Source organism: Ranitomeya imitator, chromosome 2 (genome assembly GCF_032444005.1).
Source record: "Ranitomeya imitator isolate aRanImi1 chromosome 2, aRanImi1.pri, whole genome shotgun sequence".
Lineage (NCBI taxonomy): Eukaryota > Metazoa > Chordata > Amphibia > Anura > Dendrobatidae > Ranitomeya > Ranitomeya imitator.
In genome coordinates, this window is record NC_091283.1 from 713,922,536 (window position 1) to 713,994,624 (window position 72,089).

Genomic DNA, 72,089 nt, shown 5'->3' on the forward strand with positions numbered 1-72,089 from the left:
CGGCGGTACACCCTTTGCGTCTCAGAGCTTCCAGCAAAAACGAATAGACAAGCTGGACAGAAAAAACAGCAACAAAAGCAAAGAAGCACTTATCTAAGCAGAGCAGCAGGCCACAGGAAAGATCCAGAAGCTCAGATCCAACACTGGAACATTGACAAGGAGCAAGGAAGACAGAATCAGGTGGAGTTAAATAACAAGGCAGCCAACGAGCTCACCAGAACACCTGAGGGAGGAAGCCCAGAAGCTGCAGTACCACTTGTGACCACAGGAGTGAATTCAGCCACAGAATTCACAACAGTACCCCCCCCTTGAGGAGGGGTCACCGAACCCTCACCAGAGCCCCCAGGCCGACCAGGATGAGCCACATGAAAGGCACGAACAAGATCTGGAGCATGGACATCAGAGGCAAAAACCCAGGAATTATCTTCCTGAGCATAACCTTTCCATTTAACCAGATACTGGAGTTTCCGTCTAGAGACACGAGAATCCAAAATTTTCTCCACAATATACTCCAATTCCCCCTCCACCAAAACAGGGGCAGGAGGCTCAACAGATGGAACCATAGGTGCCACGTATCTCCGCAACAACGACCTATGGAATACATTATGTATGGAAAAGGAGTCCGGGAGGGTCAGACGAAAGGACACAGGATTGAGAATCTCAGAAATCCTATACGGACCAATAAAACGAGGTTTAAATTTAGGAGAGGAAACCTTCATAGGAATATGACGAGAAGATAACCAAACCAGATCCCCAACACGAAGTCGGGGACCCACACGGCGTCTGCGATTAGCGAAAAGTTGAGCCTTCTCCTGGGACAAGGTGAAATTGTCCACTACCTGAGTCCAGATCTGCTGCAACCTGTCCACCACAGAATCCACACCAGGACAGTCCGAAGACTCAACCTGTCCTGAAGAGAAACGAGGATGGAACCCAGAATTGCAGAAAAATGGAGAGACCAAGGTAGCCGAGCTGGCCCGATTATTAAGGGCGAACTCAGCCAACGGCAAAAAGGACACCCAATCATCCTGGTCTGCAGAAACAAAACATCTCAGATATGTTTCCAAGGTCTGATTGGTTCGTTCGGTCTGGCCATTAGTCTGAGGATGGAAAGCCGAGGAAAAAGATAGGTCAATGCCCATCCTACCACAAAAGGCTCGCCAGAACCTTGAAACAAACTGGGAACCTCTGTCAGAAACAATATTCTCAGGAATGCCATGCAAACGAACCACATGCTGGAAGAACAAAGGCACCACATCAGAGGAGGAAGGCAATTTAACCAAGGGCACCAGATGGACCATTTTAGAAAAGCGATCACAGACCACCCAAATGACTGACATCTTTTGAGAAACGGGAAGGACAGAAATGAAATCCATCGAAATATGTGTCCAAGGCCTCTTCGGGACCGGCAAGGGCAAAAGCAACCCACTGGCACGTGAATAGCAGGGCTTAGCCCTAGCACAAATCCCACAGGACTGCACAAAAGTACGTACATCCTGTGACAGAGATGGCCACCAGAAGGATCTAGCCACTAACTCTCTGGTACCAAAGATTCCTGGATGACCAGCCAACACCGAACAATGAAGTTCAGAGATAACTTTACTAGTCCACCTATCAGGGACGAACAGTTTCTCGGCCGGACAACGATCAGGTTTATTAGCCTGAAATTTTTGCAACACTCGCCGCAAATCAGGGGAGATGGCAGACACAATGACTCCTTCCTTGAGGATACTCGCCGGCTCAGATAAACCCAGAGAGTCGGGCACAAAACTCCTAGACAGAGCATCCGCCTTCACATTTTTAGAGCCCGGAAGGTATGAAATCACAAAATCGAAGCGAGCAAAAAATAACGACCAACGGGCCTGTCTAGGATTCAAGCGCTTGGCAGACTCGAGATAAGTAAGGTTCTTATGATCAGTCAATACCACCACGCGATGCTTAGCTCCTTCAAGCCAATGACGCCACTCCTCGAATGCCCACTTCATGGCCAGCAACTCTCGGTTGCCCACATCATAATTACGCTCAGCAGCAGAAAACTTCCTGGAAAAGAACGCACATGGTTTCAACACTGAGCAACCAGAACCTCTCTGTGACAAAACCGCCCCTGCTCCAATCTCAGAAGCATCAACCTCGACCTGGAACGGAAGAGAAACATCTGGTTGACACAACACAGGGGCAGAACAAAAACGACGCTTCAACTCCTGAAAAGCTTCCACAGCAGCAGAAGACCAATTAACCAAATCAGCACCCTTCTTGTTCAAATCGGTCAAAGGTTTGGCAATGCTAGAAAAATTACAGATGAAGCGGCGATAAAAATTAGCAAAGCCCAGGAACTTTTGCAGACTTTTCAGAGATGTCGGCTGAGTCCAATCCTGGATGGCTTGGACCTTAACCGGATCCATCTCGATAGTAGAAGGGGAAAAGATGAACCCCAAAAATGAAACTTTCTGCACACCGAAGAGACACTTAGATCCCTTCACGAACAAAGAATTAGCACGCAGGACCTGGAAAACCATTCTGACCTGCTTCACATGAGACTCCCAATCATCTGAGAAGATCAAAATGTCATCCAAGTAAACAATCAGGAATTTATCCAGATACTCACGGAAGATGTCATGCATAAAAGACTGAAAAACAGATGGAGCATTGGCAAGTCCGAACGGCATCACTAGATACTCAAAATGACCCTCGGGCGTATTAAATGCCGTTTTCCATTCATCTCCTTGCCTGATTCTCACCAGATTATACGCACCACGAAGATCTATCTTAGTGAACCAACTAGCCCCCTTAATCCGAGCAAACAAGTCAGATAACAATGGCAAGGGATACTGACACTTAACAGTGATCTTATTAAGAAGGCGGTAATCAATACACGGTCTCAGCGAACCATCCTTCTTGGCTACAAAAAAGAACCCTGCTCCCAGTGGTGATGACGATGGGCGAATATGTCCCTTCTCCAGGGATTCCTTCACATAACTGCGCATAGCGGTGTGTTCAGGCACGGATAAATTAAATAAACGACCTTTAGGGAATTTACTACCAGGAATCAAATTGATAGCACAATCACAATCCCTATGCGGAGGTAGGGCATCGGACTTGGGCTCTTCAAATACATCCTGATATTCAGACAAGAACTCTGGGACCTCAGAAGGAGTGGATGACGAAATAGACAAAAATGGAACATCACCATGTACCCCCTGACAACCCCAGCTGGACACCGACATAGAGTTCCAATCCAATACTGGATTATGGGTTTGTAGCCATGGCAACCCCAACACGACCACATCATGCAGATTATGTAGCACCAGAAAGCGAATAACTTCCTGATGTGCAGGAGCCATGCACATGGTCAGCTGGGCCCAGTACTGAGGTTTATTCTTGGCCAAAGGTGTAGCATCAATTCCTCTCAACGGAATAGGACACCGCAAAGGCTCCAAGAAAAACCCACAACGTTTAGCATAATCCAAATCCATCAGATTCAGGGCAGCGCCTGAATCCACAAACGCCATGACAGAATACGATGACAAAGAGCATATCAAGGTAATGGACAGAAGGAATTTGGATTGTACAGTACCAATGACGGCAGACCTATCGAACCGCTTAGTGCGCTTAGGACAATCAGAAATAGCATGAGTGGAATCACCACAGTAGAAACACAGACCATTCAGACGTCTGTGTTCTTGCCGTTCAACTCTGGTCATAGTCCTATCGCACTGCATAGGCTCAGGTTTAATCTCAGACAATACCGCCAGATGGTGCACAGATTTACGCTCGCGCAAGCGACGACCGATCTGAATGGCCAAAGACATAGACTCATTCAAACCAGCAGTCATAGGAAAACCCACCATGACATCCTTAAGAGCCTCAGAGAGACCCTTTCTGAACAAAGCTGCCAGCGCAGATTCATTCCACAAAGTGAGTACTGACCACTTCCTAAATTTCTGACAATATACTTCTATATCATCCTGACCCTGGCACAAAGCCAGCAAATTTTTCTCAGCCTGATCCACTGAATTAGGCTCATCGTACAGCAATCCGAGCGCCAGGAAAAACGCATCGACACCACTCAATGCAGGGTCTCCTGGCGCAAGAGAAAATGCCCAGTCCTGAGGGTCGCCGCGCAAAAAAGAAATAATAATCAAAACCTGTTGAACTGAATTACCAGAAGAATGAGGTTTCAAGGCCAGAAATAGCTTACAATTATTTTTGAGGCTCAGAAACTTAGTTCTATCACCAAAAAACAAATCAGGAATAGGAATTCTTGGTTCTAGCATAGATTTCTGATCAATTGTATCTTGAATCTTTTGTACATTTATAACGAGATTATCTATTGAAGAGCACAGAGCCTGAATATCCATGTCCACAGCTGTGTCCTGAAGCACCCTAATGTCTAGGGGAAAAAAAAGACTGAACACAGAGCTGAGAAAAAAAAATGATGTCAGAACTTCTTTTTTCCCTCTATTGAGAATCATTAGTTTGTGGCTCCTTGTACTGTTATGAAGGCAATCCAGTAACACAGTGTGCCAGCAATCAGAGCACATACAGTGATCTGACAATAACCCAAAAACAATAGAACGAGCTCTGAGACGTGGAATCTCTGTAGACCGCAATACCTGAACCTATCCTACACACAACTAAAGGCAGCTGTGGATTGCGCCTGACACTACCTATGCAACTCGGCACAGCCTGAGGAACTGACTAACCTGAAGATAGAAATACAAGCCTGACTTGCCTCAGAGAAATACCCCAAAGGAAAAGGCAGCCCCCCACATATAATGACTGTTAGCAAGATGAAAAGACAAAACGTAGGGATGAAATAGATTCAGCAAAGTGAGGCCCGATATTCTAGATAGAGCGAGGATAGCAAAGAGAACTTTGCAGTCTACAAAAAACCATAAAGCAAAAAACCACGCAAAGGGGGCAAAAAGACCCACCGTGCCGAACTAACGGCACGGCGGTACACCCTTTGCGTCTCAGAGCTTCCAGCAAAAACGAATAGACAAGCTGGACAGAAAAAACAGCAACAAAAGCAAAGAAGCACTTATCTAAGCAGAGCAGCAGGCCACAGGAAAGATCCAGAAGCTCAGATCCAACACTGGAACATTGACAAGGAGCAAGGAAGACAGAATCAGGTGGAGTTAAATAACAAGGCAGCCAACGAGCTCACCAGAACACCTGAGGGAGGAAGCCCAGAAGCTGCAGTACCACTTGTGACCACAGGAGTGAATTCAGCCACAGAATTCACAACAGATATATGACTGTTCTGTCTTCTTCCACGTATGATACTGGTACTACATTGTGAATTAACTTGCTGCACATTAATGGGCAGAACAATGACATTAAAGCAAGAGTCCATTATGACCACCTTTTTTCATGATAGTTATATGTAATTGATGTAGGTGCCTCCTTGTATATTTATATTATATGATCATGTTGTAGGAATAATTAGACTTTCTTAAATACTTAAACAGACCTCTGAGGCTATGTTTCCACATGCAGTAAAAGCTGCGGGTTTGACGCTGCATTCACTGGCAGCATCAAAACCACAGCAGGTAGATGTTACAGCATACTGGATGGGATTTGAAGAAATCCCATCTGCACTATGTGTGCAGGGATGCCTCCAGCTTCCCTGTGTTAACGGACATGCAACGTGTCTTTCCAGATGGCAGCATGTCAGTTTATCTTATGGAGATGCTCCGTCTCTGCAATATAAATATCACCAATTTATAGGATGCGGTGATTCCGCATGGTTTATTGAACACATGTGGAATCACCTGCGTTCAAAAGCCGGCAGCGCTTTGGATGCAATGGACATGTGCTGCATCCAAAGTGCTGCCTACTACTGAAAGTGGAAACATACCCTGTGAGATACAGCAGGGAACTATATGTTTTTTGATTCAGGTATACCCACCCTTTTCCTGTATTTTTACTCACCCTCTATCATATGCTTTTCAATTAAACTGTATGTAATGAATTGTTCGAGTAAAGATATGTTTAGCCTTTTAGAAAACCTCATCTTAATAAAGGTCCAAAGCTGTCTTTGCATTAAAGAGATTGATTAGGTTCCATATAGTCCTAAGAGATCTCAGAGTGTTACATGGGTTTTTTGAGGCAAATAAAGACTTAGCAGATTGTGAAATGTGGTTAATCAATTTGCTACAAAGTAATACTTTGGGGAAAAAAATAGTTGAACCTGACAAATTTGATTTTATACAGATTCTAGTACTAAAAGTAATGAAGGAGGCAATGTATGCAATATGCATTATGTGCTGCTGCTCATAACTCAAGAGTTTCCTAATTTGCCAGATTAGTGCTGTATGTGAAGGGATTGGATGACTTCTGATTTTAATAGCAAAACCATTCTCTTCTGTATCTTTACTGATTATATCTGATGCATTTAACATCTTTCATAATGTTATATTTTACCACTCTCTGGCTCGTCTACGGTTGCAATCTGCTTGTAAAATACATGAATTGCTTTTTTTGAGAGAGAAGACAAGGGTAGAAGATATGGGCAAAATGGTGGATGTCTAAACTAAATATACATGTATCTTGTTCTGACAATCAAAGTAAATATACGGTGCAGAATAATTGTAGAGTTAAGTTTTTGACAATTTTTTAAAAATGTTTTAAGAGCATGGAAGTTCATAAGATATTACAATCTTAAAATTTGATTATCCATATTGTGCAATGATGATTCTGATGAAGTGATTTAATTCTCTTAACATGTATTAAACACAATTACTGTACAGTATCACTGCCCTGTTAGTCTACATTGTACTTCATTTGTAATGTTAGACCGTTCGTATTTTGCAATAACACTGTGACTTTAGAGAGTTATTGAACCAGAGCCAAGTGAATTGAGGAATAGCTCAAAGCTTCCCTAGAATGTTGCCACCAGAGATTGCATGTATACTGCCTCTATTCTAGATACACCTTGTTCTGTTCTACAATCTTTTTATGGCCATGATCTATTGATTGTTTTTCTATTCTTTTTTCAAGTGGGAACAATTCCAATCCAAAAAAAACTCTTGTTCTTTTGTGATCTTCCAATTGACTGTGTTTTTTCATTGCTACTGTATCTGTGTTATATCTTTTTTTATTGCAATTCATCTCTCTTGATTAAAGGTTTCTTTTAGAAAGGAAATTCTATTCTTTTTACTTCATGTTTTGTTTTTATCCATAACAGTAAGGTCATTTTCATCTAAAGCTCCATATATTTTGTCAGCAGTTTTGTAGTTTTTCAACTCAAAAAGATGTTCATTAGAGGGTACTTAAACATGTTAATTTGTACAATAGTAACAGGCAGCACATTTGGGTGAATTACACAGACACTTTAATATTGTTTCAATAATTGCTTTTATCCAATTTCGGCAATCTTGCTATTTCGAGTAGAAGGAGATATTTCTTAAATCGAGCACCTTCTCTACTTCCCCATGCTCTTTGTGATTGGGAGAGGCGTCAAGGCTGAAGGCATGCATTTGAAATCTTTCTTTGGAATCTAGAAATATTGGTGTATGATTTATCTAGTCACTGTTTGATGTATATCATGCAGCCCTTTGAATTGACATGAAAGGTCCATTTGATATTAAGAGCTAATGTTGTTTTGATTCTGTTTATCATGGGCAGGAATATCGCTCATATTTATATGTTCCTTCTATAGGTCTCACATATGTCTGGATGGGTTGGTGTAAAGATAAGAATAAGGATAACATAGAGTATACACAACTTCCTGAGGTTGTGTATACTCTATATTATCCTTGCTCTTTTCTTTAATATCAGGTTACACTTCCTTCAAACGACCCGCGGTCATGTGACACTGGTGCCAATGGGAGGAAGTCATTACGCTCATCCAGTTTGCATGAGTTAAATGGCACTGTTAGATTTCACCCGTGGCTGTTAGGGGAATATGACAGCTGATCAGATCAGCTGTCATGTGCTGGAAATGATGAGGGCTCATCGCCAGAGCCCACACCAATGATGTGGAATCAACCTATGCTGGACATAGCTTGTCATAGTTCATTAAGGGGTTAAAGGAATACTTTTTGGACAGCTTGCGAAATAGCTATTGCATTCTCTATTTAGCAAAAGGCAAAGCTCTTGATACCCTCCAAACAGAAATAATTTTTGCATATATGTGTATAAACAACAGCAAAGCAGGCATTGGCCCCCCAAAATGAATAGTTTTTAAATCATTTATAATATACATGTAGCCTACAAAGTCTGAAACTCTAATGTTTGGTTAAAGGGGTTCTTGGTTACCACCGCTTACAAACCATTTCCCGCTAGCCAGCTAAGTTGAGATCACTTGGAAATTAAAAAGGCATTACAAAGCTCAAAAGACATTTCAAGGAGAACTTAGTTTTACGCCTCCTTCACATGTCCTGGTGATGCCAATACAGGAAAAAACAGTACTGGTGAGATTTGTGATTCTTGTCTCATCCAAATGTATGTATGTATGCATGGGCGGACATACCGCATGTGCAGCCTGTGGTTGGCTAATAATGAGGGCAATCTGGTCTGTTTATTCGGCCCCAAGGCTCTGGGGGATCCCTGGCCAGAATTCCCTCATGTACGGCAGGCAGGAATAGATCCTAGCAGCTCTGCAGCCTACAAGGGAAAATAGCGGCAGAGCTGCAGCGATCTTTCCTACTTCATGCCCACGCTTCCTCTCACACAGACAGCAGCGCCACTGGATGACATAAACATTCAGCGGCCGGCTGTGCCAGAGAGAGAAATCTGCCAACGGTGATGCTTCAGCTGGGGGAAAGTATGTGGACAGTTGAGAGGTGCTGTGTGTGTGTCTTTTGTTGTATATATTTGTGTTGTGTGTGTGTAAAGATAAGTGGTGGTGTGTGCGTGTATGCGTAGCGCTGCGGGGAATGTGCGGAGAGGTGAATGGTGGTTTGTCTGTCTGTGTGTGTAGGTGGAGGAGAAGGCAATGATGGGTAATGGGGAGAAGGCAATGATGGGATGATGGAGAGGGCAATGATGGGGTAATGGGAGAAGGCAATGATTGGGTGATGGAGAGGGCAATGATGGGGATGGTGGAGGAGGAGGAAATGATGGAAGTAGTGGAATGGGAAATAATATGGGTGGAGGGGGGAGGAAATGATGGAGGTGATGGAATGGGCAACAAAGGTGGTGGTGGAAAGGGCAATGATGGAGATGTAGGGAGGAGGAAATGATGGAGGTGGTGGAAGGGGCAATGATGGGGTGGGGGAAGGCAACGATGGTGGTAGTGGAAAAGACAATGATGGGAGTGGTGGGGAAGATGGCAATGATGGAATTAGTGGAGGAGAATGATGGGGTGGTGGGGGACAATGCAATGATGGTGGTAGTGGAAAGGAAAATGATGGTGGTGGTGGAAAGGACAATAATTGGGTTGGTGGGGGAGGAAGAAATGATGTAGGTGGTGGAAAGGGCATTGATGGGGGTGGGGGATAAGGCGATGATGGAGGTGGGGGAGAAGGCAATGATGGTTGTAGTTGAAAAGACAGTGATGGGAATGAGGGAGAGGGCAATGATGGGGTGGTAGGGGAGAAAGCAATGATGGAGGTGGTGGAATGGGCAATGATGGGGTGGAAGAGAGGACAATAATGGGATGCAGGAAGAGGAGGACAATGAGGGGTGTGGGGGATTTGGATGGGAGGAAAGGAGACTTATAATGGACTTAGGAACAGGGGGAGGTGGAGCAAGACATTATTATCGCTTATTATGTCTAACAGTCTCTTAGTATATACTGTACTCACTTATTATGTATAAAACAGTCCCTTAGTATATACTGTACTCACTAATTCTGTATAACACCATCCTTAGTTACATAGTTTCCTCTTTTATTATGTTTAACACTGTCCCTTATTACGTGCCATCTTCTCTAGTTATATATGGTGCCGTCACTTATTATATAGCTTCCTCTGCTGTTATGTACTGTACTGTCTCTTACATAGTGTATTCTTGTTAATTTTGTTATTCACAATGCCTTCTTTTATTACATAGTCCCCTCTCTTTTTAGATATAAAATGACTGCTGATATAGGAGCCGGTGACCAGATGACCAGTTCATCAGCTCCTCCATTAGAAAAGAAGCTTTCCCATGCTCCATGAGACATCATTGCATTATACATCTAGCAAGGCAGGATAGTATGTAATAAAAACAGGGCTCTATATAATCCAATATGTAAGGGACAGTGCTGTACATAACAAGAGAGGGCACTGTTAGGTCTCGAGTTCCCGCTTCTGCACAGGGGGAATCTCGAGCCATCTCCGCTGCGGTCTCCCATTCTTATCCAGCCGCAGTGGAGTCTGCTCAGCAGGGACGTCGGTCCCAGCGTCTTGCTCACTCTCACTCTGTACAGAGAGTTACTGCTGCTTCTTCAGCTTCTGCCATTAAAGCCAGTGCTGGTCAGCAGCGAGCGGACTTCTCTGGGACTAAGTCCTTGTCTGCACACACTGAGCATGCCCAGGGCAAGATCTCCCGTTGGAGATCGAGGGTCATGTGCTCAGGCTCTGCAGCACATTCCATTGGTCCTCTTGGCAGGTCTTGGAAGGGCAAAGTTTCTGTGGCCACTTCCTGTGCTGCAACTATATAAACTGCGCATGACCGCACGGCCATGCGCTAGTGTACAACTGTTAATGTGTGTATGTTGTGAGTGCAAGTCGTCCTTGGATACCCCTACCCTATTGAATGTCTGTTCGCGGAAGGTGTATGGTTGCTATCTAGCGCCCGACTTAGCCTACAGCACGAATCACACATTACAGCGTCCAGTTGCTGTGACCGCCAGTACGGCGCCGTGCACTTCCTCTGTGCTTTCCTTACCCAAGCCTGGGTGGTTAGTGGTGTTCGTCAGTGCGACACCGCATGCACTCTTGTGCCTTAAAATTGTTATTTAGTTTCCTTACACACCCAGTTGCGGTGTTCTGCCAGCAAGGGTCTAATCGGACTTCAATCCTAGTTGGGGTTGAGTTCGCTGACTACTTGCTCGCGCTCTATGTGCGGTACCGCGGTCCTGTGACGCAACAGGATCGCTTCCTTCACGCTGGGTGAAGTTTAACCCACGTGTGTATACTTATGAGTACCGCCATATAGTCCGTCATTACTTTGCAGCAGGTTCCATCTCTGCACGGTGGACCCCGGGCTGCGAACGCACCATACTCTATCTGTCTTATTATTTGGTGCGTTCCGCTAGCCCTAACATTACACTAGCGCCAGGGTCTGGCTAGTAATGACGGACAAACAGCAATCCTTGCGGTATATCCAGCAGCTGGAGGGTAGGTTGGCGGCTCTTGAGAGCGCAACCTCAGCTGTGGATGTTACCGCAGTTGCTGTACAGGCTGCTAGCGTGGCTGCAGCAACCCTGTCCATTGCCACCCCTGCTCCGACATTTTCTCGCCTCCCGCTGCCAGAAACATTTTCTGGTGATAGCAAATTTTGTAGGGGATTTGTGAGTCAGTGCTCTATTCACCTCGAGCTCCTGGCTGCACGTTTTCCCACAGAGCGGGCTAAGGTGGGATTTATAGTGTCTCTCTTGTCGGACAGGGCGTTGGAATGGGCTACACCACTGTGGGAGCGTGGCGATCATGTGGTGCAGAGTGCTCCGCTGTTTCTGAGCACATTGAAACAGGTCTTTTTAGGACCTCAAGTCACCCATGATACTGCGCTCCAACTGCTGGCACTAACTCAGGGTGAGTCCTTGGTCAGTCATTTTGCCGTCCAATTCCGCAATTTAGCTTCTGAGCTGGATTGGTCGGATAAAGCTCTTATCCCCATATTTTGGAGGGGCCTGGCTGACCACGTTAAGGACGCTCTGGCCACTAGGGAGATTCCTGCCACACTGGAGGAGTTAATAACTGTCTCCACTCGAATTGACCTCTGTTTTAACGAGCGGAGGTTAGAGCGAGCCCAGTGTAGGCAGAGGTTTCGGCTGGCTCCTACCTTCGCCAAACCTCTGGAATCTCCGGTTCTGGTTCCTGAGTCACATGAGGCCAGGGAAGTGTCAAAAGCGGGATCTAAGTCCCGGACCGCTGGTGCACTCAAGGTCTGGCATGTATGCCAGCAGTCGGGACATCTAGCCACCAGATGTTCTCAGCGGTCGAGGAAACGTCAGCGTCTAGTGGTAGTAGGTGGAGGTGCACTAGACACGGCGACGTTTGCCTCTAAATTGTCCTTTAAGGGGACAATTACTATAGGCTCATTCTCCCACTCGGTAGAGCTCTGCGTGGATTCTGGGGCGGAGGGCAATTTTATGTCTTCTGCCTTCGCCCAACGTCACGCAATACCCCTGGTTATGCTAGCTCAACCAGTAACGGTACGAGTGGTGAATGGGTCGACACTGCCCTCACAGATAACACACCAGACCATCCCTTTTACTCTGTCCATGTCGCCATCTCATCAGGAGATTATATCTCTGCTCGTCATTCCTGAGGGAATTGATGAGGTCCTCTTGGGAATACCTTGGCTACGGTACCACTCTCCTCATATCGAGTGGTCCTCTGGCAGAATCCTGGGATGGGGCGAATCTTGTGGGGGTAGGTGTCAGAGGGAGTGCGTTCAGGTTGCTACTACTGAGGTACCCGCAGATCTTTCCTCTCTCCCCAAGCAGTATTGGTCTTATGCAGACGTGTTCTCCAAAAAGGCGGCGGAGATCCTTCCGCCCCATCGCCCCTATGGCTACGTTCACATTAGCGTTGCGCGCCGCTGCGTCGGCGACGCAACGCACGACGCACAAAAAAACACGCGCAAACGCACGCAAAAACGCTGCATTTTGCGACGCGAGCGTCGTTTTTTGATGAAAATCGGACGCACGAAAAATGCAACTTGTTGCATTTTCTTGCGTCCGACGCTAGCGTCGGAAACGACGCACGTGTCAGAAAACGCAACAAAAAAAACGCACGCGTCCCCCATGTTAAACATAGGGGCGCGTCGCCGCTGCGTCGCCGCTGCGTCGCCGACGCAACAGCGACGCACATTAGCGGAACGCTAATGTGAACATAGCCTATGACTGTCCTATTGATCTCTTGCCTGGTGCTGAGCCTCCCCGGGGTCGAGTCTATCCGCTATCTCTCCCGGAGACAGAGGCAATGTCACAGTACATCCAGGAAAATCTGGCAAGAGGATTCATTAGGAAGTCAGTGTCACCTGCTGGGGCAGGGTTCTTCTTCGTGCAGAAGAAGAATGGGGAACTACGTCCATGCATAGACTACAGGGGTCTTAACGCCATCACCGTTAAAAATAAGTATCCTTTGCCCTTGATATCTGAGCTCTTCGATAGGCTTCGGGAAGCAAGGGTATTTACTAAACTAGATCTGCGGGGTGCTTACAACCTGATTCGCATCCGTGAGGGGGACGAATGGAAGACGGTTTTAACACCAGGGATGGGCACTATGAATATCTGGTGATGCCCTTCGGGCTCTGTAATGCCCCAGCCGTTTTTCAAGACTTTGTGAACGATATCTTCCGGGATATGCTTTCCACCTCGGTCGTAGTCTATCTGGATGATATTCTCATCTACTCTCCAGATATTGACTCCCACCGGAGAGATGTTTGCAAAGTCTTCGACCTCCTACGGGCAAACTCCCTCTATGCCAAGTTGGAGAAGTGTATGTTTGAGCAGGAGTCCTTACCTTTCCTAGGCTACATCATCTCTGCCCAGGGATTGGCTATGGATCCTGCCAAACTACAGGCTGTGATGGACTGGCAGGAACCCCATTCTCTTAAAGCGGTGCAGCGCTTTATGGGGTTCATTAATTATTATCGCCAGTTCATTCCGCACTTCTCAACTTTGGTAGCTCCCTTGGTTGCCCTCACCAAGAAGGGGGCGAATCCCAAATTGTGGTCTGAGGAGGTCTCCAAGGCCTTTAACTCTATAAAGTCACACTTCGCTAGCGCTCCCATCCTACATCGCCCCGATGGTGATAAGCCATTTATCATGGAGGTTGATGCCTCTTCTGTTGGTGCTGGAGCAGTCCTCTTCCAAAAGGATGCTCAAGGTCGGAAGCATCCTTGCTTCTTTTTCTCCAAGACCTTCTCACCAGCAGAGAGGAATTATTCCATCGGGGACAGGGAGTTGCTAGCCATGAAGTTGGCTTTCTCGGAGTGGAGACATCTCTTGGAGGGAGCACGTTTTCCCTTCCAAGTCTTCACAGACCATAAAAATTTGGTGTACCTGCAGACAGCCCAGCGGTTGAATTCTCGCCAGGCCAGATGGTCCTTATTCTTCTCCCGGTTTCATTTCACCCTCCATTTTCTTTCTGGGGAGAAGAATATTCGGGCCGACGCTCTCTCTTGCTCCGTTGTGTCATCTGCGGAGGAGGAGGAGGAGCCTCGGCTTATTGTCCCCACCGAGAGCTTGAGAACTGTGGCCCCGGTTTCGCTAGAGTCTGTGCCCCCGGGCAAGACTTTTGTTCCATCCAATTTGCGACCTGAGGTTCTCTCTTGGGCACACTCGTCCAGGGTGGGTGGACATTTTGGTACCAAAAGGACATCTGAGTTACTGGCGAGGACGTACTGGTGGCCGCATATGGCTCGTGATGTCGCAGAGTATGTTCGGGCGTGTGTCTCTTGCGCCAAGAACAAGACTCCTCGGCAACGGCCAGCTGGTTTGCTTTATCCTCTGCCGGTGGCGGACAGGCCCTGGGAGATGGTCGGGATGGACTTTGTGGTGGGCTTACCCAAGTCTCGTAACTGCACCATTATCTGGGTGATCACCGACCATTTTTCCAAAATGGTGCACTTGGTGCCTCTTCCGCGGCTACCTTCTGCACGGGCGTTGGCTGTTTTGTTCGTCAAGCATATCTTTCGCCTACACGGTATGCCAGACAAAATTGTTAGTGACCGGGGTCCCCAGTTTGCGTCTCGATTCTGGAGAGAGCTTTGTCGTCTACTCTGTATTGAGTTGAATCTCTCTTCGGCATATCATCCCAAGACGAATGGGTTGGTAGAGAGGGCCAACCAGACCTTGGTCACATATTTACGACATTTTGTTTCTGCCAGGCAGGATGACTGGGCATCCTTGCTACCGTGGGCAGAGTTTGCACTTAACAATGCCGTAGCCGACTCCACCGGTCAGACTCCATTCCTCCTAAATTACGGCCAGCATCCGCGTGTTCCTGTGCCCATGCCTGTGTCTTCTGCTGACTCCAGGGTGGCAGACTGGGCTGTAGAGGCACGGGACATTTGGGACCGCACTCAGGATGCCATTCGGGCCTCCAAGGAGAGAATGAGGTCCTCCGCCGATGTTCATCGGCGCCCCGCTCCGACCTTTGCTCCTGGCGACTTGGTGTGGCTCTCCGCCCGTAACATCAGGCTGCGAGTTGAGTCCACTAAGTTTGCTCCTCGCTACTTGGGTCCCTTCAAGGTTCTCGAACGGGTTAATCCTGTGGTCTACCGTTTGGCTCTTCCTCCACGCTTGGGTATCACCGACACCTTTCATGTGTCCCTCTTGAAACCCGTATACATGTCCCGGTTTTCCGAGTCATCTGCCGGGACATCGGGTTCGTCTACGGACGATTACGAGGTGAACGCTATTTTGGGGTGCAAGGTGGTACGCGGCAAAAAGTTCTATCTGGTGGATTGGAAGGGTTATGGCCCAGAGGACAGGTCATGGGAGCCTGCTGAAAACATTCGGGCCCCACAGCTCATTGCTGCCTTCGAGCGTAGCGAGGCCCAAGGAGGGGGGGGCCCTAGGAGGGGGGGTAATGTTAGGTCTCGAGTTCCCGCTTCTGCACAGGGGGAATCTCGAGCCATCTCCGCTGCGGTCTTCCATTCTTATCCAGCCGCAGTGGAGTCTGCTCAGCAGGGACGTCGGTCCCAGCGTCTTGCTCACTCTCACTCTGTACAGAGAGTTACTGCTGCTTCTTCAGCTTCTGCCATTAAAGCCAGTGCTGGTCAGCAGCGAGCGGACTTCTCTGGGACTAAGTCCTTGTCTGCACACACTGAGCATGCCCAGGGCAAGATCTCCCGTTGGAGATCGAGGGTCATGTGCTCAGGCTCTGCAGCACATTCCATTGGTCCTCTTGGCAGGTCTTGGAAGGGCAAAGTTTCTGTGGCCACTTCCTGTGCTGCAACGGCCATGCGCTAGTGTACAACTGTTAATGTGTGTATGTTGTGAGTGCAAGTCGTCCTTGGATACCCCTACCCTATTGAATGTCTGTTCGCGGAAGGTGTATGGTTGCTATCTAGCGCCCGACTTAGCCTACAGCACGAATCACACATTACAGCGTCCAGTTGCTGTGACCGCCAGTACGGCGCCGTGCACTTCCTCTGTGCTTTCCTTACCCAAGCCTGGGTGGTTAGTGGCGTTCGTCAGTGCAGCACCGCATGCACTCTTGTGCCTTAAAATTGTTATTTAGTTTCCTTACACACCCAGTTGCGGTGTTGTGCCAGCAAGGGTCTAATCGGACTTCAATCCTAGTTGGGGTTGAGTTCGCTGACTACTTGCTCGCGCTCTATGTGCGGTACCGCGGTCCTGTGACGCAACAGGATCGCTTCCTTCACGCTGGGTGAAGTTTAACCCACGTGTGTATACTTATGAGTACCGCCATATAGTCCGTCATTACTTGGCAGCAGGTTCCATCTCTGCACGGTGGACCCCGGGCTGCGAATGCACCATACTCTATCTGTCTTATTATTTGGTGCGTTCCGCCAGCCCTAACAGGCACTGTATAATAAGGGACGACAATATGCATAATAAAGGAGACCATGTAATATATATATACATGTATGTACAGTTAGGTCCATATATATTTGGACAGAGACAACATTTTTCTAATTTTGGTTATAGACATTACCACAATGAATTTTAAACAAAACAATTCAGATGCAGTTGAAGTTCAGACTTTCAGCTTTCATTTGAGGGTATCCACATTAAAATTGGATGAAGGGTTTAGGAGTTTCAGCTCCTTAACATGTGCCACCCTGTTTTTAAAGGGACCAAAAGTAATTGGACAATTGACTCCAAGGCTATTTCATGGACAGGTGTGGGCAATCCCTTCGCTATGTCATTCTCAATTAAGCAGATAAAAGGCCTGGAGTTGATTTGAGGTGTGGTGCTTGCATTTGGAAGGTTTTGCTGTGAAGTAAACATGCGGTCAAAGGAGCTCTCCATGCAGGTGAAACAAGCCATCCTTACGCTGCGAAAACATAAAAAACCCTTCCGAGAAATTGCTACAATATTAGGAGTGGCAAAATCTACAGTTTGGTACATCCTGAGAAAGAAAGAAAGCACTGTTGAACTCATCAATGCAAAAAGACCTGGGCGCCCACGGAAGACAACAGTGGTGGATAGTGTTGAGCATTCCGATACCGCAAGTATCGGGTATCGGCCGATACTTGCGGTATCGGAATTCCGATACCGAGATCCGATATTTTTGTGATATCGGGTATCGGTATCGGAAGTGTAAAATAAAGAATTAAAATAAAAAATATTGTTATATTCACCTCTCCGGCGGCCCCTGGACATCAGCGGGAGGATCCGGCGTCCGGCACGGCTTCTTTCTTCAAAATGCGCGCCTTCAGGACCTGTGGAATGACGTCCCGGCTTCTGATTGGTCGCGTGCCGCCCATGTGACCGCCACGCGACCAATCAGAAGCCGCGACGTCATTCCTCAGCTAAAGTCCTAGAATGAGCGCCTTCTAGGACCTGAGGAATGACGTCGCGGCTTCTGATTGGTCGCGTGGCGGTCACATGGGCGGCACGCGACCAATCAGAAGCCGGGACGTCATTCCACAGGTCCTGAAGGCGCGCATTTTGAAGAAAGAAGCCGTGCCGGACGCCGGATCCTCCCGCTGATGTCCAGGGGCCGCCGGAGAGGTGAATATAACAATATTTTTTATTTTAATTCTTTATTTTACACTTTAATATGGATCCCAGGGCCTGAAGGAGAGTTTCCTCTCCTTCAGACCCTGGGATCCATGAGGATACATTCCGATACTTGATGTCCCATTGACTTGTATTGGTATCGGATATCGGTATCGGCGATATCCGATATTTTTCGGGTATCGGCCGATACTATCCGATACCGATACTTTCAAGTATCGGACGGTATCGCTCAACACTAGTGGTGGATGATCGCAGAATTATCTCCATGGTGAAGAGAAACCCCTTCACAACAACTAACCAAGTGAACAACACTCTCCAGGAGGTCGGCGTATCAATATCCAAATCTACAATAAAGAGAAGACTGCATGAAAGTAAATACAGAGAGTTCACTGCACGGTGCAAGCAACTCATAAGCATCAAGAATAAAAAGGCTAGACTGGACTTTGCTAAAAAGCATCTAAAAAAGCCAGCACAGTTCTGGAAGAACATTCTTTGGACAGATGAAGCCAAGATCAACCTCTACCAGAATGATGGAAAGAGAAAAGTATGGCGAAGGCGTGGTACAGCTCATAATCCAAAGCATACCACATCATCTGTAAAACACGACGGAATCAGTGTGATGGCTTGGGCATGCATGGCTGCCAGTGGCACTGGGTCACTAGTGTTTATTGATGATGTGACACAGGACAGAAGCAGCCGAATGAATTCTGAGGTATTCAGAGCCATACTGTGTGCTCAGATCCAGCCAAATGCAGCCAAACTGATTGGTCGCCGTTTCATATTACAGATGGACAATGACCCAAAACATAAAGCCAAAGCAATCCAGGAGTTTATTAAAGCAAAGAAGTGGAATATTTTTGAATGGCCAAGTCAGTCACCTGATCTCAACCCAATTGAGCATGCATTTCATTTGTTAAAGACTAAACTTCAGACAGAAAGGCCCACAAACAAACAGCAACTGAAAACCACCGTAGTGAAGGCCTGGCAGAGCATCAAAAAGGAGGAAACACAGCGTCTGGTGATGTCCATGAGTTCAAGACTTCAGGCAGTCATTGCCAACAAAGGGTATTCAACCAAGTACTAAAAATGAATATTTTATTTAAAATTATTGAATCTGTCCAATTACTTTTGGTCCCTTTTAAAACAGGGTGGCACATGTTAAGGAGCTGAAATTCCTAAACCCTTCATCCAATTTTAATGTGGATACCCTCAAATTAAAGCTGAAAGTCTGAACTTCAACTGCACCAGAATTGTTTTGTTTAAAATTCATTGTGGTAATGTCTATAACCAAAATTAGAAAAATGTTGTCTCTGTCCAAATATATATGGACCTAACTGTATGTGTGGCTATATATATATATATATATCGCTTTGTCGCCATAAAAGGAAGGGGTCAAAGACACATTTCTTGCACAGGGGCCCAAAGCTGTCAGTGTCCGCCCCTGTATCTGACATCTGCGTGATATCTCTGTGTCCGTTTGCATAGGCAGCATCAATAGTAAATAGTTGGTCACACAGAGTGAATAGCAGCGCTAATGGAGTGTGTTACACCGCGGCATAAGGCGATCCGTTAACGCTGCCATTAACCCTGTGTGAGCGCTGACTGGAGTGGAGTATGGAGCGGGCACTGACTGCGGGGAGCTGCCATTTTGCCGCCAGACTGTGCCCATCGCTGATTTGTCGTGGCTGTTTTGCCGCGACCAATCACAAAATTCACAACATTTGTGTACAACTCCATGTTGCACAAACATTTTGATACTTTTCAAAGCAATTTACACAGGAATTTTCATGTAATCATATTAATAAATTTAGGCCTTAGCTTTTACAACAGTTTTTGATGCAGTTTTCTAAACCAAAGACATTAGTGGATCTAAAAAGAAGGAAAAATATGACAGAGAGACTCTCTGCGATGTCTACGACATCTCTTCTTATTTTGTACCCATTCTTATGCTACACAGTCCTCATTGTTTCTTGTCTACATGCTCACTTTGTAAAGAGGTGCCAATTCAAGCTGGCCCATTCCACTAAGAAGGCTCCCAAGACACCACTATATTATCTTTTAATTATTGCTCTAACATCAGCAGGTGGAAGAAATGTGGTCATTTATCTCCTATAAAATGTCTTCATTCTGAAAAATTACTCTGAATACTGCATTGCTTCCAACATTTCCCCATTAATAATTATAATACTGATCTGGGCAAAATAAAACGCACAAAACAAGCAAAGACAGTACCCTATAGACATAATTTTGCTCTAATACGGCATATTGAAGTCCCAGTGGTGCTGGTGAAATTAGGGAGATTTCAGTAACATGGAGTTTATAGCCAGCTGTACTTGACCATGATTATGCAGGGAGAATCTGTCAATAAGTTACGTGACTTGGAGCCTAAATATGCAACTGAATGCTATATGCAAGTAAGGCATGTTTCCATGGTCTGCTTGTAATAAACAATCCACATTTGCTAGGAAGAGTGAGCCTACACTCTAAGCTATGTGCGCACCTGCTGATAAATCCCATATACAGTATATAGAATTCCTTCAGGTGGATTTTGTGATCTACATATTGATATTCAGAATAAAGTTAAAAATTAAACATAAAATTGTCCGGAAAAATTTCAAATAAAGCATTGATGTAACAATAATGCATTCAGTAGATTACTATACGATGGCTTACTAGTTACTACTTTACAGGTCACTTCATGCACATTGAACGCTTTTAAAAACAATGGAACAATTGCTTTTTATGCATACCTACATATTAAAAACTATTATAAAAATTAAGTGATACTATATATTTAACCCACAGATTATGCCTAAAGTTAAAACTTATAAAGGCACAGATGATTGGCCTCGGGGAGACCAAAACATCCAACACCGCGGAGACACCATCACGTGTTTCTCAACGCAGTGATTCCAGAACACTGCCCCCATCCCTTATGGGAAATATGCAGATGCATGTAAAGAAGCTGCGGAGACACCATCACGTGTTTCTCGACGCAAGCAGTGAATAGCCAGGCCTTTCCCCGGGAAGGAACAACCACGGGAAGGGCAGCATCCTATGAAGGAAAGCCACCTATGCCAAGCATGGTATCCATCCAAAGACAGCTGTCTGTGGATGGATACCATGCTTGGCATAGGTGGCTTTCCTTCATAGGATGCTGCCCTTCCCATGGTTGTTCCTTCCTGGGGAAAGGCCTGGCTATTCACTGCTTGCGTCGAGAAACACGTGATGGTGTCTCCGCGGTGTTGGATGTTTTGGTCTCCCCGAGGCCAATCATCTGTGCCTTTATAGCCTTTTTACTAGGCACTGCTCCTAATAGCCAGATTCCTACTCCACACTGATGAGGGGCAAAAACCCCGAAACAGCTGTCTGTGGATGGATACCATGCTTGGCATAGGTGGCTTTCCTTCATAGGATGCTGCCCTTACCGTGGTTGTTCCTTCCCGGGGAAAGGCCTGGCTATTCACTGCTAAAGTTAAAACTTGTCATATAAAAAACAAGATCTTAAAAAGTCATGTAAATACAATGTGTAATGGATCATGAAAAGAAAAAAAGGGCAAAAATATTCTCTATGATCTTAAAGCCAAGAATGCCTTTGGCATTAGGGTTTAAGATAATTAACTTTCAATAACTCAATTTTAAGGAACTTTAACTGTTCTGCTTGACAGGTTGTAATGGATTTATTGTTTTGGGCAACTGTTTAATTGCTGACATTGGTGGGTCTTGCTGCTGAGACCATCCCCAATAAGCTGATGTCATTTATACTAATGAGAATTGTCTTAGTGTTTCAGAGAAATTGTTCTTTGGAAGGATCTAAAATTAAATATGTTTTAATTAATTCTTTAGCTCACAGTGTCCTTATAGGAGATGTACTAAGTACATTTCTATCCAGTAGAGCTAGTGTGAATCAGTTCGGAAGACATGATCCAGCAATCAGGCCAGTGATCCATCAAAAGCTCTTCTTTTGATTAGCTAACCTGGCATAAAGTCATCATTGCAGCATTACGCACATATGACGTTACGCCAGGCCAGGCTAATCAAAAGAAGAACCAGAGATACTGAGAGGAAAGCAGCAGTTCTCAGGGCTCTCATCCAAAGGCCACAGTTTACTGATTTTCTCATGACTGTGAATCGCTTTTAGCTGACTCTTCTTTGGAGAATTTCTTTATTTTTAGCCAATATAGTGGGATTTTTAGCATGAATGTGGCAATTATCATCTATAGCTGGCTCTGTAGTTGAATAAAAGTTAAGATCAGTTTCCGTTAGAATTCATAATGTTCTGTTATATATGAGATTAGCTTTATTAGGACTCTTGCTGATATGTAATAACTGCATTGTACACACAGATACACAAAATACACAGAAATCAGCCCAGGAAGAATCAAGGTAAATAGAGTAATGTCCTTTGAAGGCTCCTGCTATTTGCATTTAATTTTTGCTTACAGAATAAATGATAGAGCATCTCTAAGGGCATGGTGCCTTTCTACTGTTAATGTTGCATAATGAAACAGTCTACTGTTGATGCATTTGATGAATGTAAAGTCAATAAGAACACAAGCCTGAAAGACAACAATCCTCTCTGGAGTTTGGATTAACCTGAAGGAGCATGATTGTCTGATATAAGCAAGGCTTCATATCCTGCTGCTCATTATTAATATTTACTCTGCCCAACATTAATATTTCAGTAAGATAGCTAATATCAAGGGTAAGCTTACACTGTATTAATAGCGCTAACAATTCAGAGCAGGCAATGGCATTTTTGCACAAGTGAAAAAATGAGATGGAGAATTAGGACCAGAAAACCACAATGAGAAGGACTTATAATTCTTGATGATATTACCGTATATGACATCCTATATTTAATGAAGTAAAGGATCATTGTCAGGCAGCTTTCACTAGAACACTAGATACAAAATAGGTAATGCAGAGCATAAATAATAATGTCAAGATAGAAAATTCTAATACATACTAAAATACACTGATGTTTGATCTTCCACTTGGAACCAAGTTTAGAGCTCATGCACAAAAAACAATACTCTGCAGAAGCGATATATCATTCTGTTATGCTGCATTTGTTGGAATCTGTCACCTATCTGGAATACGTTTCTCCTGTGACAGTTTTTTGATTTTAACACTCTACCCCAGTGCCTATTCATGAAAGACTTTTGGGATGTGGAACTGGTCTTATTTGCATAATTTTTCCACAATTGTACCTCAACATCAGCAAATCTCTATGCAAGTACACTTTCTACTAATGGACATCTGTCATGATCCGTTCCAAGGTTTAATCCTGTCTGCCCTTTTTCTGGGTGGATCATGTCAAGGGTTAACTTTGCTCTACTTCATTCTTGGTTCAGGTGTGCTATTTAGCGCCGATGCATCCTGCTAGCGGTGTCAGCTATAGTTCAGCATGTGAACCTGAATCTGGTAGATCTTGATCTGTCCTGCTGTGATCCCTGACTTGTGCCGTGTCTGTTGACTCCCTCTGTCTGCCCTTTTCCCAGTATTTCCCTATTTGTTGGTTTGATTCTCTGGTTTTAGACTTGGCTCGTATTTGGACTCGCTTTTGCCTTCTGTCTTTGTCTTATCCGCTTCTGACCGTTGCTGAACCCCCTGGCTTTTTCCTGACTGCTGCTACTATTGGTACTTCTGCTTCTAATGTTTTTTTGACTCGGCTTGTCTGACCACTCTCTCGCCACTTGGTGGCGTCAGTGCTGCTGCTGTGTGTGCAGTCTCACTTCCCTCGCAAACTCCCCCTGGTGGAGGTTTCGCTATACTGCACTGCAGCAGCATGGCATTATAGCTGACCAATATATTTAAAGGGATTTCTGCTTTTTTTCTCTGCTGTGTTTGCTATGGATCTACTTCATACCTTGGTGGATCAAATGGACAGTTTGTCAGTGTTGATACAAGACCTGTTTGTGCAACAGAGGGCCTTGGCCTTGTCTCATAACCACCTGTAAAAGGGAGCTTTCTGACAGTAAAATCATTGCAGACTGACTGTAAGCACTCTAACACTGTTGATGTCTCATTGCACTCTCGTGAACCTACAGTCAAGCTCCCAGATACCTTCTCCGGGGAGAGAGATTTCATACTTTTAAGGAGAGTTGCGAGCTATTTTATTTCTCTTAGACCCAAATCTTCTGGAGATGAGAGTCAGCGGGTGGGGATAATCATTTCCTTACTGTGGGAGGGATCTCATTCCTGGGCTTTCTCTTTACCTGCTTCTGCCCCTGGACATGTGTATGTGGACAAATTCTTTGAGGCTTTGGGAATGATTTATGATGAACCAGACCGGGTCAGGGTAGCAGAGGACACAAGCATGGGTCTCTCCCAGAATGAATTCACTGCTGAACAGTATTGTTCTCAGTTTAGGCAGTGGTCTGTTGAGGTGTCTTGGGGTGACTCTGCTCTGAGATGCCTGTTTGACAGCGGACTTTCTGATCATCTCATGGATGCACTGGCCCTTCAAACGCCACCCAGTTCCCTGGAGAAGGCTATGACCCAGGCCATTTGTAGGGACCGGAGGTTACGGGAGAGAGGAATTATCCAGCGTGAGATTCCTGTATTACCTGCCAAATCTGAGGTGATGTCATTCAAGGAGACTATGGAAGTTAGTGCCACCAACCTTAAGGAGAAAGAGAGGAAACTACAACGTGATGGGAAATTATGTTTTTATTGTGGAGATCTGGGCCATTGGAAGAAGGACTGCCCCTCTTGTCAATCGAGTAACAAGCTGCCGAGTCTGGATAATGGCCTAGGAGGTCATCCAGGCACTCAGGTTCCATTTTCATCATTTCAAAAAGTTTTCTTAGAGATGGAACTGTATTATGGAGGTGGTTTTGCATCCACTTCAGTGTTTGTGCACTGTGGATCTTCCATGAACTTCATTGACTCTAGTCTGGTGTCCAAGTTATAGTTGGGGACAGCCAGGCTAGAGACTCCCATCCATATCATTACCATTGACAAGACACTGTTAGCTCAAAATGTCTTTAAGTTTGACTCTGAGGAGTTCCTCCTCAAGGTGGGTTCCTTGCACCAGGAGCGAATTTCATGTTATGTTATGAATAATCTTCCTGTGAGACTAGTATTGGGGTTCCCATGGTTGCAGAGGCATAATCCTAGGGGTCCTAATTGTTCCAATGGTTGTTTTTCTGCTTTTTTTGTCTGCCATTAGTCCAAAGGGTATTCTGGAGTACCTAAAGGACTTTGGGGACGTGTTCTCCAAAAAAAGGCTGACGTCTTACCACCCCATCGTCCTTATGATTGTACCATTAATCTTATTCCAGGTTCTAAATTGCCCAAAGCTCATTTGTACAATCTTTCTGGCCCAGAATGTACTGCTATGAAAAATTATATCTCTGATAGTCTATGCAAAGGTCACATCCATCCCTCTGTCTCACCTGTGGCCGCGGGATTCTTTTTTTGTCAAGAAAAAAGGTGGTGGTTTACGCCCATGCCTCGATTTCCGGCAACTAAATAAAATTACTATGAGAAATACTTACCCTCTCCCACTCATTCCTGATCTCTACAACCAATTGTCTGGGGCTGGTTTTCCAAACTTGATCTCAGGGCAGCATATAACCTTATCCGCATTCAGGAAGGGGATGAGTAGAAAACCTCACCTCCGAAGGTCTGTTTGAAAATTTGATCATGCCCTTTGGTCTCACAAAAGCGCCCGCAGTGTTTCAGAACTTCATGAATGATGTTGTTTCTAATTTTATCAGGTGCTTTATGGCTGTATACCTGGATTATATCCTTGTTTTCTCACCTGACAAGGAATCCCACATTGGTCATTTAACCCGAGCAATGTTTGTTTTGTGTCCAGGAGCTTTCCTTTCTGGAGATCATCCTTTCTGCCAATGTGTTTCAGATGGATCCCGGAAAAGTACAGGCCATTCTTGATTGGGTGCAACCCAGAGACCTCAAGGGGTTGCAGCATTTTCTGAGTTTCACCCATTATTATCAAAAATTCATCAAGGGGTTCTCTCAGGTGGTCAAGCCACTCACCGATCTCACTCGCAAGGGGGCTGTTCTCAAATTTGGTCACCATTGGCATTTGAAGCATTTGTTACTTTAAAGAAGTGTTTATGTTAGCTCCTGTATTGGTTAAGCCTGATCCATCTGAATCATTAATTATAGAGGTGGACGCATCAGAGGTGGGAGTAGGGGCTGTGTTGTCTCATGGACCCACTACATTGACCAATTTAAGACCATTTGCCTTTTCTCCCGTAAGTTTTCTTCTGCAGAGAGGAACTATGACGTTGGTAACCGGAAGTTATTGGCCATAAAATTGACTTTTAAAGAATATAGGCATTTTTTGGAGGGGCAATTCATCAGATCACTGTGATTACAGACCACAAGAACTTGTCTTATATTGAATCTGCCAAACGATTAACTCCTAGACAGGTTAGGTGGCCCCTTTTTTTTCTTGTTTTAATTTTTCAATACATTTTTGGCCTGGTTCCAAGAATGTGAAGGCGAATGCCTTATTTCGCAGTTTTGATCCGATAACACCCTTTGAACCTCCTTCCTCTATTCTTCAGCATGGGGTGGTTGTTGGGGGGTATCTTCTGAATTGGAGCAGGAAATTCAGAAGGCTCAGTCTCTTGCTTCTCCCTCTTTGACTGACAATAAGCTCCTTGTCCCGGTTCAGTACCGGTTGAGGGTTCTCCGGGAGTTCCACGATTCTGCTCTCAGTGGACACCCGGGGATCTCAGCCACCCGGAAAGCCATTGCTAGGCTGTTTTAGTGGCCCTCCTTGACCTCTGAATATCACTGTATTTGTGTCTGCTTGTGATACCTGTGCCCGTGCTAAGAGCTCCCATAACCGGCCGGCTAGGAATTGATGCCATTGCCAATTCCTGATAGACCTTGGACTCATTTGTCCATGGATTTTATCACTGATCTCCCTCCTTCTAATCCAAAACTATAATCTGGGTAGTGGTTGACAGATTCAGTAAACAAGAGCATTTTGTACCTCTGGCAGGATTGCCTAATGAAACCCTGTATGTTGAGCACGTTATATGGCTCCATGGTGCTCAATTAGAATATCATCAAAAAGTTAATTTATTTCAGTTCTTCAACACAAAAAATGAAACTCACACAATTATGTGAAAAAGTTTGGGCACCCCTATTAATCTTAAGCTTAATGTTTTACAAAAATTGTTATTTTTGCAACAGCTATTTCAGTTTCATATATCTAATAACTGTTAGACACAGTAATGTTTCTGCCTTGAAATGAGGTTTATTGTACTAACAGAAAATGTGCAATCTGCATTCAAACAAAATTTGACAGGTGCATAAGTATGGGCACCCCACCAGAAAAGTGACATTAATATTTAGTAGATCCTCCTTTTGCAAAAATAACAGCCTCTAGTCGCTTCCTGTAGCTTTTAATGAGTTCCTGGATCCCTCTGTCAGGATCAATATTCGCACTAACTCGTAATGGAACAATGTGCCTGTCAAGCGCAGGCTAGAAAAATGCCTAGAATATCTAATTTTCTCAATTTCAGTGATCTAAAAGTGATCATAGACCTTCATAGGGATGTAATAAAAGAGACTATACATTATCAGGTGCAAAACAAACCCATTTACTCAACAGTAATAACTTTGATATACACAAATTTCAAAACTCCCACCAAATAGCCCCCAATGATATCAAGTAACGGTTATTAAAAAGAGAAAAATTTGGCACAAAAACATTTTCTAGGCAACTAGAATAATATTACACACAGAATTAATAATTAATACATTTTTGCATGTGTCAGGCAGATTGCATGATGACATTTGAGACATTCACAATTAGAAAGCCTTCTGTTCCCGCTTTCCATGGTGCAGGTGGTGCATCTCTGTTATGATGCGGTGGTTTAGGAGCAACATGGAACGAGCTCTGAAGAAAGTGGTAACTGTACTGACCGCAGTCCCTAAGCTCAACACAACCCTAGAAGTAGCCGTGGGATGCTCCTAACTCTCCCTAGGCACCTCGTCACCACCTAAGAGCTAACTACCCCTAAAGATAGAAGCAGGAAAACTATCTTGCCTCAGAGAAAATCCCCAAAGGATAGATTAGCCCCCCACAAATAATGACTGTGAGTGGAGAGGGAAAAGACATACACAGAATGAAACCAGGATGAGCACAGGAGGCCAGTCTAGCTTGATAGATAGGACAGGATGGAATACTGTGCGGTCAGTATAAAACACTACAAAAATCAACGCAGAGTTTACTAAAAATCTCCACGCCTGACTAAAGGTGTGGAGGGTAAATCTGCTTCCCAGAGCTTCCAGCAAGACAGAATTAATTCATACTGATAACGCTGGACAAACATAAAAAGCACAGAACGGATAAGTCCACAATCTGTGAACAGAAAAGAGCAAGCAAAAACTTGGCTTTGCTGAACTTGTCAGGATAACAGGGAAATCCAAAGAGATGTGAATCCAACCAGGAACCATTTACAAGTGGCACTGGCTGAAGGACAGAGCCAGGCATAAATAGCCGAGCAGAAAAGACGATCAGTGGAAGCAGCTGAAGACAGCTAACTCCAAGGAGCAGCCATACCACTTGAAACCACAAGAGGGAGCCCAAGAGCAGAACTCACAAAAGTGCCACTTACAACCACCGGAGGGAGCCTAAGAGCGGAATTCACAACAGTACCCCCCCCTTGAGGAGGGGTCACCGAACCCTCACCAGAGCCCCCAGGCCGATCAGGATGAGCCAAGTGAAAAGCACGAACCAAATTGGTGGCATGGACATCGGAGGCAACAACCCAAGAATTATCCTCCTGACCATAACCCTTCCACTTGACAAGATACTGAAGCCTCCGCCTCAAAAAACGAGAATCCAAAATCTTCTCAACCTCATATTCCAACTCTCCCTCAACCAACACCGGGGCAGGAGGGTCAACCAAGGGAACAACGGGCACCACATATCTCCGCAACAAAGATCTATGGAAAACATTATGAATGGCAAAAGAGGCTGGAAGAGCCAAACGAAAAGACACCGGATTAATAATTTCAGAAATTTTATAAGGACCAATAAACCGAGGCTTAAACTTAGGGGACGAAACCTTCATAGGAACATGACGAGAAGACAACCAAACCAAATTCCCCACACGAAGCCGGGGACCAACACACCGACGGCGGTTAGCAAAACGTTGAGCCCTTTCCTGAGACAACGTCAAATTGTCCACCACATGGGTCCAAATCTGCTGCAGCCTGTCCACCACAGAATCAACACCAGGACAATCAGAAGGCTCAACCTGCCCAGAAGAAAAGCGAGGCTGAAAACCAAAATTACAAAAGAAAGGTGAAACCAAAGTAGCCGAACTAGCCCAATTATTAAGGGCAAACTCAGCCAACGGCAAGAAAGACACCCAATCATCCTGATCAGCAGACACAAAACATCTCAAATAGTTCTCCAAGGTCTGATTAGTTCGCTCAGTTTGGGCATTAGTCTGAGGATGAAACGCCAAAGAAAAAGACAAATCAATGCCCATCCTAGCACAAAAGGCCCGCCAAAATCTAGAGACAAACTGAGAACCTCTGTCAGACACAATATTCTCCGGAATGCTATGCAAACTAACCACATGCTGAAAAAACAATGGAACCAGATCTGAGGAGGAAGGCAACTTAGGCAAAGGTACCAGATGGACCATTTTAGAGAACCGGTCACAAACAACCCAGATAACAGACATCTTCTGGGAAACAGGAAGATCCGAAATAAAATCCATGGAAATATGCGTCCAGGGCCTCTCAGGGACCGGCAAAGGCAAAAGCAACCCACTAACGCGGGAACAGCAAGGCTTGGCTCGGGCGCAAGTCCCTCAGGACTGCACAAAAGCACGGACATTGCGCGACAAGGAAGGCCACCAAAAGGACCTAGCAACCAAATCTCTGGTACCAAAAATCCCAGGATGACCAGCCAACACTGAACAATGAACCTCAGAAATCACCTTACTCGTCCATCTATCAGGAACAAACAGCTTCCCCACAGGACAGCAGTCAGGCCTATCAGCCTGAAATTCCTGAAGCACCCGCCACAAATCAGGGGAGATGGCAGAAAGAATCACCCCTTCCTTAAGAATGCCAACCGGCTCAAGGACTCCAGGAGAATCAGGCGAAAAACTCCTAGAGAGGGCATCAGCCTTAACATTCTTAGATCCCGGAAGATACGAGACCACAAAATCAAAATGGGAGAAAAACAGAGACCATCGAGCCTGTCTAGAATTCAGCTGCTTGGCGGACTCGAGGTAAACCAGATTCTTATGATCAGTCAAGACCACAACGCGGTGCTTAGCTCCCTCAAGCCAATGTCGCCACTCCTCAAACGCCCACTTCATAGCCAACAACTCCCGATTGCCGACATCATAATTGCGTTCTGCAGGCGAAAACTTTCTGGAAAAAAAGGCACACGGTTTCATCAAAGAACCATCACACTCCCTCTGAGACAAAACGGCCCCTGCCCCAATCTCAGAAGCGTCGACCTCAACCTGAAAAGGAAGAGAAACATCCGGCTGACGAAACACAGGGGCAGAAGTAAATCGGCGTTTAAGCTCCCGAAAGGCCTCAACAGCCACAGAGGACCAATTCGTCACATCAGCGCCTTTCTTCGTCAAATCAGTAAGGGGCTTAACCACACTGGAAAAGTTGGCAATGAAACGGCGATAGAAATTAGCAAAGCCCAAAAATTTTTGAAGGCCCTTCACAGATGTGGGTTGAATGCAGTCATGAATAGCTTGGACCTTAACAGGATCCATTTCTATAGACGAGGGAAAAAAATAAAACCCAAAAAGAGACCTTCTGAACTCCGAAAAGGCACTTAGACCCCTTCACAAACAAAGCATTATCACGAAGGATCTGGAACACCATCCTGACCTGCTTCACATGAGACTCCCAATCATCGGAAAAAATCAAAATATCATCCAAATATACGACCATGAATTTATCAAGATAATTGCGGAAAATATCATGCATGAAAGACTGGAACACAGATGGAGCATTAGAGAGCCCAAATGGCATCACAAGGTATTCAAAATGGCCTTTGGGCATATTAAATGCAGTTTTCCATTTATTCACCCTGTTTAATACGAACAAGATTATATGCCACTCGGAGGTCAATCTTAGTGAACCAACTAGCCCCCTTAATCTGAGCAAACAAATCAGTAAGCAAAGGCAAGGGGTATTGGAATTTAACCGTGATCTTATTAAGAAGACGATAATCTATACAGGGTCTCAAGGAGCCATCCTTCTTGGCAACAAAAAAGAAACCCGCTCCCAATGGTGACGAAGAGGGCCGAATATGCCCCTTCTCCAAAGACTCCTTAACATAACTCCGCATGGCGGCATGCTCTGGCACAGACAGATTGAAAAGTCGGCCCTTAGGGAACTTGCAACCAGGAATCAAGTTAATAGCACAATCACAGTCCCTGTGCGGTGGAAGGGAACTGGACTTGGGCTCATCAAATACATCCTGGAAATCCGACAAAAACTCAGGGACCTCAGAAGAGGGGGAAGAGGAAATTGACATCAACGGAACGTCACTATGTACCCCTTGAGAACCCCAACTAGTCACAGTCATAGTTTTCCAATCCAGCAGCGGATTATGTTCCTGTAACCATGGAAAACCCAGTACAACATCATCATGCAGGTTATGCAACACCAGAAAACGGCAATCTTCCTGATGTGCTGGAGCCATGTACATAGTCATCTGCGTCCAGTACTGAGGTTTATCCTTGGCCAAGGGTGTAGCATCAATACCCCTCAAAGGAATAGGGCTCTGCAAAGGCTGCAAGGAAAAACCACAGCGCCTGGCGAATTCTAAGTCCATTAAGTTCAGGGCAGCTCCTGAATCCACAAATGCCATGACAGAAAAGGACGACAATGAGCAAATCAGGGTCACAGATAAGAGAAATTTAGGCTGTATAGTACTAATGGTAACAGACCTAGCGACTCTCTTAGTAGGCTTAGGGCAATCAGAGATAATATGAGTAGAATCACCACAGTAAAAACACAGCCTATTCTGATTTCTGAATTCCTGCCGTTCTGTTCTAGTCAAAACCCTATCACATTGCATAGGTTCAGGACTCTGCTCCGAGGACACTGCCATATGGTGCACAGCTTTGCGCTCGCGCAGACGCCGATCAATCTGAATGGCTAGAGACATAGATTCGCTCAAACCGGCAGGTGTAGGAAAGCCCACCATAACATCTTTAAGGGCTTCAGAAAGACCTTTTCTGAAAATAGCAGCCAGAGCCTCCTCATTCCATTTAGTGAGCACAGACCATTTTCTAAATTTCTGGCAGTATAATTCTGCCGCTTCTTGACCTTGACACAAGGCCAACAGGGTTTTTTCTGCATGATCCACAGAATTAGGTTCGTCATACAATAATTTGAGCACTTGAAAAAATGCGTTTACATTCAATAATGCCGGATCCCCTGTTTCAAGAGAAAAGGCCCAGTCTTGAGGGTCACCACGCAGCAAGGATATGATGATTTTTACTTGCTGAATGGGATCACCTGAAGAATGGGGTTTCAAAGCAAAAAACAATTTGCAGTTATTTTTAAAGTTCAAAAACTTGGATCTGTCCCCAAAAAACAAATCAGGAGTAGGAATTCTAGGCTCTAAAGCCGGAGTCTGGACAAAAGGTCCTGGATACTCTGTACTCTTGCAGCAAGTTGATCCACACGAGAAAACAAACCCTGAACATCCATGCCAGAGCATATATCCTGAACCACCCAGATATCAAGAGGAAAAAAAGACAAACCAGAGCACAGAAAAAAAATGGTTCAGAACTTTCTTTTCCTTCTTTTGAGATGCATTTAATTCATTTTTGGCCACTTGTACTGTTATGATGCGGTGGTTTAGGAGCAACATGGAACGAGCTCTGAAGGAAGTGGTAACTGTACTGACCACAGTCCCTAAGCTCAACACAACACTAGAAGTAGCCGTGGGATGCTCCTAACTCTCCCTAGGCACCTCGTCACCGCCTAAGAGCTAACTACCCCTAAAGATAGAAGCAGGAAAACTATCTTGCCTCAGAGAAAATCCCCAAAGGATAGATTAGCCCCCCACAAATAATGACTGTGAGTGGAGAGGGAAAAGACATACACAGAATGAAACCAGGATGAGCACAGGAGGCCAGTCTAGCTTGATAGATAGGACAGGATGGAATACTGTGCGGTCAGTGTAAAACACTACAAAAATCCACGCAGAGTTTACTAAAAATCTCCACACCTGACTAAAGGTGTGGAGGGTAAATCTGCTTCCCAGAGCTTCCAGCAAGACAGAATTAATTCATACTGATAACGCTAGACAAACATAGAAAGCACAGAACGGATAAGTCCACAATCTGTGAACAGAAAAGAGCTAGCAAAAACTTAGCTTTGCTGAACTGGTCAGGATAACAGGGAAATCCAAAGAGATGTGAATCCAACCAGGAACCATTTACAAGTGGCACTGGCTGAAGGACAGAGCCAGGCATAAATAGCCGAGCAGAAAAGACGATCAGTGGAAGCAGCTGAAGACAGCTAACTCCAAGGAGCAGCCATACCACTTGAAACCACAAGAGGGAGCCCAAGAGCAGAACTCACAAAAGTGCCACTTACAACCACCGGAGGGAGCCCAAGAGCGGAATTCACAACACATCTCCTTCTTTTGGGAGGTGGTACAGGTGTTATATTTTCAGTATCAATATCTGGGTGGAATCTTTTGAGCCTAACTTGAAGGCCAGAGGGGATACCGATGGTTTTCATACTTCTCCTACGTAGCTCTCCAAGCATTAGTTCATGGGCAAATTTTTTCAGGTACAATTGTCTACGGAGTGGTTGAAGCTGGTTTTCAAGGTAAATGGTTTGTGAATTTATACCACCCAAATTTAGCATAGCAAAATATATGACCATTGGCCAGCGCTTGGTGTTTCTGCTGACGCTGAAAGTTGAGCACATCTGATCAGCTGTATCAACACCCCATTTGGTTTTTGTTGTGCTTCAGATTTAGGATCGATGGCATCATCATTATGAAGCATTCAGAGAAGAAGTACATTTTTTTTCGCGTGGTACATAGGAAACCAAAACTTTTCCATCATGGAATGCAAAAATACTGCTGTACTGTTTTCTCCCTGTCACAGTAACAAGCTGTGGCGGCAATTCTTTTTGATTTTTTCTTACAGTTCCGACATATGAAAGCTTCTGCGATAAGATCACAATTTGAAAACCAATTATCAGCAGTTATATTGCGACCCGATCCAAATAAGGGCTCGGACATTCTTTTCACAACATCAGTGGGTTTGTTGCTGACACAGTAAGGACCATTTGGCTGTTTTCCAGTAAGATGTTGTATGTGTAGATCTTACTGGCATCAACAAGAGCATACATTTTTATTCCGTATTTGCTAGGTTTTGATGGTATGTATTGACGAAATGCGCATCTGCTACGAAAACCAGGGAGCATTTTGTCAATTGTGACATTTGCCCCAGGGCGATAGTTTATCTTACAGTTTTCCACAAATTTTTGGAATACATCATGAATTGGAGCCAGCCGGTCATATGTTTTACGATCGGTTGGGGTAATTTTGTCATCAAAACGAAGGCAACGAATTAGAATCTTGAATCTTTTTAGAAACATAACAAGGCTACATTTTTCAATTCCATCACTTTCTATACCCCAAAGTACCTCCAAACTTTGCCGACTTGCCCTATAAGCTCCTGCAAGGTATAATAATCCAAAAAATGCACGCAGTTCGATTTCATCCATGGGCTCAGGATTCTGTCACAGATGAACTTGTGCTTTATATTGTCTATAAGTTAAGTTTGATGGTCACCGAGCATGGACAGCCATCTTCAAATGATCCCACAGATGTTCAATGATATTAAGGTCTGGGGACTGAGATGGCCATTCCAGAACAGTGTAATAGTTCCTCTGCATGAATGCCTGAGTAGATTTGGAGTGGTGTTTTGGATCATTGTCTTGCTGAAAGATCCATCCCCTGCGTAACTTCAACTTTGTCACTGATTCATGAACATTATTGGCAAGAATCTGCTGATACTGAGAGGAATCCATGCGTCCCTCAACTTTAACAAGATTCCCGGTGCTGGCATTGGCCACACAGCTCCAAAGCATGATGTAACCTTCACCAAATTTTACTGTGGGTAGCAAGTGTTTTTCTTGGAATGCTGTGTTTTTTGGCCGCCATGCATAACGCCTTTTTGTAAGACCAAACAACTCAATCTTGGTTTCACCAGTCCACAGGACCTTCTTCTAAAAAGAAATTGGCTTCTCCAAATGTGCTTTTGCATACCTCAGCCGACTCTGTTTGTGGCGTGCTTGCAGAAACGGCTTATTTCGCATCACTCTCCCATACAGCTTCCCCTTGTGCAAAGTGTGTTGTATAGTTGACCGATGCACAGTGACACCATCTGCAGCAAGTTGATGCTGCAGCTCTCTGGAGGTTGTCTGAGAATTGTCCTTGACTGATCTCACCATTCTTCTCTGCTTTCTGATGTTTGTCTTGGCCTGCCACTTCTGGCCTTAACAAGAACTGTACCTGTGTTCTTCCATTTCCTTACTATGTTCCTCACAGTGGAAATTGACAGGTTAAATCTCTGAGACAGCTTTTTGTATCCTCCCCTGAACAACTATGTTGAATAATCTTTGTTTTCAGATCATTAGACAGTTGTTTTGAGGAGCCCATGATGCCACTCTTCAGAGGAGATTCAAACAGGAGAACAACTTGCAAGTGGCCACTTTAAGTACCGTATATACTCGAGTATAAGCCGAGATTTTCAGCCCATTTTTTTGGGCTGAAAGTCCCCCTCTCAGCTTATACTCGAGTCATATACCCGGGTGTCAGCAGGGGAGGGGGAGCGGGGGCTGTGTAATCATACTTACCTGCTCCCAGCGCGGTCCCTGCAGTCCCTGGCTCCTCCGGCACTGCAGATTCTTCCTGCAATGAGCGGTCACATGGCACCGCTCATTACAGAAATGAATAGGCAGCTCCACCCCCATAGGGGAGGAGCCGCATATTCATTGCTGTAAATGATCGGTGCCATGTGACCGCTCAATTACAGGAAGAAGCTGCAGGGCCGGAGAAGCCAGGGACTGCAGGAACCGCGCCGCAGCAGGGCAGGGGAGCGCAGCGCTATAATTACCTGCTCCTTGCTCCGGCTCCGTCTGCAGCGTCCTCTAGCAATGACGCTCAGGTTAGAGGGCGCTGTGACGTAGTCAGTGCGCGCCCTCTGCTGAGCGTCAGTGCTGGAGACGGAGCCACAGAGGAGCAGGTAATTATTGAAAGCGCCGGCGTCCTGAGAAGAGAGGTGAGTATGTGATTTTTTTTTTTTTTTTATGGCAGCACCAGCAGCATTCTAAGGAGCACCTATGGGGCCATAAAGGTGCAGAGCATATAAGGGGCACAGCATTATAATGAGCACCTATGGGGCCATAAAGGTGCAGAGCATATATGGGGCACAGCATTATAAGGAGCATCTATGGGGCCATAAAGGTGCAGAGCATATAAGGGGCACAGCATTATAAGGAGCATCTATGGGGCCATAAAGGTGCAGAGCATATATGGGGCACAGCATTATAAGGAGCACCTATGGGGCCATAAAGGTGCAGAGCATATAAGGGGCACAGCATTATAAGGAGCATCTATGGGGCCATAAAGGTGCAGAGCATATAAGGGGCACAGCATTATAAGGAGCACCTATGGGGCCATAAAGGTGCAGAGCATATAAGGGGCACAGCATTATAAGGAGCACCTATGGGGCCATAAAGGTGCAGAGCATGTAAGGGGCACAGCATTATAAGGAGCATCTATGGGGCAATAATGAACGGTATGGAGCATCTATTTTTATTTTTGAAATTCACCGGTAAATGCTGCATTTTCTACCCTAGGCTTATACTCGAGTCAATAAGTTTTCCCAGTTTTTTGTGGCAAAATTAGGGGGGTCGGCTTATACTCGGGTCGGCTTATACTCGAGTATATACGGTATCTTTTCTCATGATTGCATACACCTGGCTATGAAGTTCAAGGCTCAATGAGGTTAGAAAACCAAAAAAAGTGTTTTAGTAAGTCATTAACCCCTTCCCGACCCATGACGCCACGTAGGCGTCATGAAAGTCGGTGCCAATCCGACCCATGACGCCTATGTGGCGTCATGGAAAGATCGCGTCCCTGCAGATCCGGTGAAAGGGTTAACTCCCATTTCACCCGATCTGCAGGGACAGGGGGAGTGGTAGTTTAGCCCAGGGGGGGTGGCTTCACCCCCTCGTGGCTACGATCGCTCTGATTGGCTGTTGAAAGTGAAACTGCCAATCAGAGCGATTTGTAATATTTCACCTATTATAACTGGTGAAATATTACAATCCAGCCATGGCCGATGCTGAAATATCATCGGCCATGGCTGGAAATACTAATGTGCCCCCACCCCACCGATCGCCCCCCCAGCCCCCCGATCTGGCCGGTACAGTGCTCCGGCTCCCCTCCGTCCAGTGCTCCGCTCCCCCCCGTGCTCTTGTCCGCTCCCCCCGTGCTCCAATCACCCCCCCGTGCTCCAATCACCCCCCCTGCACTCCGATCCACCCCCCCGGTGCTCCGTTCCACCCCCCCGTGCTCCATTCCAGCCCCCCCATGCTCCGTTCCACGCCCCCCGTGCTCCGTTCCACCCCTCCGGCGCTCCGATTCCCCCCCCGTGGTCCGATTCCCCCCCCGTGGTCCCCCCCCACCCCATCATACTTACCGATCCAGCCAGGGTCCCGTCCGTCTTCTCCCTGGGCGCCGCCATCTTCCAAAATGGCGGGCGCATGCGCAGTGCGCCCGCCGAATCTGCCGGCCGGCAGATTCGTTCCAAAATGCATTTTGATCACTGAGATAGATTATATCTCAGTGATCAAAATAAAAAAAATAATAAATGACCCCCCCCCTTTGTCACCCCCATAGGTAGGGACAATAAAAAAATAAAGAAAATTTTTTTTTTCCACTAATGTTAGAATAGGGTTAGGGTTAGGGGTAGGGTTAGGGGTAGGGTTAGGGGTAGGGGTAGGGTTAGGGGTAGGGTTAGGGGTAGGGTTAGGGGTAGGGTTAGGGTTAGGGGTAGGGTTAGGGGTAGGGTTATGGGTAGGGTTCGGGGTAGGGGTAGGGGTAGGGTTAGGGCTAGGGTTAGGGCTAGGGTTAGGGGTAGGGTTAGGGCTAGGGTTAGGGCTAGGGTTAGGGCTAGGGTTAGGGGTAGGGTTAGGGTTAGGGGTAGGGTTAGGGTTACGGCTAGGGGTAGGGTTAGGGCTAGGGTTAGGGTTTCGGTATGTGCACACGTATTCTGGTTCTCTGCGGATTTTTCCGCTGCGGATTTGATAAATCTGCAGTGCTAAACCGCTGCGGATTTATGGCGGATTTACCGCGTTTTTTTCTGCGCATTTCACTGCGGTTTTACAACTGCGATTTCCTATTGGAGCAGTTGTAAAACCGCTGCGGAATCCGCACAAAGAAGTGACATGCTGCGGAATGTAAACCGCTGCGTTTCTGTGCAGTTTTTCCGCAGCATGTGTACAGCGATTTTTGTTTCCCGTAGGTTTACATTGAACTGTAAACTCATGGGAAACTGCTGCGGATCCGCAGCGTTTTCCGCAGCGTGTGCACATACCTTTAGAATTAGGCTATGTGCACACTGTGCGGATTTGGCTGCGGATTGGCCGCTGCGGATTCGCAGCAGTGTTCCATCAGGTTTACAGTACCATGTAAACATATGAAAAACCAAATCCGCTGTGCCCATGGTACGGAAAATACCGAGCGGAAACGCTGCGTTGTATTTTCCGCAGCATGTCAATTCTTTGTGCGGATTCCGCAGCGTTTTACACCTGTTCCTCAATAGGAATCCGCAGGTGAAATCCGCACAAAAAACACTGGAAATCCGCGGAAAATCCGCAGGTAAAACGCAGTGCCTTTTACCCGCGGATTTTTCAAAAACGGTGCGGAAATATCTCACACGAATCCGCAACGTGGGCACATAGCCTTAGGGTTAGGGTTGGGTTGGAATTAGGGTTGTGGTTAGGGTTAGGGGTGTGTTGGGGTTAGGGTTGTGGTTAGGGGTGTGTTGGGGTTAGGGTTGTGATTAGGGTTATGGCTACAGTTGGGATTAGGGTTAGGGGTGTGTTGGGGTTAGTGTTGGAGTTAGAATTGAGGGGTTACCACTGTTTAGGCACATCAGGGGTCTCCAAACGCAACATGGCGCCACCATTGATTGCAGCCAATCTCGTATTCAAAAAGTCAAATGGTGCTCCCTCACTTCCGAGCCCTGACGTGTGCCCAAACAGTGGTTTACCCCCACATATGGGGTACCAGCATACTCAGGACAAACTGCGCAACAATTACTGGGGTCCAATTTCTCCTGTTACCCTTGTGAATCTAAAAAAATGCTTGCTAAAACATAATTTTTGAGGAAAGAAAAATGATTTTTTATTTTCACGGCTCTGCGTTGTAAACGTCTGTGAAGCACTTGGGGGTTCAAAGTGCTCACCACATATCTAGATAAGTTCCTTGGGAGGTCTAGTTTCTAAAATGGGGTCACTTGTGGGGATTTCTACTGTTTAGGCACACCAGGGGCTCTGCAAACGCAACGTGACACCCGCAGACCATTCCATCAAAGTCTGCATTTCAAAAGTCACTACTTCCCTTCTGAGCCCCGACGTGTGCCCAAACAGTGGTTTACCCCCACTCATGGGGTATCAGCGTACTCAGGAGAAACTGGACAACAACTTTTGGGGTCCAATTTCTCCTGTAACCCTTGGGAAAATAAAAAATTCTGGGCTAAATAATTATTTTTGAGGAAAGAAAACGTATTTATTATTTTCACGGCTCTGCATTATAAACTTCTATGAAGCACTTGGGGGTTCAAAGTGCTCACCACACATCTAGATAAGTTCCTTTCGGGGTCTAGTTTCCAAACTGGGGTCACTTGTGGGGGGTTTCTACTGTTTAGGCACATCAGGGGCTCTGCAAACGCAACGTGACGCCCGCAGAGCATTCCATCAAAGTCTGCATTTCAAAACGTCACTACTTCAATTCCAAGCCCCGGCATGTGTCCAAACAGTAGTTTACCCCCACATATGGGGTATCACCGTACTCAGGAGAAACTGGACAACAAATTTTGGGATCCAATTTCTCCTGTTACCCTTGGGAAAATTAAAAAATTCTGGGCTAAATAATTATTTTTGAGGAAAGAAAACGTATTTATTATTTTCACGGCTCTGCATTATAAACTTCTATGAAGCACTTGGGGGTTCAAAGTGCTCACCACACATCTAGATAAGTTCCTTTGGGGGTCTAGTTTCCAAAATGGGGTCACTTGTGGGGGGTTTCTACTGTTAAGCCACATCAGGGGCTCTGCAAACGCAACGTGACGCCCACAGAGCAGTCCATCAAAGTCTGCATTTCAAAACGTCACTACTTCACTTCCGAGCCCCGGCATGTGCCCAAACAGTGATTTACCCCCACATATGGGGTATCAGCGTACTCAGGAGAAACTGGACAACAACTTTTGGGGTCAAATTTCTCCTGTTACCCTTTGTAAAATAAAAAATTGCAGGCTAAAATATCATTTTTGAGAAAATAATTTTTTTTTTTTCATGGCTCTGCGTTATAAACTTCTGTGAAGCACTTGGGGGTTCAAAGTCCTCACCACACATCTAGATTAGTTCCTTTGGGGGTCTAGTTTCCAAAATGGGGTCATTTCTGGGGGATCTCCAATGTTTAGGCACACAGGGGCTCTCCAAACGTGACATGGTGTCCGCTAATGATTGGAGCTAATTTTTCATTTAAAAAGCCAAATGGCATGCCATCCCTTCCGAGCCCTGCCGTGCGCCCAAACAGTGGTTTACCCCCACATATGGGGTATCAGCGTACTCAGGACAAACTGGGCAACAATATTTGGGGTCCAATTTCTCCTATTATCCTTGGCAAAATAGGAAATTCCAGGCTAAAAAATCATTTTTGAGGAAAGAAAAATTATTTTTTATTTTCATGGCTCTGCGTTGTAAACTTCTGTGAAGCACCTGGGGGTTTAAAGTGCTCAATATGCATCTAGATAAGTTCCTTGGGGGGTCTAGTTTCCAAAATGGGGTCACTTGTGGGGGAGCTCCTATGCATAGGCACACAGGGGCTCTCCAAACGCGACATGGTGTCCGCTAACAATTGGAGCTAATTTTCCATTCAAAAAGTCAAATGGCGCGCCTTCCCTTCCGAGCCCTGCCGTGTGCCCAAACAGTGGTTTACCCCCACATATGAGGTATCGGCGTACTCGGGAGAAATTGCCCAACAAATTTTATGATCCATTTTATCCTACTGCCCATGTGAAAATGAAAAAATTGAGGCGAAAAGAATTTTTTTGTGAAAAAAAAGTAGTTTTTCATTTTTACAGATCAATTTGTGAAGCACCTGAGGGTTTAAAGTGCTCACTAGGCATCTAAATAAGTTCCTTGGGGGGTCTAGTTTCCAAAATGGGGTCACTTGTGGGGGAGCGCCAATGTTTAGGCACACAGGAGCTCTCCAAACGCGACATGGTGTCCGCTAACGATGGAAATAATTTTTCATTCAAAAAGTCAAATGGCGCTCCTTCCCTTCCGAACCTTACCATGTGCCCAAACAGTGGTTTACCCCCCCATGTGAGGTATTGTTGTACTCAGGAGAAATTGCCCAACAAATTTTAGGATCCATTTTATCCTGTTTCCCATGTGAAAATGAAAAAATTGAGGCTAAAAGAATTTTTTTGTGAAAAAAAAGTACTTTTTCATTTTTACGGATCAATTTGTGAAGCACCTGGGGGTTCAAAGTGCTCACTATGCATCTAGATAAGTTCCTTGGGGCGTCTAGTTTCCAAAATGGGGTCACTTGTGGGGGAGCTCCAATTTTTAGGCACACGGGGGCTCTCCAAACGTGACATGGTGTCCGCTAAAGAGTGGAGCCAATTTTTGATTCAAAAAGTCAAATGGCGCTCCTTCCCTTCCAAGCCCTGCCGTGCGCCCAAACAGTGGTTTACCCCCACATATGAGGTATCAGCGTACTCAGGACAAATTGCACAACAACTTTCGTGGTTCAGTTTCTCCTTTTACCATTGGGAAAATAAAAAAATTGTTGCTAAAAGATAATTTTTGTGACTAAAAAGTTAAATGTTCATTTTTTCCTTCCATGTTGCTTCTGCTGCTGTGAAGCACCTGAAGGGTTAATAAACTTCTTGAATGTGGTTTTGAGTACCTTGATGGGTGCAGTTTTTAGAATGGTGTCACTTTTGGGTATTTTCAGCCATATAGACCCCTCAAACTGACTTCAAATGTGAGGTGGTCCCTAAAAAAAATGGTTTTGCAAATTTCGTTGTAAAAATGACAAATCGCTGGTCAAATTTTAACCCTTATAACTTCCTAGCAAAAAAAAATTTTGTTTCCAAAATTGTGCTGATGTAAAGTAAACATGTGGGAAATGTTATTTATTAACTATTTTGTGTCACATATCTCTCTGGTTTAACAGAATAAAAATTCAAAATGTGAAAATTGCGAAATTTTCAAAATTTTCGCCAAATTTCCATTTTTATCACAAATAACCGCAGAATTTATTGACCTAAATTTACCACTAACATGAAGCCCAATATGTCACGAAAAAACAATCTCAGAACCGCTAGGATCCGTTGAAGCGTTCCTGAGTTATTACCTCATAAAGGGACACTGGTCAGAATTGCAAAAAACGGCAAGGTCTTTAAAGTCAAAATAGGCTGGGTCATGAAGGGGTTAAAAAGTAGGTAGGAGTATTTAAAACAAGAAAATGATAAGGGTGCCCATATTTATGCACCTGTCAAATTTTGTTTGAATGCAGATTGCACATTTTCTGTTAGTACTATAAACCTCATTTCAAGGCAGAAACATTACTGTGTCCAACAGTTATTACATATATGAAACTGAAATAGCTGTTGCAAAAAAAAAAACAATTTTTATAAAACATTAAGCTTAAGATTAATAGAGGTGCCCAAACTTTTTCATATAACTGTATATTATATAGAGTCATTACAAACAAAGTGATTTCAAGTTTTTTTTTATTTCTGCTAATGTGGATGATTATGGCTTGCAACCAATGAAACCCCAAAAGTCATTATCTCAGTAAATTAGAATAATTAACAAAAAAACCTACAAAAGTTTTAAAAGCATTTAAAAAGGTCCCTTAGTCTGTTTCAGTTGGCTCCACAATCATGGGGAAGACTACTGACTTGACAGATGTCCAGAAGGCAGTTATTGACGCACTCTACAAGGAGGGTAGGCCATAATAGGTCATTGCTAAAGAAGCTGGCTGTTCACAGAGTGCTGTACAAAAGCATATTTATGGAAAGTTGAGTGGAAGGAAAAAGTGTGGTAGAAAAAGGTGCACAAGCAACTAGGATAACCACAGCCTTGAAAGGATTGTTAAGAAAAGGCCATTCAAAAATTTGGGGGAGATTCACAAGGAGTGGACTGCTTCTTGGGTCATTGCTTCAAGAGCGATCACACACAAATGTATCCAGGATATGGGCTACAAGTGTCGCACTCCTTTTGTCAAGCCACTCATAACCAATAGACAACGCAAGAAGCACCTCACCTAGGCCAAGGAGAAAAAGAACTGGACTGTTGCTCTGTGGCCCAAGGTGTTGTTTTCAGATAAAAGTACATTTTGCTTTTCATTTGGAAATCAAGGTCCCAGAGTCTGGAGGAAGAGGGTAGAGGAACACAATCCAATCTGCTTGATGTCTAGTGTGAAGTTTACACAATCAGTGATGTTTGGGGAGCTATGCCATCTGCTGGAGTAGGTCCATTGTGTTTTATCAAATCAAAGTCAGTGCAGCCATCTACCAGGAAATTTTAGAGCACTTCATGCTTCCATCTGCCGACAAGCTTTTTGGAGATGGGAATTTAATTCTCCAGCAGGACTTGGTGCCTGTCCACACAGCTAAAAGTTCCAATACCTGGTTTAAAAACAATAGTGTAAGGAGGAATGCAATGCAGAAAGAAGAGCTGAAGGCTGATATTAAAGCAACCTGGGCTTCCATAACACCCCAGCAGTGCCACAGGCAGATCGCCTCCCTGCCAAACTGCATTGATGCAGTAATTGATTCAAAAGGAGCCCTGACCAAGTATTGAGTGCATTTACTGAAAATATATTTCATTAGGCCATCATTTCGGATTTTAAAATCATTTTTCAATCTGGTGTTATAAAGTACTCTAATTTACTTAGATAATGACTTTTGGGTTTTCATTGGCTACAAGCCATAATCATCAACATTAACAAAAAAAACTCTTGAAATATATCACTGTTTGTAATTACTCTATATTATAGATGAGTTTCACTTTTTGTATTGAAGAACTGAAATAAATTAACTTTTTGATCATATTCTAATTTTGTGAGAAGCACCTGTATGTTTTAAGTCACGTTTTCTGTTCAGTTGGAACCTCTGCTTCAATTTTCTTGGGGTCCTTTCCCTGTAGAAATGACCGGATTGTTCCTTCATTCAAGGGACCCCTACATTTTATTGGACTGTCTATCCATAATCATGAAACATCTGGATGCCCATCCTTCTCTACAGATAATTAATAGTGATGAGCAAACATGCTCGCCACTACTCGGTACTCACCCGAGTATCACTATGCTCGGTGTACTCATCTAGCACTGAGCATTTCTGGGATTTCTCAGCGGGAACTCTAGCCTCCACCCTGCATTTTTGGTGGACTTTAGAGACCCAATCAAGATGCAGGGGTTATCTGCCAGGCACTGTAACACTGCAGCCATCTTTGTTGTGGTCTTGCAGTGATTGGCTGGCCACACAGCATCATCAAGGGTATAAGAGACTGGACGCCACCCTGTTCGCTGCATTCTGCTCAGTGTAGGGAGAGCTGCTGCTGAGATAGGGTCAGAATTGTTCTTATAATAGTTAGTGTGGTTCTGCTAGAGTTCAGTACACAAATCCTGATAAACCAACAGTCCTTTTTAGGGCTACTTCGGCAGTACATACTGTAAATTGCAGTGCTAGGTAGGCAGGGGAGTCTATGCGCACATATCCACTTTAGTGCAAGACCTGCAGGCACTGTATGTGAGTACAAATGTATAAAAGCTTCATTACTGTCTCCTGCTGCTGCTTGTTTCATATATACCCAGCTGCAGTTATCCGTGGGAATTTTTCTTTTTTTTGCAGCTTATACCTGCTCATTTTATTATACAGCAATCCATAGCCCCCTTTTTTATACATTTATTTCCTTGGTCACCCTGCAGACTACAGCCAGATCATTGCAATACAACAGCGTGCAAATCTAATAATTTAAAAGTTTGTTTTTTTGTCCCAGGCATCAGATGTGAGTGCGCCAAAAAATCTGTACTATTTTTTGGCACTATCTAATATTGTTTAGTGTTTTACAACATTTTTAGACACCATTTTGCTGCCACAAAAATCTGTAGCAGGCCCTAAAATATTTAGTTACAGATCTTATATTTATCACTGTCAGTTGTACGCCACATGCATCGCATATCATTGCGCTAAATATCTTAAAATTTTAGTACTCCAATTTTTTTTTAGTGTCATAGCCAACTTATTGACACAATTTTGGTGTGCCCAAAAGAATATAGGCCACATTTTGATCAGTCTGTTATCTCTGGCTGACGCCTGGTGTATTTATGATGTCAAAATCCTTGCTTTGCAGGCATATATTGTATAGTTCTGTCTGCTAGCCTTGATCTACTCAGTATTTCGTGTTTTCAAAAACTACCAAAAAACATAAAAAAAAGTATATAGTCTGTTATATCTGTCAGATGCCTGGTGTATGTGTGGTGGAAAAATCTTTGCTTTGCAGGCATATGTTGCATATTTCTGTCTGCTAGCCTTGTTCTGCTCAGTATTTTGTGTTTTCAAAAATTACCAAAAAACATAAAAAAAATGTATACAGTCTGTTATCTCCGTCAGATGCCTGGTGTATCAGTGGTGGCAAAATCTTCACTTTGCAGGCATACTTCGCGTGTTCTGTCTGCTAGTCTTGTTCTACTCAGTATTTTATGTTTTTAAAAATTAGTAAAACACAGTTTAAAAAAAATACACAGTCAGTTATCTCCAAAAAACGCCTGGTGTATCAGTGGTGGGAAAATATTCGCTTTGCAGGCATATGTTGGTCTACTCATTATTTGTTAATGAGTATTATTTTATTTTTTATTTTTTACTTTTTTAATAAAAAACATATTTTAACTGTCTGCTATCTCCGTCAGATGCTTGTTGTCTCTATGGTCTCCAAATACTTGCTTTTCAGGCATACTGATAACATTTATTTTTTCTTTAAATAAATCCATTTGTATTGAGTTTATCAAATATTTCAGTAGTCCTCTTAAAATGGGCAAGGCAAGGGGCAAAGAACAGGGATGTGCATGCAGAGGACGAGGCTGAAAGTGGTCCACAAGAAAGACCAACATCTTCGCACTTGACCTTCCTGTCCCAGTTTCTAGAGGACCGCAGCAAACAACTATTGAAGCCAGAGCAGTGTAAAACGGTTGTTGGTTGGATAGCGAATAATGCTTCCTGTCACTTAGCCACCACTGCCATCACCACCACCATGTCTTCCACATGGTCACGTCTGAGTACCGTGAGTGTGGACCGGATATTACTCAACCTGATCCTCCTTCCTCCCTCCCACCATGGTGAGTGCCCTGAGACAACTGATTCCACACTTGGACACTCCGAAGAGCTGTTCAGTTTTCCTTTTAAAGATTCCAGACTCTTCTAAAGTGGGGCCCGATGAGATCGCATGCAGCAATGGCTAAAGATTTGAACAGCCATGGTCACACAAAGGCGATGGTGGGAAAGTGTCACAAGAGGTGGACGATGATGAGACACAATTGCCAGAAAGTCAGGAGGAGGAGCAGGGTGTGGATGTGGTAGACAAGGCGGTGGATGACACAGTGACTGACCCAACCTGGCAGGAGGACATGCAGAGTGAGGATAGCAGCACACATGGGGAAGTAAGCATATCATCCCAACAGGCAGGAAGAAGCAGTGTGGTGGCCACAGACAGAAGTCGTGCATCCGTTCCTCGTAACACCAACATGAGGGAAGTTGCGATTCCAACTGTTACATCTTCCCAAGTCTGGTTATTTTTTAAAGACTCCGCCAATATCCCCAAACAGGCCATTTGCAGCACCTGCCATGCACGCATCAGCAGGGGTAGCAAAACTACCAGCCTGACCACCACCATCATGATTAGGCACATGGCAGCAAAGCACCTGACTTTGTGGGCCAAACTCCAGGCTCCAGGAACACTGTCTGCAGGTGACAACACTGCTTATTCTACTGTTTTGCATACAAGCCACTCCCCAGTTTACCGTGCTTGTGAAGATGCCTCGGGCCTGCACCTATTGTTGCCCACAGTCAACCATCACCATCATCAAGCCCGTCCATGTCCTTTTCCCAGCCCAGCCTTCAGTTGCCTATACCCCAGTCATTGGAACGCAAGCGGAAATACCCAGCCAAAGACCCACAGGCTAGAGTACTAAATTCTAACATTTCTCATCTGCTTGAGCTCGAAAAGTTGCCTTTTAGGCTCGATGAGGTGGGAGCTTTCCGCAACCTGATGGCAGTGGCCGTCCCAAGGTATTCAGTCCCCTGTCGCCACTATTACTCCCGGTGCCAGACCGGCATTACACCATCACGTGTTCCACAACATTACCAGTGCCCCCAACAATGCTGTTACTGGGAAAGTTCACCTAACCACGGACACGTGGACAAGTGCTTGTGGGCAGGGATGGTACATTTCACTGGGTTGACATAGTGGAAGCTGAGACCCAGTCCGACCTTGGGATGGAACACATCCTCCCCACGCTGAGGATTGCAGGCCTTACGTCAATCAGGGTTGCCCCCACAGTCTACAGCTCCTGCACCTCCTCCTCTTCAGCCTCCATCTCTAAAATCAACACATCAGTCAGAAGCTGGAAGCACTGCAGCACTGCCTCAGCCAAACGGCAACAGACTGTGCTTAGGCTAATCTGCTTAGATGACAAACCACACGCTGAAAAGTTGTGGACAGCACTGAAAGAGCAGTCAGATGTTTGGATGACACCACTGAGCCTACAGCCAGGCATGGTCATGTGTGACAATGTATGGAACCTGGTGGCAACTCTGAGGCAAGGTGAGCTCACACACGTTTCTTTCCTGGCCCATGTGCTTATTCTCGTTTTTCAACGTTTTCTCAAAAGCTACCCGGAACTGCCAGATCTGCTATTGAAAGTACTCCATCTTTCTGCCCATTTTAGAACGTCAGCTACAGCTTCAGCTGCCCTTGCCGTGCTTCAGCAGCGTTTGAAGCTTCACTGACTGGTGTCTGATGTCCCCACGCGTTGGAACTCTACACTGCATATGTTGGAAAGGATTTGTGAGCTGAGGAGGGCAGTTGTTGACTACCAGCATCAAAAAAGCCATCGACATTCAGTTCAGACTCCACACATAAGACCTCAGGAGAGGACATGGATGTCAGACTTACTGTATGTACTATCCTCCAAAAATTTGAGGACTACACTAAGATGGTGAGCGGCGATGATGCCATAATTAACATCACCATCCCGCTTCTCTGCATTCAGAAAACCTCTCTGCTCACAATTAAAGAGTATGCATTGGAGGCAGAGCAAGAGGACATGGAGCATGCAACCAGGCAGGGTGATTACACTCAGCCCAGCCTCATGTCGTCCCAACATGGATTGGTAGACAATGAGGAGGAGGAGGAAGAACAAAGTTACTTTTATGTGCTATAGACGGTACTACAAGCACAGCTGTCATAACGTCTGTTCAGTGGGGATGGCCTAAGGACAGGGAGGAGGAGTGTGAGGAGGAGGAGGAGGACAGCATGGTCAGTCTTCCTCTTGCTGACGAAATGGAAGATTTGCCTGTTAGCAGTCTGGTATGCATGGCTGACTTTTGTTGCGCTGCATTTCCAGTGAAGCTCACATTATTAATATTTTCAGTGACACTTATTACTGGTTGGTGACGCTTCTTAACCCATGCTTGAAGGAGAACTTTCAATCTCTTCTTCCAGAGGCAGACAGGTGTACTAAAATATTGCAGTACCACAGGGCCCTTGTAGCGGAATTAATAAAAAAAATTCCCATGTGAGAACGCTGGCAGCAGACGTCAGAGTTTGTTGTACAACCAAGGATTCCAAGTGAGAGAGACAGGAGCACAATCCAGCACAGGCAGGGGAACAATGGCAAAGTTCTGGGACAGTTTTCTCAGACCCTCCCATTATTCCGGCACAGAGGCAAGGGGTGCTGTCACAAGAGGTGCAATGTTTGGGAAGATGCTGAGGGAGTATCTTGCTGACCATACAAATCTCCTCCACGATTTCTCTGTTCCTTTTAATTATGGAGTTTCCAAGCTGAACACGTGGAATGAACTGGCTCTCTACGCCTTGGAGGTCCTGGCCTGCCCTGCTGCTAGCATTCTGTCAGAGCGGGTTTTTAGTGCCGCTAGTGGAATTGTAACAGATAAGCGCAACTGAAAATGCTGACAGGCTGACTCTTATAAAAATGATCAAGGGCTGGATTGGGCAAGACTTTTGTACACCATTGAATGAAAACAGCAAAACATAACCTCAAATAAATTGTCTTTTTTGTGGAGGTGTATTCTCATGCATCTCTTCACAACCATATATCCGCTTCCTGATTTGGTCTGTCTGGTGTAATCTTCCTCCTAATCCTCATCATCCACAATCAGTAAAACACCAGGGTGAACGTATTCCAAGACGCAAAAGTCATTCAATTTTGGAGCAAGGGTGTTTTTATGATGCCTTTTACTAATTTGAAACCAAAACAAATCTTACTTCCCCAGGGTGAAATGTCATAAAAATGAGATTATGTATATTCTTCCCATTTCTTCTTATATTTTCCATTTTTCCTATCTCTGGACCATCCTCTTATGCCCTAGTGTATATCTCTGCAATCTACAAATATTGAAATACTATTTTATTATATTTTTATTTATATCCCTGTCTCTGAGCTGTTGCTAGGGACCAACATATCTCATTGGACGCATTCTGGCTTTATATCTATGAACCTGTGTTCACCCCTCCCTTTTGTCATTTTTTTCATAGGTGGATTCACAGCCTTTATTCATTTGCTTGATTTCACTATGATTTATCATTCTAACGTCTCCTCATTCTCCGCCACTAGATCACCAGGGTTAACGTGTTCTGTGCTGCCATAGCCATCCAATTTTTGGCAATGGTGTCTATGACGCCCATAAAATATTTTTTAAAAATGTACCCCCATGGGGAAATATTTGTCAGTCCATGCACTTCGTGTATGGGCTTTACAAGTTTAGGAGGCCTGCTCCTTTACATTGGGCCTAGTTTTTTATGAGGATCAATGTCTCCTCATTCTCCGCCACTAGATCATCAGGGTTAACGTGTTCTGTGCTGCTACAGCCAGTCCAATTTTTGGCAAGGGTGTTTTTATGATGTCCGTTACTAATTTGAAACAAAAGCAAATGTTACTCCCCCATGGGGAAATGTCATAAAAATGAGATGTACGTATATTCTTCCCATTTATTCCTATATTATCCATTTTTCCTATCTCTGGACCATCCTCTTACGACCTAGTGTATACCGCTCCAAAATAAAAAATATTGAAATACTAATATATTATATTTTTATTTATATCCCTGTCTCTGTGCTGTTGCTAGGGATCAACATATCTTGTTGGACACATTCTGGCTTCAAGTCTATGAACCTGTGTTCGCCCCTCCCTTTTGTTATTTTCTTTCATAGGTGGATTCACATCCTTTATTCATTTGTTTGATTTCAGTATGATTGATCATTATTATGTCTCCACATTCTCTGCCATTAGATCACCAGTGTTAACGTGTTCTGTGCTGCTACAGGCAGTCCAAGTTTTGGAAAGGGTGTCTATGATGCCCATAAAATATTTTTTTAAAATGTACCCCCCATGGGGAAATGTTTGTCAGCCCATGCACTTCGTGTATGGGCATTACAAGTCTAGGAGACCCGCTCCTTTACCCATGGCCTTATTTTTAATGAGGCCTTCCTCAATGTGTCATCATTCTCTGCCACTAGATCACCAGGGTTAACGTGTTCTGTGCTGCTACAGCGAGTTCAATTTTTGGAAAGGGTGTCTATGATGCCCAGAAAATATATTTAAAAAATGTACCCCCCATGGGGAAATGTTTGTCAGCTCATGCACTTCGTGTATGGGCATTACAAGTCTAGGAGACAAGCTCCTTTACATTTGACCTTGGTTTTAATTGTGCTAGGTAGGCAGGGGAGTCTACGTGCACATATCCACATCACTGCAAGGCATGCAGGCACTGTATGTGAGTCTATAGATCTCCCCGCATACATCAAAAGGCTAAATGACTGTCTGCTGCTCCGTATTTTATATATACCTAGCTGCAGTTATTCTTGGCCATGTTTTTTTTGGGGGGGCACCTTATACCTGCAAATATTAGTACAAAGCAATACAGAGCCTCAATGTTTACAATATTTATTGGCTTGGACACATGGGAGACTACAGCCAGGTAATTTTAATACAAGAGCATTAAAATCTAACTACTTAAAATGGTTATTTTTGTCTCAGGCATCAGATGTAAAATTCTGGCCTTTTTTTGTGAACTATATATATATATTTTTTACAACATTTTTGGACAACATTTTGGTGACCAAAAATTCTTTAGCTGGCCAAAAAATATTTAGCTACAGTTCTTATATTTAGCACTGTGATTTGTACGCCACACGAATCACATATGATTGCTCTAAATATTCTACAATTTTAGTACTCCAAATGTTTTATTTGTCACAGCCTACTTATTGACACAATTTTGCTGGTCCAAAAAAAATAAGGCCACATTTTGATCACTCTGTTATCTCCGTCAGACGCATGGTGTATTTGTGGTGTCCAAATCCTTGCTTTGAAGGCATACATTGCATTTTTTGGTCTGCTACTCTTGCTGTATCCAGAATTGTTTGTTTTAAAATCTTTTAAAAATACAGGCCACATATTGAAACAGTCTGTTATCTCAGTCACACGTCTAGTCTATCTGTGGTCTTCAACTCTTGGCTTTTCAGCCATACATTCCAGTTTTTGGTCTTCTACCCTTGGTGTATACAGTATTTTGAATTTTAAAAATGTTTTTACATTTTTTTAAAAATAAAGGCCACGTATTGAAACAGTCTGTTATCTCCATCCGACATCCGTTCTATATGTGGTCTAAAAATAGCTGTTTTTCATGTATACATTCCGATTTCAATTTTTGGTCTGTCTAATACCCAAGGATTATACACTATCTTGGTAAAAAAAAATACAGTGTGGTAGTTCGGTGACCCGCCTCATCCATTTGTGGGCTACAAAGTGTGCTTTTGAGGCTTCCATTCTCCTTTTTTTGCAGTATGTTACCCTAGCTCTAAACACTATTTAGCAGTAAAAAATAAATATACAGGCCACATATTGAAGAGTCTGGTATCTCAGTCAAACTCCAGATGTACAGTCATGGCCAAAATGTTTGAGAATTACACCAAAATTTTCACATGATCTGCTGCCCTCTGGTTTTTATTAGTGTTTGTCTGATGTTTATATCACATACAGAAATATAATTGCAATCATATTATGAGTACCAATAGGTTATATTGACAGTTAGAATGAGTATTTGCAGTGTTGACCCTTCTTCTTCAAGACCTCTGCAATTCTCCCTGGCATGCTCTCAATCAACTTCTGGACCAAATCCTGACTGATAGCAGTCTATTCTTGCATAATCAATGCTTGCATTTTGCCAGAATTTGTTGGTTTTTGTTTGTCCACCCGTCTCTTGATGATTGACCACAAGTTCTCAATGGGATTAAGATCTGGGGAGTTTCCAGGCCATGGACCCAAAATCTCTATGTTTTGTTCCATGAGCCATTTAGTTATCACCCTTGCTTTATGTCAAGGTGCTTCATCATGCTGCAAAAGGCATTGTTGGGCGCCAAACTCCTCTTGGACAGTTGGGAGAAGTTGCTCTTGGAGGACATTCTGGTACCATTCTTTATTCATGGCTGTGTTTTTAGGCAAGACTGTGAGTGAGCCGATTCCCTTGGCTGAGAAGCAACCCCACACATGAATGGTTTCAGGATGCTTTACAGTTGGCATGAGACAAGACTGGTGGTAGCACTCACCTCTTCTTCTCTGAATAAGCTGTTTTCCAGATGTCCCAAACAATCGAAAAGGGGATTCATCAGAGAAAATGACTTTGCCCCAATCCTCAGCAGTCCACTCCCTGTACCTTTTGCAGAATATCAGTCGGTCCCTAGAGAAGTGGCTTCTTTGCTGCCCTCCTTGAAACCAGGCCTTGCTCAAAGAGTCTCCACCTCACAGTGCGTGTAGAAGCACTCACACCAGCCTGCTGCCATTCCTGAGCAAGCTCGGCACTGCTGGTAGTCCTGGCGCTTGCTGGTCTTTCTTGGGCGCCCTGGAGCCTTTTTTGACAACAATGGAAGCTCTCTCCTTGAAATTCTTGATGATGCGATAGATTGTTGACTGAGGTGCAATCTTTGTAGCTGCGATACTCTTCCCTGTTAGGCCATTTTTGTGCAGTGCAATGATGGCTGCACGTGTTTCTTTAGAGATAACCATGGTTAACTGAAGAGAAACAATGATACCAAGCACCATCCTCCTTTTAAAGTGTCCAGTGATGTCATTCTTACTTAATCATGACTGATTGATCGGCAGCCCTGTCCTCATCAACACCCACACCTGTGTTAATGGATCAATCACTAAAACGATGTTAGCTGCTCCTTTTAAAGCAGGACTGCAATGATGTTGAAATGTGTTTTGGGGGTTAAAGTTCATTTTCTGGGCAAATATTGACTTTGCAAGTACAGTAATTGCTGTTAAGCTGATCACTCTGACATTCAGGAGTATATGCAAATTGCCATTAGAAAAAATGAAGCAGTAGACTTTGAAAAAATTTATATTTGTCTCATTCTCAAAATTTTTGTCCATGACTGTATCTATGGCCTACAGATTGTGGTATTTCTGGGCTACATTCCACTGTATTTGCTGTCTCTGGCCTGATTTCTACACACTATTTTGGGGGCCAAAATAAAAACACAGGCCACATATTTTACAGTGTGGTATCTCGGTGACATGCCTTATGTATCTTTGGTCAACAAAGTGTGTTTTTCAGGCCTCCATTCACCTTTTTTGCTGTGTTTTATCCTAGCTCTAGTTCTAGAGAAATGGCGAGCACTCTGCTGGATATAGAGTAGGTGCAAGTTGAACCTGGAGCTAGTCCAGTCAAAATCATATAATTAGGAAAAACAGCCGCATTCAAGGTTTGGATTTTCAAATGTGTAACATAAATCAGGTTTATTGGAGTCACCACAGTAGTAATAAACTGTCAAGGTAATGTTTCGACCCAGTAATTGGTCTTTATCAAACCTCACTGAAAAAAATAATAGACATACAACAAATTAGAAAAAACGGAGTGCTATACAGGGGTATACAGTATCTACTATACATATGATGGCTACTTCACACATCACAGAAACCAAAGGAAAAAACAAGCGTTTGTACCTATAACAAGCATATACGAGAGAATATAGGCAAACAGAAATATATATATAAAAAAGATTGAAATATATACCAAAATATATACAAAAATATATATACACACAAAAAAAAAATATAACAATATATACACACGCAAAATGCCCACATAATAAAGTGACCTTGAAACAATGTTTTTTATGCAGCAACATATTTCACGTGGGCTAGGGTTACGTAACAGGAATAAGAACGTGCCAGCAAAATACTAGAGCGATATAATTCATTACATTAATGCTGGGAAAGTGTAAACATAGATAACTGACCTTTTGATGAAGATAAAAGTAGGGAAAAGGAGCCGCAGTAGAGTGTAGGGACTCACAGGTAGAGCTGTAGACAGAGAGAGTATCAGACAACAGTTCTGTGGATAATGGAGGAGGAGGGAGGGAGGAACATACCTAGATGGCAATACATGAGTGGATCAGGAAAAGCACAGAAAGGGGCAATAGTCCTGAGAGAGATGGAGGGTGTATATAAAAAAACAGGTATGTGAGCGGGCGCCTGCGCAGTATGGGGAATAGCCGACGCGTGCACTGTGGATCAAGAGAAGGTGCCGCTGGTACTAAGCTCTAAACAGTAAACACTAGGGTTGAGCGACCTTCACTTTTATAGGATCGGGTCGGGTTTCACGAAACCCGACTTTTGGAAAAGTCGGGTCGAGTGAAATCGGCCGATCCTATAAAAAAGTCGGGGTCGGGGTCGGCCGAAACTCGAAACCCAATGCAGTGCATTGGGTTTTCATGGTTCCCAGGGTCTGAAGGAGCGGAAACTCTCCTTCAGGCCCTGGGATCCATATTTAAGTGTAAAATATAGAACTAAATAAAAAATATCCTTATACTTACCCTCTGACGCGCCCTGGTACTAACCGGGAACCTTCCTTCCTTAGAATCAGCCTTCCAGGACCTTCGGTGACGTCGCGGGTGACGTCGCGGCTTGTGATTGGCCGCGCGGCCGCCCATGTGACCGCTCGCGCGGCCAATCACAAGCCGCGACGTCACCCGCGACGTCACCGAAGGTCCTGGAAGGGCTGATTCTTAGGAAGGAAGGCTGTCGGAAGGAAGCAGGGCGCTTCCGAGGGTGAGTATATTCCTATTAGGTATATACTCACCCTCGGAAGCGCCCTGCTTCCTTCCGACAGCCTTCCTTCCTAAGAATCAGCCCTTCCAGGACCTTCGGTGACGTCGCGGGTGACGTCGCGGCTTGTGATTGGCCGCGCGAGCGGTCACATGGGCGGCCGCGCGGCCAATCACAAGCCGCGACGTCACCGCGACGTCACGGCAAGGTCCTAGAAGCGCGGATTCGAAGGAGGAAGGCTGCCGGTTAGTACCAGGGCGCGTCAGAGGGTAAGTATTGCAATATTTTTTATTTTAATTCTATATTTTACACTTTAATCTGAATTCCGATACCAATTCTCGATATCTTAAACATATCGGGAATCGGGATCGGAATTCCGATTCCAGATTCAAAAGATCGCCGACTTCATGGCCGACCCCCCACTGGGGTCGGGTCGGGTTTCATGAAACCCGACCTTGCCAAAAGTCGGCGACTTTTGAACAATTTCGACCCGTTTCGCTCAACCCTAGTAAACACTATTTTGTGCTGAATTTTTTTTTCTACATTTACCCCCATGGGAAAATGTCTGTCAGCCCATACTCGTAGTGTATGGGCAATTCAAGTCTAGGAAACCCACTCCTTTAAATTGGGCCTAGCTTTTAATGAGGCCATCCTCCACATCTCATCATCCACTGCCACTAGATCCTCAGGGTTAACGTGTTCCATGCTGCTACCGCCAGTCAATTTTTTGGCAAGAGTGTCTATGATCCCCATAAAAAAATTTTTAAAAAATGTACCCCCCATGGGGAAATGTTTGTCAGCCCATGCACTTAGTGTATGGGCATTACGAGTCCAGGAGACCCGCTCCTTTGTAATGGGACACATTTTTAGGAGGCCTTTCCCCATGTTTCTTCCAAAGGGAGATTGGGGTGGTCAAGGTGGCCCTTACATTCAATGCATAAGGAAACTGTATGGCAGGACTAACTGAAGACTGTGAAGTGGGTTTTCCTGTGGCAATCCAATATCTGGGTTCGAAGGCTTATTGGGGTGCATATGACTTGATAGCAGGGCAGGCCTTGCATTCCATGCAACATTTTTTCAGGAGTCTCTCCTGTACCTCTTGTGAAAGGAGTATTAGGGTGCATTGTAATTCTTGGCAGCTCAGCTACTCACTGCATAGGCAATAACAGCATAGGAGACCCACTGTTTAATAATGGCCTATTACGAATATAAAAGCCGCATGATGCCCCTTTAAAGATAGGCTTTGTGACTTTAAGAGTCCCTCCTTCATAAATGAAACAAGTTGTGTCTCCTTAGGTGTCACACACCACATGGCCAGCTAGGGTTATTAAATGTTACAATGACATTTCCCAGGGAATCCATTTGTATTGGTTGAAAGCAAAAATGCTGCGTGTGAACATAGCCCAAGTGGTGGAGGAACATTTTGGTCTCTGGTTAATTATTTTGCCTTATGTACAAGTCATTAGCCTGGAAAGGATGTACCTTAACCCCTATCTGACCTCGGACGGGATAGTACGTCCGAGGTCAAATCCCCTGCTATGATGCTATCCAAAATGCTATCATTAAAAACGTCATCTCGGCACGCAAAAAATAAGCCCTCAACCGACCCCAGATCACGAAAAATGGAGACGCTACGAGTATCGGAAAATGGCGCAATTTTTTTTTTTTTTTTGCAAAGTTTGGAATTTTTTTTTCACCACTTACATAAAAAATAACCTAGTCATGTTAGGTGTCTATGAACTCGTACTGACCTGGAGAATCATAATGGCAGGTCAGTTTTAGCATTTAGTGAACCTAGCAAAAAAGCCAAACAAAAAACAAGTGTGGGATTGCACTTTTTTTGCAATTTCACCGCACTTGGAATTTTTTTCCTGTTTCTAGTACACGACATGCTAAAACCAATGATGTCGTTCAAAAGTACAACTCGTCCCGCAAAAAATAAGCCCTCACATGGCCAAATTCACGGAAAAATAAAAAAGTTATGGCTCTGGGAAGGAGGGGAGTGAAAAACGAACACGGAAAAACGAAAAATCCCAAGGTCATGAAGGGGTTAACATATTTCCAAGCAAAATCCATTTTGGATTCGTTTTTGTAAGTTCTTTGCTGTACCTGTGAAAATGACGTAAAACTCTGACAACATTGCTTACAGCTGTGACCTAGGAGTCAGAAATGCTTCCAGGGGCAATCCCCATGATGTTGCAATGTCATTTGAGCAATGTTTCCATCATGTTCAGATGTTTTTAGACCTTAAAAAAACCCCTGGGGATCACGGTAAAAATACTCGGGTTTCCCATAGACTTATATTGGGCTCGTTGCTCGGGTCGAGTACCCGAGTATTCCAATTTGCTCGACCCGAGCAATGAGCACTCGAGCATTCTAGTGCTCACTCATCACTAATAATTAATCTTCTGTGTGTGGCTTACCAATGTGGTCATAGATGCAACATGCTAAAGTTCCAGTGGCCACATTAATTATCTCAACCAAGTCAATTCTGACACTTAGACAACTTATTTGGCTCTAGAGACATAATGGTAGAACATTCAAGAAGTTCAAACTTCATACATTTAATTCGACTCCTGATCCTAATGGTGCCATTATGCAACATTTCTTCTAATCTGACCTCAAATAACAGGGGCAACAGAATAACCAAAAGCAAAACTTGATTCTAGCGACCGAGCCCTTCAGGAATGTTCAATCTAAGAATCCATCCAGAACACTATCTGATTCTGAACACTCCTAAGTGAGGGGAAATGGGAGTTGAGATTGGAAGGCCCATTTGAAAGCTATTGCTTAAAAATAGAGATGTAATTATGTATCTTTCGCATGGTGGCAGTACACAAGACAGGGTGGGTAGCTGTCAAAAGATATCTATCACTGCTTGGTCAAAGAGTGGATATTGTTGAAGAGGTTCACAAATCTGAACTTACCCAACTTGATATTTTTAATAATTTACTGCCAAAGCACATGCTTCAGATTATTGAAATTCATACCCATTGCGACAACCCAGAGGCTCATCATAGATGAAATAACCTCTACATCAGGGGCATCCATGAGTCTGTTGCCAGGTCTGAGCTGGAGAAAATGTCCCAAAAAATCTTTTGAGAACTTTTGAATCATTGCTCCTAATTAGGGTTGAGCGAAACGGATCGTTCATTTTCAAAAGTCGCCGACTTTTGGCAAAGTCGGGTTTCATGAAACCCGACCCCTGTGTGGGGTCGGCCATGCGGTACGCGACTTTCGCGCCAAAGTCGCGTTTCGTATGACGCGCTTGGCGCCATTTTTTTCAGCCAATGAAGGGGTGTGGGCAGAGTGATGACATAGGTCTTAGGGGCGTGGACGCCTATCGCCATGTTGTCGCTTGTGCGCTGTAGCGATTTGTACTGTGTAACACCAGCTTTTCAGTTCAGGGATGGAGGAGAGAGAGAGAGAGAGAGAGAGAGAGAATTCCCATTGGCTTTGCATTGGGTTTCGTGTTTCGGTCGATCCTCGACTTTTCGCCATAATCGGCCGATTTCACTCGACTCGACTTTTGAGATAGTCGGGTTTCGCGAAACCCGGCTCGACCCTAAAAAAGTCAAGGTCGCTCAACCCTACTCCTAATTACTAGGATTCCTAGGATTCTTTTTCCGAGACCAAATGATTCTCACCATTCTAGAGACTTTGTGTGAAAACTTTGCTACTTTAATAACACCATTATTAACCTCTTCATCCCCCATGTTGGTTTGTACGTTAATGCCCAGGAAAATGTTTACAAATGTGACCACTGTGCCTTTATGAGATAATAACTCTGAAACGCTTCAATGAATCCCACTGATTCTGAGCTTGTTCTTTCATGACATTTCTTAATTCATTTTAGTTGTAAAACTGAATATAACTTGGGTTTATTTGTGACAAAAAACAGAAATTTCGCAAATATATGGAATTTTTTTAACATTTGAACTCGTATGCCCTTAAATCAGAGAAATATGTCAAGCAAAACAGTTAATAAATAACATTTCCCAATATGTCTATTTTATGTCAGCACAATTTTTGAAACTTTTTTTTAGGAACTTATAAGGGTTAAAAGTAGACGAGCAATTTCTCATTTTTCCAACAAAATTTACAAAACCTTGTATATAGCGATCACCTCACATTTGAAGAGACTTTGAGGGGTCTACATGGCAGAAAATATGCAACAGTGACACCATTCTACAAACTGCACCATTCAAGGTACTCAAAACCACATTCAAGAAGTTTTTAACTCTTCAGGTGCTTCACGGGAATTTTTAGAATGTGGAAAAAAATGAACATTTAACTTCTTTTCACAAAAAGTGTTATTTTAGACCAACATTTTTTTATTTTCACAAGGGTAAAAGGAAAAAAGGACCCCAAAATGTGTTTATGCCAGTACCCCAAATGTGAAAGAAATCAAATGATTGGCAAAACGGCAGAGCACCGAATAGAATGAGTTCCATTTGACTTTTTAAAGGCAAAATTTGCTGGAAAAATTGGCAAATGCCATGTCACGTTTGGAGAGCCCCTGATGTGCATAAGCAATGAAAATCCCCCACAAGTGACACAATTTTGGATACTAGACCCCTCACGGATCTTACCTAGATGTATGTTGAGCACATTCATGGCCCAAGTGCTTCATAGAAGTTTATAACGTTGAGCTGTGGAAAAAAAATCACATTTTCCCCTCAAATATTTTTATTAGCATTTTCATAAGGTTAACAGGAGAAATTGCACAATACAATTTATTATGAAATTTAGCCTGAGTATGCCGATGCTCCATATGAGGGAGAAAACTACTGTTTGGGTGCACAGCAGGGCTCAGAAGGGAAGGAGAGTCATTTGACTTTTTGAATGCAAAATTAGTTGGATTCATTAGCGGATGCCATGACCTGCTTTCAGAGCCACTTATGTGCCCAAAAAGTGGAAACCCCCCACAAATGACCCCATTTTTGAAACTAGACCCCTCATAGAATGTATTTAGATGTTTGGTGAGCACCTTGAACTGCCAGGTGCTTCATTGAAGTTGATAACGTTGAGCTGTGAAGATAAAAAAAATCACATTTTCCACACAAAAATGTTTTTTAGCCCTAAATTTTGCATTTTTATAAGAGTAAAGCTGGAGTTACCATAAACGTATAAATAATTGTTCTGATTCTCACTGCTGAGAATTGCATGAGTGTTCTCTGTATGTCAATCCATTGGTAATGCATTTTTCAATGCAATTATGCAACATTTTCTCAGCCATTTATCCATATGAAATCCATATGACATCCGTATGGCTTTACATTTCTCATACAGTTTCAAAAATGTAACGTCCAATTTAATTAACAGGTTCAATGGTCTGAAATAAATAAAAACCTTATCAACAAGGGCATACATTGGGTCCACAAGATGTTTAGTCAACAAATCTTTGATATATACCCCCTGCTGCTGTTTTGGTTTTCCTGGTTTGGTGGAAACATGTGTGACAGGATTACCTTAAACACAACTGTGCGGGTTCTTTTACATTGGTTCTTGTCTTAACATTTTGGGAAGCCTTACCTGCGGATTGTTGATCCATGGAGGCATGTTCAGGATTTTTATAGGTTGCCAGGACAATCTGCATGTCAAGCTTCCTGTTCTTGGCTGATGCAATTTCCTGGGATGTGTGAGTATTTGACACACGCTATATGGATGATCCATGTGGTGACTGATTTTTTATCACACCCATAGACTTGCATTGGTGAGTCTCTCACAATATGTGTGTACAATCACAGCCTATCGTGATTTTGCACGCCTGTCAAATATGATTGATAAAAAAATATGCTGATCTGGATTGCCTCATTGAATAATATTTGTCTGCGTGCATTGGAATCGCAGTGCACTCGTCTGATTCATACGCTAGTCTGACTCTGGCCTAACAGGAGAAATTGCACCATACAATTTTTTGTGCAATTTCTCTTGAGTACACCGATACCCCATTTGTGAGGAAATACTACTTTTTGAGGCACGGTGCAAAGCTCAAAAGGGAAGAAGTGCCATATTGGAGTTTTTTCTTGAATGGTTTGAGGGTGCCATGTCACATTGGCAGGACCCCAGGACGTGCCAGAACAATAGATTCCCCCGACATGTGAACTCATTTTGCAAACTACGCTCCCCATTGATTTCATATAGGGGTGCAGTGCCAGTGATCATATTGATACCACTTGTGCCTCACAGAATTTTATTTTACTTTGAGAGGTGAAGAATAAATTAAATTTTTGCCACTAAAATGTTGTTTTAGCCCAAATTTTTAAGTTTTTTTAAGGTCTAATAGGAAAAGTTTTACAAAAAAACTGAGGTTCATTTTTTCCTGATTGCACCAATACCCTACATGTTTTCGTGAAATAATTTTCAGGCTCAGTGTAAAGCTCTGAAGGGAAGGAGAGTCATGCTATAGTGCAGATTTTACTGTTATGGTTTGCGGGTGTCATGATCCAGTGGTAGAGCCCCTTAGTTGTCAGAACAGCAGAAACCCCCACAATTGACCCCATTTAACAAACTACACCTTTCAATGGATTCATCTATTGGTGCAGTGGTCATATTGACACCACAGGTGTGTCTCAGAATGTAATACCATTGGGCAGTGAAGAAAAATTATTACATTTTTACCACCAATATATTGTTTTTTCCCAGATTTTACATTTTCACACAAGAAGTGGGTAAAAAGCGCACCATAATTTGTCCCACAATTTCTTCTGAATGTGGCAATAACCCATATGTGGCTGTATAGTACTGCTTAGACATATGGAGAGACCTAGGAGGGACATAGCGCTATTTGCCACCTGGAGCGCATAATTTACTAGAATAGTTTGCACACTCCGTATACAGAGCCCCTAAGTGCTGAAAGAGAAAAATCCCTCCCTCAAGTGATCCTATTTTATCTACAGATGTAGTGATGATTTTTACTCCATTGTTGTTTTTCAGAAACGAGCAGCAATGAATGTTACCGAGTTAAAAGTGCCATTGTAGTGACCAGTACGCTGCAGTGACCAGCACATTGTAGTGACCAGTATGGTATGCCCAGCTCTTGGTTCTAGAGACATGCACCGCTAACTTGCTTCAGTAATGCCAAACATGTGGACGCTATATGAGGTTTAGGTACACTGTGGGGCTCAGAAGGGAGCTTTTATGCTACCAGTAATGTGGAAGCCCCTATATCTCCATTAACAGATGAAGGACCTGAGATAAGACGTGTTATTTTTGTGGATTAAGTTGAAGTTTTTGTTAGGAACATTTTACATAATGTTTGGTATCACATTTATCTGGCCCTCTACGAAGTGCACTTACACCGTGGTTTCCTCTAAATATCTGACTGAGGTGAATCAGATGACACCCCCAAGGGATATATTCACTATAATGAGGCAGCAGAGTTACTCTGGACTCCATCTGGCTTCAGCAGTGTCATTCTTTTCAGGAGTGCACAAAACTCTGTCTGACTGCGCTTTTATGCAAGACTAGAAAGACGGACACCACTGGATCACAGGTCATATGGCATCCATTGTTCCTCCATTTGCCTCATTATATGGAATCTTATGCTGGTGGTCCTGTCTGAATAATGTATTTCAGAGATTAACACAAAAACCACAGTGTATGCACTCAGTGCAGACCACAGGATAAAGGTGAGCTGAGCCTTACTGCGATCTTTGGGAAACAGAATGAACAAATAAACAACAAATGAATAATTGTTTTTTTATGCCATTCCTCGTGTGGTATAAGTGATATGGCGACTTTACTCTTCTGGTTGGTGCGATTACAGCAATGCCAGATTTAGATCAGTTTTTTATGTTTGGCTGCTGTGACACACTGAAAAACACTTTTTATTGCAAAAACGCATCACCATATTTTGAGAGCTATAATTTTTCCATATTTCGGCCCACAGAATCATGTGAGGGTTTTTTTTTTGCAGGACATGTTGACGTTTTAATGGTACCAGTTTCAGACACATTACATTTTTTGGTCGCTTTCTATTGTGAATTTTGGGAGGAATAATGAACAAAAAACAGCAATTTAGAATTTTTTTTTCATTTTTATGTCATTCCGTATGTTGTAAAATTTATAAGGCAGCTTTTTTCTTTGGATCAGTACAATTACAGTGATATCCCATTCATATTGCTATTTTTATTAGTGATGTGCTAGTGTACTCATTGCTCGGGTGACCTCCGAGTATTTATGACTGCTCGAAGATTTCGTTTTCATTGCGGCAGCTGAATGATTTTCAGCTACTAGCCAGACTGAGTACATGTGGGGGTTGCCTGGTTGCTAGGGAATCCCCACATGTAATCAAGCAGGCTAGTAGCTGTAAATCATTCAGCTGCTGAGATGAAAACTAAATCTCCGAGCAGTCATAAATACTCGGAGGTCACCCGAGCAACAAGTACACTCGCTCATCACTAATTTTTATATATTTGGTGCTTTTACACAATAAAAACTATTTTATAGATAAAAGTATTATTTTTGCATCACTTTGTTATGAGAGCTATATTTTTCCACTGATGGAGCTGTATGATGGCCTGTTTTTTGCAGGACAAGATGACATTTGCAGGGGTGCCATGTTTATTTATACTTGTCTTTTTGATCGCATTTATTTCACTTTTTGTTCGGTGGCATGATAATAAAGCAGTGTCCACTAAAGGAGTTTGTTAATGGACCAGTTTTATAGGTTGGGCCACTCCGGATTCTGCGATACCAAATATGTTTACTTTTATTGTTTACATTTTTTTTTATAAAAATATGTATTCATGGGTACAATATATTTATATTCTTTATTATTATTTTGTCATACTTTCACAATTTTTTTAAAACATTTTTGTTACTTTTTTACTTTGTCCCATTATGGTACTTTCATTCTTTCCAGGCTGACTGCTTGTATAGCATAGAGATAAGGAGCATCCCTATACTATGCAAACTGTCAGCACTGCAGTGATAGACAAAGTTGCTTCATCACGCTATGAGCATGATCAAACAACTTTGCCAGCGCTAGCGTCGGGGTCTCCTATCCAAGGGCTTTCTTTCATCTGACTGCTACCGAAATGTTGTGATTGAGTTCAATTGCAGCCTTTAGGGGGTTAAAGTGCTGGGAGCAGTGCAGGGCCTCTCCTTGCACTGAGTGTCGGGTGTCAGCTGTCAGAATCAGCTGACACCTGGAGGCGATTGTGCGCTCACGGCCTCTGTGCGTGTACCAGGTCACAGGGACGTGTGCATAAGTCTCGGATGGTAAAGGGGTTAAAGCTGCTTGGTCCCAGAAGGATATCTCTTATAATGACTGTAAAGTCTCCACACTAGAGTGCTTTTTTCATCAATCACTAAAATTGAGATTTCCTGTCCGCTTTCACAAAGAAGGATGCTCGTTACCATTGGGGATTCCTAGCCCAACTTCATGCCCAGACTTATGTCCTTTTGAGTCCTGATCCAACTAGATCCCTAACAATGACTAGCAGCTTACTGTCACCCGACAATGCACATGTAAAGCTGTGGTGTGGGGGTTTAGCTTTCAGGGCTCTGCTATGTGCTACATCTAAAAACTTTGATTGTATCACAACTGCTGCACCCAGTAACTTAGTGTTACATCACTGGAATCAGAGTCCTTTTTCCGACAATATTCTGCTCTCAGATGAGGTTACCAAAATCTGGTGACAGACTTCCATTAAGCGCGGCCAATGACTTTGTCACATTTAACAAGGGCAGGTTATCTGCCACAAGTGTGGAAATCCTAACATTTGTCAAAAAGATATATAAAAGCTATAAATGTGACATACAACAACAGGCATTTAATATATTATGTATTACTTCATATACATAGCACAAATAACATTGTTAAAGGGAAAATTGATTAATGATAGCTATATTGTAGTACTGCAGTTGGTTCTAGGGCTGCATGGCTGCCCTTAAATCCCTTAAATTGCCACACTTGTCCAGGACTACTCAGTCCAAACTTTCTACCATGGTGCTATTGCTGCAGCCACTGCATAGCCTCATCAGTTGCATGTTTCTTGGATGCCTGCTGTGTTGTATAGTGTTACACTGCACTTCTGCTTCTGAGGCATCAAATATTGACCATGTCTTGTCCCTTGTGCTCATGGATTTCTCCAGAATCTATGAATCTTTTGATGATATCATGTGCTGTAGATGGTGGACTATGATATCCAAAGTCTTTGCAATATTACATTCAGGAACGTTTTTCTGAACTTCCACAATTGTTAGATGCAGCTGTTTACAAATTGGTGAACCTCTGACCAGGTTTTGCTTTTGAGAGACTCTGCCTATCTAACATGCTCCTGTTATACACAGTCACGGGACTTAGTTACAAGACTGACCCTCCAGTGTTTTTTCATTAGTACAATTTACTTTTCCAGCCTTTTTCAAGTTTTTAGAGATTTCAATTTCTAAACAAGTTTTTTTTTTTTTTTGCAAATGAAATGGATAAATGTCTGTGTTCTATGTTCTGATAGGAATAAAATATTGCTATAATAGATTTCCAAATCATTGCATGCTTGTTTTCTTTACATTTTATATAGTGAACCAGCTGTATTGGAATTACAATTGGGGATTTATGATACATATATACAATATTTCCCACAGCTCATAAACTTTCAGCTAACACTTTTAATTAGTGACTTTGTACGTTGTTTTGTACACATTAAACATAAATATCTGTAATGTGTATGCTTATATCTTGGAAAATGTTTAATTTACCTCGATTTGACAAAAAAACACACATGATCTTTGAGTTTAACCTATAGTCTTAATATACTGGTCTAGAGTAAGTATCATAAGACAGATGCTAATTGCCTTATAATAGGAGAAAAATGCCTTCCTTATGTAATCCAAATGTAGCAATCAAACCATTTCCCTGAATAAATATCCCTTCTCCAAAATTCAGTATCCATAACCTTTAATATTATTATTTTATTTTAAAAAAAAGGTATCCATGCTCTCCATGAACTTGTTCAATGACTCAACCATCACAACATCACGTTGGCACAGAATTCCTGTTTGTGATGATAATGAAACAGTTTTTCTTCTAGTTGTAAAATCTGACTCCTTTTCATGGTCACAGGAGTTTGTATAAATTGATCATTAGAAAGACCTTTTTATTGTAAACTCAAATATTTGAACATTGTACAATAAATAGATAGACCCTAATGCATCTTTTTTCCCATGCTGAATAAATCCTAGTTTGAAACCTTGTTTCGGTATGCAATGCACCCACTTAATAACCTTGGTCACTACCCACTATGTCCTTCTTCTATGTACAATGAAGCCCAAAATTGTACACTATACACAAAGTATAGCCTCATTATTGACTTATATAGCAGCAAATCTGTGATCTTGTCACTACAACCCAAGATTTTATTTGCCTTAACAGCAGCTTTCTGGCACCGACCCTCAAGTCTTTTTTCAGTTGGCAGACTTACCAAGTAATTTGCTTATTGTAGTTTTTTGGGTATTTAAATTCTTCAACCCAAGTGCTATATTAAACTTAATTTACAATTCAGAGTTTAGTGTCATTTAGAAACATTGGAATTATTAAAATTTTACAGTGCATGCATCACCAAATCAATTCAATAACAAATGTACTGTATTGAATAGAAATTGCCTAATACTAACTCCTAGAGTACTCTACTATTAACTGTGATCCAATCAAAGTTTGTTCCATTAATATCCACCCTCTGTTTCCTATGAATGAACCATTTGTAAACCAGTTACACATATTTTTCACTGTTTCAATAGTTCTTTTACTACGTTTCAACCTTTTATGTGGCACCTTCTTAAATGCTTTTGAAAGTCTAGAAACACAACATCAACTGATTATTGATTATTTTAATTTATGAATTAAAAACTATATATTTGCCCTTGGATGTGCCCTTTATTACTGACAGTAATTTTGTTCTGAATGATTAGCTGCTGGATTTAAAATAGGGAGACTTTAGATGAAATCATGGCAACCAATGAAAGTTAGGTGGCGATATGGCATTGACAAACAACATGGGATAAAACTATGGCCTGCTAATACCACATGCAACACATGAATAGTTAATAGGGCAAAGTCCGAAGGAAAGAATGGATCAATGAGGACACTTGGTTTTTGGGTAAAAATACCTGTTGCACAGCAGTTCCGTTCAAAGCGCTGATGTCTATAGTGCCTGCATGAAGTCCTTCCGTAGTATGGAGTCGATGAACCTATGCTTTAGTTGGAAGACCCCGGGTGCTGTCCCAACCGGTGACTAGCGTGCCTCCTGAGTCTTCACCCGAGTGAAGCGAGAGTGAAATTCCGCTATGAAAGCCAATAGGTGCACTGTGCGTATATGACCTTTCATGACATCACGGTCACGTGATCATTCATGTGACTGGTTACGGAAAGCGGATTGGACCAATAATCCTACGCGTTTTGGAATTCACGGATTCCTTCGTCAGGGAGGAACGGAACTGCTGGGCAACAGGTATTTTTACCCCCAAAACAAGTGTCCTCATTGATCCATTCTTTCTTTGGGACTTTGGCCTATTTACTATTCATGTGTTACGTGTGGTATTAGCAGGCCAGAGTTTTAGCCCAAGTTGTTGGTCAATGCCATACCTAACTTTCAGTGGTTGCCACGGTTTCATCTAAAGTCTCCCTATTTTTAATCCAGCAGCTAATCATTCAGAACAAAATTACTGTCAGTAATAAAGGGCACATCCAAGAGCAAATATATAATTTTGTATTCAATTCTACACACTGGGATAATAGGGTGGTATTGTCCTATTATTTGCAGCAGGGGCCCGTGCCACGCTAGTGCCACTGGTTTATTTTAAATTTCTATTTTAATTTATGAACAGATTTAGTATTACGACTAATGATGAGCTCATGTGCTTGGATAACGTCTTGTCTGCGCACGTTTGGTTGTTTTCCGAGCATTGGGGAGTGCTTATATATTATGTTCATGTCTTTGCAGTTGCATGATTTGCGGCTGTTGGATAGACTCAACACACAAGAGGATTGCTTGTTTTTTATGGAAACCACACGTGTTGAGGCTGTCAAACAGCCACAAATCATGCAGCTGCAGAGCTTTGAACATAATAAATGAACACTCCCAGATGCCCGAATAACACACAAGCGTGGTCAGATATGATATTATCCGAGCACATTCGCTCATCACTCGTTGCTACCAATAAACCTTAAAATCTTTGCCACCTACCATAAAAATAGCAGAAGGATTAATTTATACTTATGTATCGTGGATGAAAAGATAGCCTAGAAATAGATACCTGATTTTGGTTATTCCTTTGGTTAAAGGCATTTTTTTGATAAAGAAGAATAAAGGAGTTCACAGGTTGAGTTGCATTGCAACAGGCGTCTCTTTGAATAGTTTCATTGATAAAGGTTATTTGGTTGAGGGTGAAACTGAAATATTAAAACATTTTCTTACAACAAAGAATCTCTGAGGGATTTTTAGATATAGACAGAGGGAAATGTCATTTTGTCTTTTGAGGATATATCCAATTGAAGTGCAAATCTGCTTGTAGTCAAGGAACCAAAACAAAAGATCATTCTCAGCTAGAGAATGTGAAGGCCAGGGTATATTTCAGATTGACTCAAGGGAAAACATGATACAGCAATAGCATTTCTTCATAAAATCTCTTGCCTTTGTTATAGTCTCATTAAAACCACATTGCATAGCAAATCGAACATATCTGGGTGTTTTGGAGTTTTTGCACTTGTGTTTTCTAATTTAAAAATTCTGGTACAATAGGATTTGTTAAACTACTGAACTAATATTAATATAATAATAAAAACTATGATCCAGAACATAAAGCAAGGAAAATATGTACCTCTAGAGGTCTGATTAGTACAAAAAAGCACAAATCTTAAGCCCACTTTTATAAGCCTAGATACATTTTTTGGTAGTGGCACATACTAGGACTTATTTGTAGAGAATTACTCTTGGCTTATGGAGCCATATTCTCAGACATAGTTCCAGTTGCAATAAAAATTATTAAAATCCTATTGGAAGTTAGGTTTATTAGTAAAATTTACAAACTTTAATACATTTACATAGCATATCTAATTATCATATGCTGATTGGTAAAACTGTTATTTTCTAGGAATGATCAAATCTTTTCAAATTCAAATTCACCACAGTTAGGGTTTTTTTTCTCAATAATTCCATTTGCTAGGAATTTTTCCGCAAATCACAGGTAGCTCAGTAGCTGTATATAACTTTCTGAGGACTCATGAGGTCTAAGACTCTATCCTTCTACCTACCTCTTTCAATCACTTTGTCACAATCATAGCCTTACTAATGCCACTCATGTGACCTCATCATGGAAACTAATGGTTAACCAGCAGAAGATATCAAAATGTAGTGCACTGACAGATTTTTGAAGGTTTTTTATTTAAAAATGGTCCAGAAATTATCCCTCATACACATTTTTGATCATCCAGACTGTTCTGTGCAGAACGCTTATTCACAATAATGGTGTAGCTGTTATAAGTAGCATAATGAGTGTTGAACATTATATTCCATAATTCCCTCAACTGCCTACCCACTAAAGGTACCGTCACATTAAGTGACGCTGCAGCAATATAGACAATGAGCCGATCGCTGCAGCGTCACTGTTTAGGTCGCTAGGAGACGTCAAACACCGGCAACAGCTGAACGATGCAGGAGCGATCCAGTGACGTACTTATCGTTCTCGCTGGATGTTAGCTCCATGAAAAACTATTGCAGGCATCATTGCTTTTGCTGTCAAACATGACGAATCACGCCGACCTGATGACCAAATAAAGTTCCGGACTTCTAGCTACGACCAGCGATGTCACAGCGGGATTCTGATCGCTGCTGCGTGTCAAACACAACGAGATCGCTATCCAGGACGCTGCAACGTCACGGATGGCTGTCTTTCTCGTTGGAAAGTTGCTCAGTGTGAAGGTACCTTTAGAGACCTTGCAAGAACAAAAGGAGGTCAGTTGTGTCCTGCAGTTGGTAATGCTGCTAACTGGATGGCTGGTAAGTTGTGGTTGGGCTCTTGCTGCCAATAGCACCTCCCACTTTGCTAGTCATAGTATGTTTAATTTTCATTTACATTACCTCATCTATCACCCCATCACTAGGGTTGAGCGAAACGGGTCGGCCACTTTCAGAAGTCACCGACTTTTGGCAAAGTCGGGTTTCATGAAACCCGACCCGACCCCTGTGTGGGGTCGGCCATGAAGTCGGCGATCTTCTGAATGTGGTATCGGAATTCCGATCCCGATTTCCGATATGCTTGCAATATCGGAAATCGGTATCGGAATCCATATTTAATGTAAAATAAAGAATTAAAATAAAAAATATCGCTATACTTACCCTCTGACGCACCCTGGTACTAACCGGGAACCTTCCTTCCTTTGAATCAGCGCTTCCAGGACCTTGCGGTGACGTCGCGGCTTGTGATTGGTCGCGCGGCCGCCCATGTGACCGCTCGCGCGACCAATCACAAGCCGCGACATCACCGCGACGTCACGCAAGGTCCTGCAAGCACTGATTCTTAGGAAGGAAGGCTGCCGGAAAGAAGCAGGGTGAGTATAAACCTAATAGGAATAGGTAGGAATATACTCACCCTCGGACGCACAGTTAAATGTCTACATTTTTTTCTATTTTAATTTTTTTTTAAACAAAATTCAACCCTCTTTCCCAAACATGGCAAAATAAGAATTGCCAGGTAGCTACACATCAAAAATGCCATCAGCTTCAACTTGGTAAGGAATTGGTGTGGTGTGTATGGGTATAAAATTTGATTAGGAAAACTAATGTGCTAAAAAAATTGCTTGCGACATTCACACTTTGTGAGTTATACCTGTGAGGTATACCCGCAGTTTAAATTTTAGAGAACTTGCTTTTGTATTTTAAAAAAACAATTATTCCCCTTCACCAAAACAATTGCACAAGAAATGCATAAACTAAATAAGTACAGTCAATTGTGACATGCATTCATGCTGACAAAGACTTTTTCTGAAAAAAACTACAATACTGTCTTGCTTCTGCTGTTTAGTATATTAAGAGTGAAGGAAAAAACGTATGCAATGGTAACTCAAATGCACCAGGTCAAATGTCAGCTACACGATATATCATTGATCCAATGTATTACTGATCAATCACAGTGGCTCTGACACAACTGCTGGCTCTTCTCCCACTATCCCATCTCACTCTCTTCCTATCAATTGAATTTCTGTATAATTTCTAACTACTCTTCACTTTAATTATTGTATTGTTAACATTGTTACTTATGACTTTTGTGTTTGAAACTGTTAAACTGTAAAGCGCTGCGGAATATGTTGGCGTTATATAAATAAAGATTATTATTATTATTACTCTCATTTCCACTGTTGTAGTTGTACAACACTTTACGACCTGTTGTAGTTGCCCACTGCTTTAGTGCTTTTACTTCCTATCTCTATTGCATAATTGGGAACTTTCACAATCCTAAAATCACACTAAAATGACAGCTGCATTATTTGTTTGGGTTTTTATGCCAGCTATGACAGTCCTTCTGATTGGCTGTGTTATACCATGTGATTAGTGATGAGCAAGCACTAAAATGCTCAAGTTCTCG